General features: G+C 42.0%; 3 protein-coding genes across 5 annotated transcripts; 2 read left to right on the top strand and 1 right to left on the bottom strand.

Moving 5' to 3' along the window:
* The first annotated feature begins 20182 nt into the window (after positions 1-20182).
* LOC309713460 (bone morphogenetic protein 2-B-like) lies at positions 20183-30579 on the top strand. 2 transcript variants are annotated; one of them, XM_082545103.1, is made up of 7 exons: positions 20183-20287; positions 26148-26458; positions 26664-26803; positions 27051-27167; positions 27373-27562; positions 27774-27823; positions 28934-28980. In XM_082545103.1, the coding sequence occupies exons 2-6, from the start codon at positions 26173-26175 to the stop codon at positions 27782-27784; spliced, it is 744 nt and encodes a 247-aa protein (XP_082401229.1). In that variant the 5' UTR covers positions 20183-20287; positions 26148-26172; the 3' UTR covers positions 27785-27823; positions 28934-28980. The 2 variants fall into 2 exon arrangements, with proteins under 2 accessions (XP_082401229.1, XP_082401228.1); XM_082545102.1 differs by lacking the exon at positions 27774-27823 and having other exon boundaries at positions 28934-30579.
* Positions 30580-32023: 1444 nt separating this feature from the next.
* LOC309713198 (uncharacterized protein) lies at positions 32024-39425 on the bottom strand. The gene has a single exon (XM_082544604.1). The coding sequence runs from the start codon at positions 39287-39289 to the stop codon at positions 33131-33133; it is 6159 nt and encodes a 2052-aa protein (XP_082400730.1). The 5' UTR covers positions 39290-39425; the 3' UTR covers positions 32024-33130.
* Positions 39426-44130: 4705 nt separating this feature from the next.
* LOC309712878 (uncharacterized protein) lies at positions 44131-54643 on the top strand. Of its 2 annotated transcripts, none has more exons than XR_014278434.1 (5): positions 44131-44217; positions 50550-50600; positions 53175-53263; positions 53415-53440; positions 54464-54643. XR_014278434.1 is itself a non-coding variant. In XM_082544044.1 (5 exons), the coding sequence occupies exons 1-5, from the start codon at positions 44157-44159 to the stop codon at positions 54533-54535; spliced, it is 318 nt and encodes a 105-aa protein (XP_082400170.1). In that variant the 5' UTR covers positions 44137-44156; the 3' UTR covers positions 54536-54643. The 2 variants fall into 2 exon arrangements, 1 of the variants encoding a protein (XP_082400170.1); XM_082544044.1 differs by having other exon boundaries at positions 44137-44217; positions 53175-53282.
* The last annotated feature ends 1629 nt before the right edge of the window (positions 54644-56272 follow it).

A 56272-nucleotide genomic window follows, 5' to 3' on the forward strand; every position in this document is an offset into this window, starting at 1 on the left:
GAAGTCCAACACCCATGCACACAGACGGCTGTTAAGTCCCAGATCCCTCAGCTTGGTGAACAGTCTGCAGGGCACTATTGTGTTAAACGCTGAGCTGTAATCAACAAACAGCATTCGCACATAGTTACCCTGTTTCTTGTCCACGTGGCTGAGAGTGGTGTGTAGGACGTGGGCGATGGCATCCTCTGTGGATCTGTTGGATCTGTAGGCGAACTGCAGCGGATCTGTGGTGTCTGGGATGGCGGAGGAGATGATGTTCTTCAGCAGCCTCTCAAACACCTTCATTACTACCGAGGTCAGTGCAACTGGCCGGTAATCGTTCAGGGATGAGGGTTTGCTGTTCTTGGGCACAGGGATGATGGTGGATCTTTTGAAGCATGTGGGGACCACAGACTTCGCCAGGGACTCGTTGAAGATGTAAGTGAACACACCTGCTAGCTGGTCAGCACAGCAGCGCAGCAGACGGCCGGTGATGCCGTCTGGCCCCTCCGCTTTCCTTGTGTTCACTCTCCTCAGTGCCGCTCGGACGTCATGCTCCGCGATGCTGGTCACCGGTCTCTCGCTGATGACGTCACTGTCCTCGGTAGTCAGGCGGTAGATAGCATTAGCCGCCTGGCTAACCTCGAAACGGGCGTAGAACCGATTCAGCTCGTTGGTGAATGCAGAGTCGGCGTTGATCGGCGCAGTGTCCCTGGCTTTGTAGTCCGTAATGGTGCGTAGTCCGTGCCACATACTCCGTGTGTCGCCCTGGTGGAAGCGGGACTCCACACGTTCCCGGTACCTGCGTTTGGCATCTCTCACCGCGCGCCGCACGCCGTATGAGGCCGCTTTGTAGGCGCTCATATCGCCAGTGGCGAGACCCGCGTTGTAGGAGGCGGTCCTGGCGTTTACTGCAGTGCGGATCGATCTGTCTCTGCTCCTGAGACTCTGTAGGGAAACTTGGAAAATCTCCTGGCATAGACAAGTATTGATGTGCCCTCCTGGAGGAGTTGGACTACCTGTGCAGCCTCTGTAGGGTCCAGGTATTGCCTCATGCTCAAAAACAAAACTAGCGAAAAAACAGTCAGAAAAGATGAGGGTGGAAAAATGCCAGTGGCCTCCACCTGGAAAACCATTCCCGTTTTGGGGTTGTGTCATTATTGTCCATCTTCTATATACAGCTTACAAGCGGAAACCTTTCTGACTGAAAGCGAATAAGTTCTTGTTTTTTTTAGCTTTAGGCTGCATTTCAGCCACCTCATAGATCTTATTGTAGGCTTGACCACATTTTCTAAATGTTTTAATAAGTCCCAACGATCGTCACTCATCGGAGTTTTGACGGAGGCAAAGGAAAATCTGGGCTCCTCAGCAGTTGTGAATGGTGATAAACATTCCTACAATCTAATTATCCATTAAAGGAGAAATCAAATGGTAGTAGCTGCTCCCAGCCAGGCCTCACGCCTCGCTCCCCGCACATGCATGTCTACGTGTGTGTCTATGTGTGTGTTTCTATAAAAACAGGGGCTGGCAGGGGCAACAGATTTTTTTGGTCATTAATTAAACATAATTACAGTCAAACCAAACTGTTATCAGCTTCTTCTCAAACAAGCAGTTTGGTTGAAACTTGAGCTCCTTTTCTGCATTTGGCTTGATCGCACCCACTCGCACTTTATATAAACACTTTATAAATCCTTCCAACTGAAAGTGTCGACACACACACACACGCACACAGTATCTTCTAGGTCCAAGCAATTGAGGCACTTATTTATAAATGAGGCCTGTCTCAGATTGTTCATGGAGGCTTTGCAACAAAACCACAATCTGCCTAAAGCGAGAAGCCAAAAAGGTAAAGAGCTTTGGCGAGTGGCTTTTCTTTCTTCTTTCTGGGTTTTTTTTTTTTCAAGCTTTGTTTCCAATGAGAAAAACTTCCATGAAAGTAATATTGTCTCGCAAGTTCTCCTTTCATTTTATCATTTAAACAGACTGAAATTTTCTACAGTATATGCTGAAGATCTGTGTCGGTACTCTTAAGTTTTATTTGTTTCTTTGGTGTGTTTTTACAATACCAAAAATAAAGCATCAAACGCACATATTTATTTTAAATGAAATGGAACTAATAGAAGGGCATTTCTGATCCGGCTGACCTCGTAAAGGAGGATTACATTTTTAGTTTGAAGACAGTTTCAGAGACAAGAGCCATGCTTGAACTTTGTGAGGGAGGGATGGAGATGAGAGACTGCAGAGCTTTTGGCGCGTACACGTTGCACCGGTCGACCAGAGTCCCATTAGGAACTCAGCACTACAATGGAGAAAGAAGAGGAGGGTGATGATGAAAAATGGATGTATGTGCTGGATGAATTCCATATGCCGCTCTCCTCTCAGACAAGAGCAACAGGCTCAGGATCAGGTTCCCCATCCCAAATCCCAATCCTAGACCATCAGTGTGAAAGCAGGAAAACTGACCACAATTAGAATCTAGGGTTTCTTTATCCTCTGCCATCAGGCTTTTATGTATTCTATTCATACAGAGAGTGCTACAATATTAATGATTTTGCTCAAGTACAGCATGACACTACATTTTGAGACCTCTAGACTGGTGATCCAGATGTCTGGAGGGCTAGGTTTTTCAAATAAAAGGTTTAGTAGCTCACTTCACTGTTATTCATTACGTTGTATTGCAGTGTATGACAGTATCATAATCTAGATCGCTTCAGCAATGTATTTGGGTTTATATTGCTGATATAAATGCAGAAAAATACATACAATTTATTATTACAGATTAGTTTTCAGGAATTGTGAACTACTCTGTTACCTCGTGGTTGCTCGGATGTCATGTCATGGATGTCAAAAAGAACTAAACACAAGGACCTAGAGATCAAAAACAGAAAACACTGGAGCCCAGAAAACAACTCAAAACAACCAAACAAACAAAAAAGGTTTAAAAAAGGTGCAGGCAGCCAGGAAAACACTTCCAAAAAAAGTTCAGGGGGCTGACAGCACAACAGCCCAAAACAAGTCAGTTCTGGAGGCAACAGGGCAGGTCCGGAGGCCAGCCATGCGGGAGGCAGCGGCGGCGGCAGCTGAGCAAGTCGGGAGGCTGGCCGTGCGGGAGGCAGCGGTGGTGGCGATGCAGTTCAGGAGGCCATCCACGACGGCAATGAAGTCCAGTCAGCAGCCTGGAAGGTGGCTGGCGATGTTGAGGTGCTGGATGTGGACTGGACGGCAGCTTGGCAGCCACAGGACCAGGTGAGGCAAGCCAGGCAGGGCAGGACCAGGCAGTGGTGCTGCAGGTGACAGCGTGGGAGCCGCAGATGGTAGTGTCACGGGGTGTAAAGGACAAGTTACCTAGGGTTTTTTTTATTGTGCATGTTTTGCTGTGTTTTACTTCTTTAATATTTTAATATTGTACAGTGTTTTATTTTTATGGGTTTTATTGCATGTTTTTATGGTATTGGCGTGCTACAGAAAGCGGCGGGCAGAGTTAAGAACTCTGCCCATCCGGGGTAAGTCTCGCGACTTATCCCATTATAACAAACCATAGCCACTTAAAGAATAGTGACTGTCGCTGCCCCTCTCTTCCAGGACTCCGGAGCGGAAACACTGATAGGACGGCGAGGACGCTGCTGGGTTGTCCCTTCTGCTCCGACTGGCTGGATTTTTAACTTTTAGTGACTTTTACACCGTGGCGGACACCACTGGACTTTTAATGTTTATGTTTTATTGATTTTTATGGTGTGTTTTCCCTGGCCAGAGTTGTTTTAATTCCCTTTACGTTTTTAACTGTTTAAATTGAATAAATTATATTTTAGTGAGCCAGTTTTTAATTCAGTCTATTCCTTGGCTGCTCCACAGCTCCATCCGTTTTTTGGGAAGGTTTCCCTCCTTGATTAACACCTGTGTTAAATCACATTCCAATCGTTACAGTAGCGCTGCAGGCTGGACGGACCCTCCAGCGGAGGCAGGTGGCTGGACGGGCCCCTCGGACCCTCCAGCGGAGGCAGGTGGCTGGACGGGCCCCTCAGACCCTTCAGCAGAGACAGATATAGGGCCAGCAGGTGCAGAGACCCCTGGCTGAACAGGCGACTGAGTAAACGACTGAGGTGAGAACTGACCAGGTGATGGAGCTGATAGGTGAGCTAAAGTCTGAGCTATGGAGAGAAGTTTAAGATGTATTGACTGGTGTAAAGATGGTAGCAAAGGTGGGATGGATGGTGCATTAGCAGTTAGCTGAGCTAGTTCCCCTGAGCCTCTAGAACTTGAAGAAAACTGCTGGACGGGCTCACCTGAGCCTCCAGGGAGGTCAGAAACAGGTGCAGGTACCTGCCGGACAGGCTCAGCAAACACAGACTCGTCTAAAATGTTTTTTAGCTTCCTACCACCACGTCTAACAGTCTTAACAGTCTCAACAGTCTTTGATTTAACAGTTTTCACAGTCTCAGAATTTACATGGCCAGGTTTAGAAAAAACAGACTTGGCAAAAGTGGGTTTTAGCTTGTTCCCACCATGATGAACAGTCTTAGAACTAAAAATCTCAGAGGAATGTATATTGTCATTAACTAGCTCGTGAGGAGCTAAACCAAAACTGGCCTCCCAATCCAAATCATCATCGAGAAAAGAGATCCCGAAGGTGTCTGAGGTGAGATCGTAGTCCTTTCTGTTTATACTCACCACCACAGGTTGCTCAGAAGTGTCCATATGACAGCGGCGTGGGCGACGTTTCCCTCGGGAGGAGTAACGTTGTGGCTCCAGCGAGGAATGCGTGTCCGAAGTTAAACGAAGACCTCCCACTTGTAGTGTAGGTAGCACAAGTGCAGGCGAAGCAGCAGGCGAAGCAGCATGGCGTCTCCGGGGACCCCCCAGAGCTAAACGAGTCCCATGAAAAATGCGCCTGTAGTCGGGGGTGAGCCATGGCCTGCACCGGAGCTCCTCCTCTAGCTGGGAGAGAGCTACCTACCGGCGCTCGTGCAGTTCAACATCTGCTGGGTCCATAGTGTGGTTGCAATCTTCTGTCATGTGAGGGCTGTATGTATGTATGTATGTATGTATGTGTAAGTTTCAGTGAGTGTGGGTTTGGGCTGTAGCCATCAGACCGCTGAAAGACACAAATGGAGTAGCTTTTTTTTCCCCCTCCCATGTTTTTCCTTGACTAGAGTCTCAGACGTCGCTGCGCTGCGGTAAAGAAAATGGAAAGAACAAATTGAAGCAGATAGGCATAGGTCCAGTTTTTCCTCGCACCATTTGTGATCAGCATTTTTCAAACCAGTGACCAGTTTATGCAAATAAAGAACACAAAGGGAGCAAAAAGGGAGCAGGAGATGTGTGGCTCAGATAGCAGGCCTCAGTAATAATGGGCTGGTAGCATGATGTATGAGCCAATTTAAATAACATAAACCTCCTCGCTTCATCTGGAAACTTGAGACAAACACACACACACACACAGACACACACAGATACATATACATTGTCTATAACAGCCAAGTATACACATAAAACAGCACATATTGCATTAAAAAACAAACATTACCCTTTGTATTACTCAATGTGCTTGGTTCCCTGGAGCCACGGGAGCCCGAGCTACAACAACTGGGCTACTTCAGTCTATTTGGCCAGTCTAGCTTAATCTACATCAGTCGAGCTTCTGGAGCCACAAGATTTTGGCACTCAGTGAAAAACAGCATGAGAGAGAAGTGCAGACATTTACCTCCTGCTAACTGTCCAATCAGCACGTTCATTCTTCTATTTCTCTGAATTATGTGTCTTCAACTGCTATACTGCTACTACTGCTCCCTTACAGAGTGTAATTACTCAGTTTACATTCAAAGCTGCACTTATTCTTTTCTGGGACATTTCTGCTCCGATGTGTCTCAGAAAGAAGAAACTAAAAACATATTGTCCCAAACTGCTGCCTGCTTATGAATTTCTCAGACGAGGGGGTCAAAGTAGATTCAGGAATTTTGTTTGTGGCCGACACACCAATGTAAATCTGTTATTAACTCATCAAAGCACATCTTTGTTCTTTTTTAGTTTACTAGCTAGTTAGTGAGCTCTGCTGTGTTTAGTTGTTAACTGTGCCCACAGTTTAACGTGTGGGTTTCTTAGAGCATTTTTATTGGAAATAAAACAATGAATCAATCCAGACTAAAACCTTTGCAGAGCAGCAGGGCCGTGCAAAGGCATCATATAATCTCTAGTGTAATTTCATGGTGATCAACCACAATCACATTGCGGTCATTTGAGCCACTATTTGCGTATTATTTGTTTGGGTATTAGCAAATTTGGATAAAGAAATGGGCAAGCATAAGAATTTGGGTTTGACAAGGGTCAAACTCTGATGGTAAGATGATCAGGTCAGAATATCTCTAAAAGTTTCATGGAGTGTTCCTGGTCTGCAGTGGTTAGTATTTATGAAAAGTGGTCCAAAGAAGGAAAAGAGATGAAGCAGTGATGGGGTCATTGAAGACCAATCATGGGCATCGGAACAGAACTGGGAACACCTGGCACCAGGATGCACTGTGGGAAGAAAGCGAGCTGACGGAAGTAGTTTGATGCTTTGGGGAATCTTCTGTTGGGCAACGTTGGGTCCTGCCTTCCATGTGGGTATTATCTTGAGATGTACCACCTACCTAAGCATTGTTGCAGACCACACAACCCTTTGACAGAAATGGTATTACAGCACCTATTGGCTGTGGTTTCTTTCAGCAGCATACTGCTCACTGCCATGAAGCAATAATGGTTCAGGAATGGTTTGAGGAGCAGAACAACAAGTTTGAGGTGTTGACTTGACCTCCAAATTCCCCAGATATCAGTCCAATCAAGTATCTGTGGGATGTGCTGGACAAACAAGTCAGATCCATAGAGGCCACACCTTACAACTTACATGACTTGAAGTATGAGTTGCTGACAAGTTGGAGCCGATACCACAGCACACCTTCGACGGTCTAATGAAATCCATGTCTCAACAAATCAGGGGTGTTTTTGGTAGCAAAGTGGGAACCAACACAATGTTAGGCAAGGGGTTGTGATATTGTGCCTGATTGGTGTATCTTACCTTGTTACTAGGACACAATTATGAGCTCATGTCTTCATTAAGCCCAATCACAGTTAAAATATACTTTTCTGATGGAAAACCTTTACACCAGTCCAAAATGAAGGAGTTGTGGTTCACATGCAATTTAACTGTCACCTCACATTTGGCACGTTTTAAAATAGTGCCATTTATAATTTAATTTGTACCTCCTGTCAAGTAAATGCGCTCTTTAAGGTCTTAGACTCTGTTAGTGTTTGATTCAATGAGAGTCTCTAAATTTGTTGTTTTTTTGTTTTTGTTTTTAATATCAGTAATGTGGTTAGACTCTGACCATTTTAACACTGTGGTTGTTTCCTTTGTGTTTGTTTTTCTGATAAATGCTGTGACAAACTGCATCGATTTTTTTTTCTTTTTTCACTTTTATGGAGATGGGAAACAAACATGGTAGTTAATGTAAAAAGTGCCTGTTTGGTCCAACCTGTGCTATTTGACCATGAGGGAAACTTGGAGTGCAGAAAAACAGTAAGCGATTAGCAACGAACATTGTAGACTAAATAAAAAACAAAGATCTGTCCTTTTAACACACAAAGGCAGACACACTTATGCAATCAAATATAAATGTCTTTTTACCAGCAAACATTCTCTTTTATTCACACACACACACACATAAAAACCATGCAGGTGGCCGACCATGATAACAAACAGCATAATTAGGAGCAGGTGAATGTTATAAAGCACTTTCTACTGCAAATTCGAGATGAACACGGAGTAAAAAGGGAAACGAGTATGTTTCAGCGATTAGGAATAATATCTAAACCGCCACGATTTAACAGATGAAGTAGCGTCTGGCTGGCTTAATGACAGAAAGGTGAGGTCGCCACGGCGAATGAGAGGGAAATGGGGTGTAGGAGAAAAAAACAAGAAAATATAACTGGTCCTCAGCCTCATGCAATAGTCAACCACCGCCTCTGCAGCTTGATCTAAGATTAAATGTTTTCTGTGTTTCTCTAAATTAAATCTGTAATGTGAATGAGATGAAAGATTGAATTCAGATATTGGATTAGCAACCTCATGAACAGAAAGCTAAAGGCTGTGCAGTAACATCACAGATTTTTGGAGGTTGACATTTTAGTAATTTTAAGGACATGTTGTAATGTTCCATGAGTAGATCCACACTACTGTCTTGCTTGGATAAGAAATCGAGTTAGGTAAATCATTTGTTGGCCAAAGGCACGATCTTTGTAGTTTTGCTTCTGCTCACCACCTCAGTGGATTTTAAATCAAACAAACTATGAATGAAGCACAGATGTTCTCCTTTAATTTAAGGGGTTTTACCAAATAATAATTGCATTATAGCCATTTTTATAGATGGTACCCTCATTTTCAGACACTCAAAATTAAACTGGACAAATTAACACAAGGATTCTTTTTACTTGGGTGAAAATCTGTTGCAGTCAACATGAAGAAGAATATCTGATTTCTTTGCTTTGAGAAAAGCTTAGGTTGCATTTGCAGTATGTTTTGGCTCATTAACCATTTGCACTGTAAAGCTCTGTTTTGCTGCTTTTGGCTGATTGGGAGTATAATCTGAGTATGGCCCTGTACACTTTAGAATCCATCCTGCTGCTCCTGTCAGCAGTCACATCATCAGTCAACACAGTTGTTTTTCTTAATCATGGGAAAAAATTCTGTCCTCATCCACCTTAGTTGTCTTCTGTGAACTTTCAGGTCTTTTATTTTTGCTGAGTTGAACAGGAAGTTTGTGTTTGGTTGATTATTTCTTTGTTGTAACAATGCTTCTTGGCAATAAACCTTATATGGCTGTAAAGCCTGTTTATTTCCCTTATTGACTCCTGTTTGGTGTTGTTTATTGGATTGGATGATTAAAGTCTGAAGAAGCAAGACATACTGGTAGTTTAACAAGTAATTCAATTAACAAACAGGGGGTGTGTATGGCACACCCACAACAGCCCAACACCTCCTCCTTACACAGGCAGAATCTGGACTCACTGCTGAATGTATGTTACCAAATGGGCCAGTGAAGGTCAGTCGAGGCCTACCGTTCCAGTCTGCTCCACCTTGTCTGTTTAGAGAGCTCTCGGCCAAATCACTCGGCAATTCTCGTCTCCAAATCTGTAGACTGCTTACAGTTCCTAAGCGCTGACAAGGTGACAAACTGTTTGCTTGTGCTGTGGTTTTATTGACACGGCCACTTCACAGTCTTTCTTTGATATAACCTGTTATATAGAACTTGGCTTCAATTTGGAGATGCTACGAACGGTTCAAATGAAGATGCAACTTCTTTTCTGGAACATCAGCTTGAAGTTGCCCTATGACACAACCAAACTTTTCAGAGAGCCAGAGTAGCTGTTGATTCTACTTTATCTTTCACTTAAGCTAGTTGTACCATCCTCTGGCATCAGCTCTAAATTTAGTGCTTTCATCTCACCAGTAGAGATGGCACAATACCACTTTTTTATGTCTGATACCGATAGCGATATCATAAATTTGGATATCTGCTGATACTGATATGAATCCGATATTGTCGAACCACAGAACTGTTTAGCCTGCAACACTGTTTTTATTTTCAACGTAACAGTCTATCCATCGTACAGTCAGACTGAGCAATGACAACACACAGATGTCCGAGCGGTTGTTAAGCTTAATGTAGAAATGCTTTACAAATATTCAGACATGAAGTTACACACTTGCTGTACTTCTCTGGGACAGCTTGCTTGGACATGAAATGCCGGTTTGGTAGCACGTAGCGAGGCTCCAGATGCTTTCAGTGTGAAGTAACTCCAGATGGCTGACAGGTCTTGCATGCAACGGCCACACTATCACGTGATCCATACCTCTCTGACGTGCTAAACTCATGAGCTGGATTATTCCATGTCACAAGTTTTGTGAGGTGCTTTTGTGATATTTAATGGATCAGATTACATTTTTTATTTCTCCCTGATATCCGATTCAGTAATTTAGGTCAGGATCGGACCGATACCGATACTGTACAGTTTATTGGATTTACAGAAAGTGTGCAATGATTGTTTTAAAAAAATCAGGCAGGTGCATAAATTTGGGCACCACAAAAAAAGAAATGAAATCAATATTTAGTAGATCCACCTTTTGCAGAAATTACAGCCTCTAAACGCTTCCTGTAGGTTCCAATGGGAGTCTGGATTCTGGTTGAAGGTATTTTGAACCATTCCTCTTTATAAAACATCTCTAGTTCATTCAGGTTTGATGGCTTCTGAGCATGGACAGCTCTCTTTAACTCACACCACAGATTTTCAATAATATTCAGGTCTGGGGACTGAGATGGTCATTACAGAACGTTGTACTTGTTCCTCTGCATGAATGCCTTGGTGGATTTTGAGCAGTGTTTCGGGTCCTTGTCTTGTTGAAAGATCCAGCCCCGGCGCAGCTTCAACTTTGTCACTGATTCCTCCAGAATCTGCTGATACTGAGTGGAATCCATGTGTCCCTCAACTTTGACAAGATTCCCAGTCCCTGCACTGGCCACACAGCCCCACAGTATGATGGAACCACCACCATATATAACTGTAGGTAGCAGGTGTTTTTCTTGGAATGCTGTATTCTTTTTCCTCCATGCATAACGCCCCTTGTTATGCCCAAATAACTCAATTTTAGTTTCATCAGTCCACAGCACCTTATTCCAGAATGAAGCTGGCTTGTCCAAATGTGCTTTAGCAAACCCCAAGTGGCTCTGTTTGTGCTGTGGGCGGAGAAAAGGCTTCCTCTGCATCACTATCAATTACAGCATCTCCTTGTGTAAAGTGCGCCGAATGGTTGAATGATGCACAGTGACTCCATCTGCTGCAAGATGATGTTGTAGGTCTTTGGTGTTGGTCTGTGGGTTGACTCTGACTGTTCTCACCATTTGTCACTTCTGTCCATCCCAGATTTTTCTTGGTCTGCCACTTCGAGCCTTAACTTGAACTGAGCCTGTGTCTTCCATTGTCTCAATATGTTCCTAACTGTGGAAACAGCTTAAATCTCTGAGACAGCTTTCTGTATCCTTCCCCTAAACCATGCTGGTGAACAATCTTTGTCTTCAGGTCATTTCAGAGTTGTTTTGAGACCCCCATGTTGCTAAAAGAGGAGGGAAAGTTACAGTTGACCCCCTTAAATACTCTTTCTCATTATTGGATTCACCTGTGTATGTAGATCAGGGGTCACTGAGGTTACCAAGCTAATTTGAGTTCCAATAATTAGTTCTAAAGTTTTTGGAATCAATAAAATGATAACAGTGCCCAAATTTATGCACCTGTCTGATTTTGTTTAAACAATTATTGCACACTTTCTGTAAATCCAATGAACTTCATTTCACTTCTCAAATATCACTTTTTATTGTAACAAACAACGATTTATACAGGAAAATAATGACTATTAATGAGGTTGCCCAAACTTTTGCATCCCACTGTATATCGGATTGGTCCATCCCTACTCACCAGCAATAAAAACTAAAGTTAAACTGCAACACCCCAACATCTCAAATACCACATCATCATATACTATTTTAGGTCCTTTTCCACTGGCCGGCTTGCAGTCCAGACCTGTCATAGCTAATATAGATAGATAAAATAGATAACTCTTTATTGTCATTGTACAGTCATACCTAATACAATAGTAAATGAAATTGGAACCTGTCCCGCATCTGCACTACACACTATAGGTAGGGCTGGTATGGCAGTGAAGTTAAACCCTACATGCCATTGCTTTTAGGTGGCATGCAGAACAGGTTCAATCTGTAAGGAAGCTGACGTGTTAGCATATCATGTGACACGCTAGTGAAAAACTAAAGTGAAAGTATTTTAGAAGAAGCTTAATATGGAGCACAGACAGATACACGGGTGGTAAGACAATATTTACTTCGCTGTTTCAGTGTTAACTTCAACTTTATATAGGTTTTGTTGAATCTGTTATTGGCAGCAGTAAAATTATGGTGATTTATACTTCTGAAAATAACAAAGCTTTTCACTTAATCTTTATATTGTTTAAATCTAGTTTGAATAACATGGATACTTGTAAACTATAATGAAAACAAGAATAGTTTTAAGAGACACATAAGACTAATCTACTTTATTTTAGAACATCTTGATTTTTGGATTAGTATTTATTAGTACCGTTTTGGTATTATTATTAGTAGTAGTAGTAGTATTCACAGCCGTAGTTGTAGTATCAGTATTAGGCACTTATGGATTTTTTGTTTTGTTTTTCAGACTACCAACAGCAAGGACTGACACAGCCTTTCTTGTTTGTGTGCTTCTTTTTGTAGTTTTTCCATATTTGTTGGAATTGGTCCAAAGGTGCTGAAAGGTTAAAGAGGAACAATGGCCAATAGACTACCTGCTTGTGTGTCTATTCCATTAAGCAAACTGTGTGAAGCTGCCAGGGCATTTATTGAAAACTGTAATCAATTTGAAGAAAGAGCACAAGCCATTGGCCATGAACTTCAAGAGCTATCTGATGAATATAAAAAGATGGAAACTGAAACTACATGTAAAAATAGGATTGGGGACGCCCTTAAAGGATTGGGATATGTAGCTGCTTTAGTTACAGCGTTTGGAGTAGGATTTTCAGTTTCACGTGTAGGAGATGAAAAAGCGCTCGCTGGAGGTTTAGTCTTACTTTCATTATCTGCTGCTGCTGCTGCAGTCGAAACTGGAGACTCAACTGTTTTGAATGCAAATGTAAAGAAGGCACTCACACAGCAGGACACGATGAAAAGTTTGAAAGCTTTGGTTGAAGAATTCATGACCATTATTGGAGCACAGAGGACCATCCTGGATGATATCATCACATTCTCAGATGAACTGAATGAAAACTCCTCCATTGTAAGCACAAAAGCTGGAGCACAAGCAAAAAAAACTCTTTCAGACATTAAAAAGTTTCAGGGACTTCAAAACGAAATGAACGAACTGACAGAGGATGTAAAGGCCGCACATCTTATAGCTGAGTCAGCCCGGCAGTGTGAGAAAACTCTCACTGAGCTTTTAAAAATGAGGAATGAACTCAAAGAGTTTGAGCAAAATTAGTATGAAGTACTTTAATAATAATAATAATGGATTGGATTTATATAGCGCTTTTCAAGGCACCCAAAGCGCTTTACAATACCACTATTCAATACCACTATACTTTGATACCTTTTTTCACTGGGGAACTTTAATGTGCAGTACATGCAGTTGATGATGTGCAAGACTAAGACAATATGCAAAGATCAGTCTCATGATATAATGGGTCAATCTATAAAGCAGCTGCTTAAAGTACAAGAACAGTTGCAACTTAATTTCGTACCTAAAATTATTATTAACTGTTATTTTTAAACTGTTTGTTTCAATTTTTGTTAAAAATGCAAGGTTGTACTGTTAATTTCAATCATCTGTACGACCAAAGAAAAACCTGAAAGAAAAAGAAATAATGAAGTATGTAGGACATAAACACCCATATTGTGCTGATGACGCCATCTTTTTAATCTTATGGTTTTCAAACTGCAGGTCTGAAGTCTAGTTCATGAAAAGCTCTTTACTCTTTCCTAGTCTTTCCTATCCCTCAAAGGAAATCTAAATTAGCACTGGAAATTAACACTGGTCTGACAGCCTATTGGCCTTTAAATCACTTGCTGAAAGGCAGAACTTATTAGCATTGAGGCAATCAGACGAATGAGATATTTAGCATTCTTAGCTGACTTCACCACCAGCTTACATATATGCTCAAAATGGTAAATAATGGTTCTTAGTGGTGTAGATAGTGATGCGTATTTCTGCTCAGTCAATAATGCATTCACTGACGTATTATGTTGTATCATGACGTATCTTGCTGTAATCAGTAGTTGCTTTTTTTGGTGTCTCTTTACTGCAATAAAACTTGAAGCACAAATAAACTTTATCTGAAAAAACAATAACTGTGAGTATATCCTAAAAGCTCCTTTGGGTCAGGGACCTGTTTCACCAAGGTAATTTTTAACCTGACGTCTAATTCACTCACAAACTGCAGATATCTACTTCTTTAATGTTTTCCTTTCTGTCTCTTTAGAAATGTAACGAATTAAAAATTTCAATATTTCATGTTGCAAATTCAAGGAGACAGGCTCTAAGGTATGTCCGTATCACAGTGGTTCAGAGGGTAGTGCTATCAACTCACACTGAGGTTATTGTAAGCACAATATCAGTTATAGTAACAACTGTTCACCTGTTTAGTAATATATAGAAAACCAACACATTTATGAACTACACTGACTCTACATAAGGCCACTCTTGCAGCCATACTGATTACTCATGGTTAGGCTGATCAGGGATCAGATGAAAGCTGTGCCAGCTCTGGTGATGATCATTATCATGTGTGAAATATTGCTTCCTTTTTTTGTCTTTTCTGCATTTGTGTAAGATGAAGTGTAAAGACAGATACTTTTTGGGAGAGGTAAGGTTCTATTAAAAGGCCTGCAATTCATACCATCACAAATCACATATAAATGACAACATTAGTTATGGAGAGAATGAACACCCTGAAAAGGACAGCTAGCTGTTCTTGTTTGTGGTCACGGGCAATATGGATACACTTTTCAAAATAAAAAAGAAGAGAAAGAAAAAACATCAGATTGTAGCAGAGTTCGACATCCTTGTCATGTGTTTCCACTTGTGCTGTGACTGTATTCTTCTTCATTAGTCAGTCAAACAGAGGTGCAGCAGCACTGGGAAGCAAATGCCTTCCATGTGTCTCTAATTGCCTCAGTAGAGGTATTTAACACAAGGTGAAGCCATTAACACATGGACACACTTGTCAGATGTGGAGCCAGGCGGCTCTGGGTGAAAGAGAAGACAAGAGCACATAAAAGCTAATGCAAAATCCACAATGTCCATCTAAGGAACCTGAGTGATTGCTGGCCAGAATGCTGTGCATCAATTCAGGGCAATTCAGGAAAAGCAAATATAAAAGTGAAGCACTACATTTGTTTGTTTATCCACTGCAACCTAAGACTTTGATGAGTCTGAAAAAGTAAAATCTGAAACCAAAGAATTTTTTTCAATAAGGTTCTTTAAAACAAAAAGTGTTCTTATAAAATAATATCTAAACTTTAAAAAATTGTGTATGAAACCATGCGCCCATACTTTCACCTCATGTAAACAAAGCGCATGGTTTACCATGTTTTAGGTAATAGCTCCACCTGGTGTTTAACTGGAAACACTGCATCATCCAGGAAAACAACTGATTATATACACTGAACAAAAATATAAACGCAACACTTTTGTTTTTGCTCCCATTCCCCATGGGATGGACGTAGAGACCTAAAATTCATTCCAGATACACAATATAACCATCCCTCCCAAACAGTGGTCACAAATCAGTCCAAATGTGTGGTAGTGGGCACATCTGCTATATTGAGATAATCCATCCCACCTCACAGGTGTGCCACATCAGGATGCTGATCTGACATCATGAGTAGTGCACAGGTGTACCTCAGACTGCCCACAACAAAAGGCCACCCTGGAATGTGCAGTTTTGTCTCACAGCAAAATGCCACAGATGCCACAAGCAATGAGGGAGCGTGCAATTGGCATGCTGACAGCAGGAATGTCAACCAGATCTGTCGCCCGTGCATTGAATGTTCATTTCTCAACCATAAGCCGTCTCCACAGGCGTTTCAGAGAATATGGCAGCACATCCAACCGGCCTCACAACCGCAGACCTCGTGTAACCACACCAGCCCAGGACCTCCACATCCAGCAGGTTCACCTCCAAGATCGTCTGAGACCAGCCACCCAGACAGCTGCTGGAACAATTGGTTTGCACAACCAAACAATTTCTGCACAAACTGTCAGAAACCGTCTCTGGGACGCTCAACTGCATGCCCGTCGTCCTCATCAGGGTCTTGACCTGACTCCAGCTCGTCGCCGTAACAGACTTGTGTGGGCAAATGCTCACATTCGATGGCGTCTGGCACGTTGGAGAGGTGTGCGCTTCACGGATGAATCAAGGTTCACATTGTTCAGGGCAGATGGCAGCTGAGAATGTCCCAGTTCTTGCATGGCCAGCATACTCACCGGACATGTCACCCATTGAGCATGTTCGGGATGTGCTTGACCGGCGTATACGACAGCGTGTACCAGTTCCCACGAATATCCAACAACCTCGCACAGCCATTGAAGTGGAGTGGACCAACATTCCACAGGCCACAATTGACAATCTGATAGACTCCATGCGACGATGTGTTGCACTGCATGAGGCAAATGGTGGTCACACCAGATACTGACCGGTTCTGGGTCCCCAGACCCCCAATAGCGCAAAAAACTGCACATTCCAGGGTGGCCTTTTGTTGTGGGCAGTCTGAGGTACACCTGTGCACTACTCATGATGTCAGATCAGCATCCTGATGTGGCACACCTGTGAGGTGGGATGGATTATCTCAATATAGCAGATGTGCCCACTACCACATATTTGGACTGATTTGTGACCACTGTTTGGGAGGGATGGTTATATTGTGTATCTGGAATGAATTTTAGGTCTCTACGTCCATCCCATGGGGAATGGGAGCAAAAACAAAAGTGTTGCGTTTATATTTTTGTTCAGTGTGTAAGAAACAGAATAGAGGCTGTAAACTCAAGATTAAAGTGTGAATTATCAGAGTAAAGTAAACGTGATCAGTCTTGAACACATAGTAGCACGAGGGTAAAAATTAAAAGTGTAAAGATCGTTCAGTTTAATTCATTTTCATGGTACTGATACTGTGCTGGTTAAAGGGGACACAGAGCTGCTGTACCTTTGTTTAGTCACTCACTTTAATATGATACTGATGAAATTGTTTACAGGAGGAGGGTTTGGCTTTTAGAGATACAGGACAACAGAAGATTTCATAGCTGAGGAAGTTTGTCGCTGTAGCAATGTAGGGAAATCACATCACAAACTGTAGGACTGCCCCAGGGAATGTTGGTATGTTGGAACGTATGGATAACACAGCGGGAGATTCTTATAACTCCTGTAAATTGATGGCTTTGTCATCATTTTTGCTGCCAGCAGGGGGCAGCACAGACCCTCCGTAAACAGACAGTAGCTTCACTCTGCAATGAACTGAAGTCGACTGCTGTCTGTCTCTTGATTGTACAGGTTTGTGACAAAAGTTATAACATAGAAGTTGATATATCCACTGGTCGGCATGTTTATTAAAGTTAAAAATGTTTTTTGTGTGAAGAAATTGTATAAATATGTGGTTTGGTGGGAAAGGTGGATTTGCTTTTGACTAAAGGCTGTGATGGTTCCATATTTGATACTGGCTCCTGAACGGGCTCAAAATATCCAACGTGAGAACAGGACACCGATCAGCATCTGTTGGAGAGTCTGATTAAACACTGCACTTAGTCAGTGCTTGACAGCCTCGGATGTTCTCTGTCACCCCTTCTTTCACACCTGTCTCTCAAAGAGCTTCTCCAGAGACACCTGCAGTGATACACAGCACCTCCTCGTCCTTCACTAGAGGCTTTCGTCACACAGGGTGGCTGCAGCTTTGTACCAAAATGTCACCACACAGGAACCAACAAAGTCAGCAAGATCCACCCTGAAATTTTGAAACAGCTTGGATCCAGACACCTTCAGCATTGTGAACTGGTATGGCTGTTTCCTTGGCAGGGACCATGCTTAAATTTTGAACTACTTGATCAAAGCCTTTGTGACTACATACAAGACTGCAACCAAGGTCTCCCCATAACAGAGATGAGGCTGATTTTATAGCAGCTAGTAAATGCTCTGTCACATCTGAGTTCCATAGGAATACTGCATGTTGATCTCAAAGACATGGACTGCCGTTACTGTTTCCTTAAATTCAAAGTTACTGACATTAGTCTGGCACGTCCCATCTCTTCAGTGATTCCTGGTGTCAGCATGGCACCAGAGGTTATGCTCCACATTTCATTTAATGAACCCATTGATACGTGGTCTCTGGGCCCTGGTAGCTGTGGAGCTGGCTCTATCAGCTCTACCCTGGAAATATGGAATATTGTCTCTTCAAGTTCATCTTGACTGACTGTGGTACTAATACTGAATACTGTTTCTTTACAAGAAAACTAAATGAAGAGCACTCGAGATTTAAATCATAAGAGCAATTTGAATATGAGATGAGGATTCCAACCACATAAAACCAAATGCTTAAAGCTTAAGGATCTTGATGAACTCGAACAGTTAATGAAGGTGAGAACAGGAAGCCACAGTGATCAGCATTTGTTGGTGAGCCTAATTTAAAGGATGCTGAGCTTGAATGCAAACCAGTGCATCACACCCAGCCAGTTCTCCAGCTTCCCTTCTTCCCCAGCCTCTCTAAGAGTTCCCTAGAGACACCTGCACTGAAAAGAAGAGCACATAGGACCAAAACCTTGTGGTTTCTCATCAGGTTTCCTGCTGGTAAACAAAAAGACCACACAACATCGACTGCAGTGTCCATCATCTGGCTGTATACCTGAATACTGCACTGATTACACTGTCTTACTGTTTTACTATTAGTATTTTAATTAAAAATGAATTACCAGATTACTCCAACAAATATCACTATGGGGTTTGTTTTGTTGTGCTGTTGTGTTTTGTTTTGTTTTTTCACTTTCCCCTCACCCGCTCTAACGGTCACGGCAGATGGCTGGCCCTCCCTGATTTCAGCCTGTCCTGCCTGACATCTTTTGCAAATTATGATATGAACACACTGTTGTGCCAATCATTAGTTTATCCAAGACAACCTCTAGATTGTCTACAAGCTGAGGCCACACATTTCTGATAACAAATATGTGCCCACCCAAGAAAGAGAGACACCAAGATGAAGGATAAGAGCCCCAGAGAACCAGAAGCAAGCGACACGTACTCCTTGGCTGGCTATCCTGGCATGAGCCGAGAACAAGGTGCCAGGCATCTGGGCCACCCAACAGTTAGGTTTAAGTCATGTTAAATAAAACAATGAGCATCAACCAATTGTTGTTTTTGATTCTTCAAAAAAACATGCAAGGGCCTTGACAACTAGCCTGTAGAAACTGAACGGTCACTTATAGAATTAGATGATTTTGGGTACACAAAGAATTCTGTAGTGTTGTAATATTGTAGGTTGCTTAACTTAAAGTTTAAATTGCCTTGAGGTAACAGCTGTTAGGATTTATACATGCAAACTGTAATACTTCCACACAATGCTTTGCTAGTTCTTTTAAACTGCGTGTGATTATGAGGTATTTTATAGCAGAAAACACTTATGATAAGATACTATGTGATAATATTATATGAAGATTATATAAAAATATTCAAAGAGATACGTCAGATGTGATACAGTTACATCACATAGATGTCAAAAAACTGCCAAAAAAAGACCGCTTATCTTTTAGATCTCTTCTCACCAGTACATTGCTAACATAGGTGGTTAATATAAAGTGGACTACAAGGCCCTGTCCACGTACAGGGGTGTTTTTTAAGCTTTAACTGTTTCTACTCTTCGTGCACACGTATACGACATTTTAGGTCGCTGAAAACAAAGGTTTTGGAAAAGTTCCTTATAGTGTATACATTTTAACAAACTCCATATCTGTGTTTGCATGTGGACAAGGAAAATACAAAAACAGTTGTCTTGCAATGTCAAGGATTTGGAGTCAGACTGTGTGTTATTGTGGCTTTTAATTTTTTCTTTGAATTGTTCTTTTTCCAGGTTTGAACGATTGTATAACATGTTTCTTTAATGACTTTAAAAACAAGAATTGGGTGAAGAAGTTCACATTTATTTTTGATTTTCTCTAAGCCACAGAATGCTAAGTGTATGGATGTTTGACAGTTTCGCTGAACAGAATTGGCAGAATTAATTTAAACTGTTGGGGTTTGCGGTATGGACCCTGCTTTTAAGCAGTCCCATAATTTTAAAAAACAATTGAGACCCAGGATGTGGAGGAAACAACTAACAAACAAAACAATAAAAAATTCAGAAGACTCCAAAATAATTAGTTCAAACAACTGCACATAAGTATATGTTTTTCTGATGTGTCACTACTTTGCCAAAGTTGGTAAGAAGAACAGGAGAGGTTTTTATTTTGTTTTCTCCCTCTGCCAAGTGTCTGATCCACACTCCCGTCCAGTGGGTGGCGATAATGAATCTTTAAACTTCTTTGCTAAGTGCAAGCAGACCCAAAAGACGAAGGAGAAGGCTTGGAAACCTTCCAATCATTTTTGACAGTTACCAATCAGCCAACAGCTGGTTAGCTTAGTTTAGCACTGCAAGACTGGAGAAGGGGGCGCAGCTGATTTTGTCCAAAGGTAACTAAATTCACCTGTAAACATAGAAAAGGCTCACAAAACAGTATGTCTCACTGCTTTAGTGCTACCATAACAAAGATTTTTAAGGCTGTTATACATTCCAAGAAATTCCTTGAGCAGGACTAATGATTTTATTTAGGCTTGTCCTCGTCATGAAGGTGCCAGGCAGCAGAAACTTCAAAAGAAGTCACTGCTGCAGGCCAAGAAACGGATAGAAACACAACTTCTGTTGAACTACAGAGGCTTTTCTTTGTACCAGAGCAAATGGTGTGAAGGTTACATGATGTTTGGTCACAAAGCCCAGCGGCTTTCCTGGAGGCCTGTTTCAGACTGAGCCTGGTTACCTGTTTTCGCCTGACTTTACACTAAACTAGCTGGAGTTTCAAATCCAAATGTCAGATATTAGAATTACCTCTAGTCTGCAAATCTAAGACAGGAACGTGAAGTCCAGATGTCAAAATAAGGTCTTTAGCATCTATCAGTAACAAACACTGGGTGGAATCGCAAAACAGATCATTTATATCAGTGCTGAATGTTTTTCATGATCAACAAGGTTTGCATTTACAGGTTTGCATGTACTTCACTGAAAAGATGGCTTTGTAAGTTGATTATTTCAGAAAACATTTCTTTATGTGAAAGAAAGGGTGGCTGTGGCTCAGGTGGTCGAGCAGATCAGCTACTGATCGGAAGGTTGGTGGTTCAATCCTTGGCTTCCCCAGTCTGTATGCCAAATATCCTTGGGCAAGATACTAACCCCAAGTTGCCCTCCAATGCGTTCATTGGAGTATGAATGTGTGTGAATGTAGTTTAGGTTGCACTTGAGCTTAGAAGTGCTTGTGTGAATGGGTGAATGAGGCATGTTGTTTGGACTCCGGGAGAGAAGAAAAGCGCTATATAAGAATCAGTCCATTTACCATCTTTCCTGAACTGCTTATGAGAACATCGGCCTTGCTTTAAATCAGTGTAAACGTCCAAGGGTACCCTAGTCTCACAAGCTTTTACATATACAGCGCACATGTCTAGAACAACAGAATTTTTAGAGAGGGGACTTTTTCTTGGGCATTAAGCACTCAGTACACTGCTCCATACCCTGACAAGACAGAAAAGTGGTTTCCATAGTTCCTATTTTAGTGTAAATTTTAAAGCAATTTATCTTTTTTTCTTCTTCCTCCTCCTTAGGTTTATTAATAGCATTTGAATAGTTCAATTAACTGTTGTTTCCAAATTATTTTGGGATTCTGTGTAAAATGCAGATTAAAACAGAATTCAATCGTTTGCAAATAATTTACATGATATGTTTAACTGAAAATATTACAAAGAAAACAGAAGCAGGAGTTACAGCAGTTAGTTTACCAATCAGAAGCTTGAATGAGTCGATCGATGGTCCCTCAAAGTCTGTATATCAACAACATACAGACAAGACAACTGATCGAAAAGCCAAACCAGTGATTATTCTGAGTAAGTAAGAAGAAAGACATAAAGTAAAGGCATAATGAGGCTTGTAGTAGAAAGTGCCTTCAGTGTGCAATTAGAATAGAAAACCAGTACCAGTTCATTTTCCATGTTTAGATCATGTAGTTGTGTGTTGAGGCATGAAGGCTGAGGCATGAAGGCTGAGGAAGGCGGTAATGGTGAAGAAAAGAGCAACAGCAGCCAGTTCTGAGCAGGGGATCCAGGATTTATCAGCTACAGGGAAGGAGAAAACCAGGGTTTTTTTTTGTTGTTGTTTTTTAAGTGATGTTAAGCCAACATTGTACTATTATAAGAGAGGATTTTGCCCACTAGGGGAAAGAAAAAAATTACCCTGACTTTTTTATTTTCCAAAGACTTGAAGGGGAAAAAGTCAAAGTTCTTTCTCTACTCTCAGAATTCTGACTTTTTTTTATGCATTTTGTCTTTTTTCTCCTCATCATCTTGTTTATTTGTTGTTGTTTTTTTTAATTCTCAGAATATAGATTTTTTTGTTTGTTTGGGGTTTTTTTTTATCACGCTGATCACTCCATCTTCTCCTGTGTTGGAGACACACAGCAAATATGAGCCTCATTTTTTGAGGGTGATTTTTGATTGGTCAGACCACGGGCCGGTTGAGTTTGATCCCAGAGAAGATGATAGTTTTGCTGAGTCTTATTTGTATGTCTGTATTGTTTTAAATTGCATCTGTGACTGTGGAGAAAAACTTACTTTAACACGCTGCTCGGTAGATAAGCCGTATGCCCCAGCGCGCAAAAAGCGAGCGCTTAATGCTCTAACAGCGCCGCTTTTTCTGCTGCCTTTATGGATTCTGGAATAATGAACTCCAACTGTAAAAGTGTTGAGGACCTTTCGGACATTCTTCATTCCTCCTGCACTGATATCTTGGACTCTATTGCTCCGGTCGGGACTGCGCGCTAAGCATTTATCAGAGCCATGGTTGAACGAACATACGCGACTGCAGACGCGCCGAAAGGAGATGGAAAAAGGACAGATTGCACATTTCCCTACAGATTTTAAGGACTCGTCTTTCTGCTCACCAAGAAGCTGTAAAAACTGCAAAGACACAGTTTGTCTCAAACTTAGTGTCAGTAAACAGTCACAGGCCTCAGGTACTTTTTAATGTCCTTAATCGCTTTCTTGGTTTACGTGATAATGCCGGAGCCATTCCTCCACCAAGTATTTGCAATGATTTTTTAGCTTTTTTTAATGACAAGATTCTATCGATTAGGGCTCTTGTCTCGTCGTCCGCTGCTTCAGATCCGAGTCTTTCTCCTATGTGCTCTTAGAGCAGTTTGATCCTGTCTCCCTTAATGACTTGACTGCGGTAGTTAGTAACCTAAGATCATCACACTGCCCCTCTGATTGTCTCCCTCCAAGCTTGCTTAAAAGCACTTTTAATACTGTTGGGCCTTTTATCCTGAGATTAATTAATACGTCCCTTGCTACAGGCTGCGTCCCATCATGCTTTAAACAAGGTATAGTTCAGCCTCTTCTTAAAAAAAAAAACCTCGACCCAACTGTTCTGTCCAATTACAGGCCAATCTCAAAGCTTCCTTTTCTGTCTAAAGTTTTGGAGAAAGTGGTCTACTTACAGTTGCAGGCCCACCTTGACTTTAATATGCTCTCTGAAAAATTTCAATGGTTTTAAATCACTTCATAGCACTGAGATGGCACTTTTAAAGATTTTTAACGATGTTCTTTTAACTCTGGACTCTGGCAGCCCTGCTGCCCTTTTATTGTTGGACTTGTCAGCAGCTTTTGACACGGTCGACCATGACATCCTGTTATCACGGCTAGAATTTCATGCTGGCCTAAAAGGATCTGCCCTACAGTGGTTTTGGTCCTACTTGTCAGAAAGGTCTTTTCATGTCGATACGGGCCCCCACAACTCCAAAATAGCCCCTCTTAAATACAGTCTACCTCAAGGCTCTATTTTGGGTCCTGCCCTGTTCGCACTCTATCTGTTGCCATTGGGCTCCATCTTCTCGCGGTACAGCATTTCATTTCAATGTTTTGCTGATGATTTGCAAGTTTATCTACCTTTAAAAGCAGGGTCAGACCATCCCCAGCTCTTATTACGCTGCCTTGACGTTGGCATAAAAAACCTCGGTGTCTACTTTGATGGTTCTTTTAAATTGAATAAGCAGGTGAGTGCAGTAGTTCAGTCCTGCTTCTTTCAGTTAAGACAGCTAGCCAAGGTAAAGCCATACCTCCCGGCTAACGTCTTTGAACGTGTTATTCACCTTTTTCTTACTTGCAGATTGAACTACTGCAATTCATTGTATTATGGTCTAGATCAGGCCACCATCCATCGTCTTCAGATGGTTCAAAATGCAGCTGCTCGCCTGCTAACTGGTACCAAACGGAGAGAGCATATAACCCCAGTTTTAGCTTCTTTACACTGGCTTCCTGTCTCCTTTGGGATCCAATTTAAACTTTTACTTTTTGTTTTTAAGTCACTTAACGCCCGAGCTCCTCCTTACCTATCTGAGCTCCTCTCTGCTTATGCTCCAGGAAAAACCATGACGTGTAGCCCAAAATTAATGCAGTCCATCCCACGGACTTATCTCAAATCTCGTGGTGATAGATCCTTCTCTGTGGCAGGTCCCAGACTTTGGAATAGTCTCCCCCTAAATATTAGATCTGCACAAACACTTGAGCAATTTAAATCATTACTAAAGACACATTTTTATGCCCTGGCTTTTGACACACTATGGCCCAAGCATTTTGGTCTTATTGGAAATAGTTTTAGTTATTGTTTTAATTCTTTCATTGTCCTATTATTGTTTTATATTGTTATTACTGGATTACATTGTTGCTTCTTAATGCCATTTTTATATTTTTAAGCACTTTGTGCAGCATCGGCTGTTTGAAATGTGCTATATAAATAAACTTGACCTTGACCTTTCTTTGAAATTTTAAGATTACAGCCATTGCTCCTATTACACCACCCTACCTTACATTCTGAAAGATTGAGCTTCTCTGGGAGGCTCTTTTAATACTATCCTGCTCCCTTCAGGGCTCGCCACAGAAGATTATCTGCCTCCATCTCACCCTAGCATTCTTTTCTGTCACATCAGCCCTCTCCATATCCTCCTTCACTACATCCACAAATATTCTCTCAGATCTTCCTCTTTTCCTCCTGCCTGGCAGCTCAATATTCAGCACCCCTTGTCCAATATGTCGACTAACCCTCCTCTACACATGTCCAAACCATCTCAACCTTGCCGCTCTAACCCTCTGATGTATATATATTTCCAGTCCTGTCTATTCTGGTCACTCCCAATCAAAATCTGAGCATCTTCACCATTGTCTTCGTCTTTCACCTCAGTGCTGCCATCTCCAAGCTAGTAATGAAACTAATTAGTTATGCAATCTACAGCTTTTCAATCATGTTTATTGCATTCAGGTTTTTACACACCTGTCTAGCCCTTTGGAAACAAGGTTGTATATCCAAACATGAATTTTGCATTTTTATTGAAAGCAGTTTAAAAAGAAGTCAAAGCAGTTGAGTTAAATCCAAGTCTTGTTTCAGTAAATCCAATCATTTGATCCTCTTTGTTGCTAGTCTTTATTGCTTTTGTCTGTTTTCAGGCTTATCTGACTGGGTGGCTACTCAGTGATACGTTTTCTTTCATGGTCTTAAATGTGAGTAATGAGGGGGATCATCATTCCCGTGTAATGGTCGTAGATTTGATTAACAACGGGAGAGGAGATTGAGCCATCGATCAGCGTGACAAACCCGAGAGTTTGATCCCTTTTGTTGTACTTGATTGATCAGAGGTCAGCGGGGATTCGCCCTAATTGAGGAATAAACACGTCACGCTGTTAACTCTGAGTCACTGTCCAAACACTGGCAGAGTTTTTTGTGAAAACGTCCGCGTTAATAGGCAGCTTTTGAAAACGCGCTTCATTTGCGTCACGGCTCGGTTGTTCGTTTGCTCTCCAGCGACTGGCCTCATACTGATAACGCATGACGTGGGACAAAGGTGACAAGACATCATGATCGGATAATTTTATTTGGTCCAGCGAATAAAACGGTGGCACCGAAGGGCGAGGGGTGTAATACTAAATACGTGAAAGTTATTCTCTTCAATACATTTGAACGTATTTTAACACATGCGGTCAATCTGTCGTAAAACGTGCATAACAGCATGTCTGAATTAACTTTTCAAATGAACAGGAGCGTCTTGTAAACTACAGTAAGCCGGACAAATTAGTGGTGTGTTTATTTTTCTTTACAGCTGGATCTCTGCTCGTTTCCACCCATACTTTTGTGTATTTGTTTTTTTTGTGTGTGTGTTTTGTCATCAGTCACGGTCCAATCACCTCTTACTGTTTGCTAAATACAAGGGCACCCCCTCATTTATTACTTACCCTCACACAGGTGTAGAGCTCAGTCCAGTCTGGAGATGACGGCACGAGCTCCGCGCCTCTGCCTCCTCGCTCTCCTGCTGCTAAGATGCGTCACCCCGCTGGCGATCCCGCAGGACGGTTTGGACGCGACGAAAATGGCCAAGCAGAAGCTGGATCGTCTCTTCTATCTTAAGGATATCCCCAGACCAGCGGTGGCTCCTCAGAAGAAGGCTCCTCAGTTCATGCTGGATCTTTTTAACGTGGTTTCTGTCACGGATAGGACCCCGAAAAGCCAGACGGACATTCTGGAAGGAAACACGGTGCGGAGTTTCAGCGATAAAGGTGAGAAGCAACAGTAGCGGCTGTTCCGCGAGAATATCTTCCAATGAGTTTGCATCTAGGGCGCACAAAAATAAGAAGTAGTATGCGTATAAGTGCGTAAAGACGCAATCGCGCACGGCTATGTGTCTGTTTAAAAGCCTGCGCTTTTCCAGTGTATGGTTTCATCATTTCTCTAAATATTTTTATATTGTTTTGTCGTCTGCAGGACAACCTGGAGAGAGTTTTCACTTCTTCAACTTGTCATCTTTCGGCAGAGATGAGAGAATGATCAAAGCGCAGTTCCGCTGGTTCCGAAAGAAAAGGAAGTTTTATCCCGGAAGCTTTCACACGCCTCATTTCTACAAAGTAAATGCTTCTTGTTTGCTTGCTTTTAAAGACAAATCATTTTCACTTTTTTCTTATATTGTACAGGAAACATTGTGGCAATATTTTGGCGCACTAACTACTAAGTGTACTCGCCCGGTTTCTTTGTCTGCAGCATTTGATAATCGTGGGCCTTTAACAGGGATTCTGACGTTTTTGAAAACAAATAGTGATAGTTTCTGTTTGTTTGTTGGTGGTGGGGTTTTTTCCTCTCTTTTTTTGTCTCCAGGTGGCTCTGTATGAGGTGCTGGAGAACCTTGTGAAGCCATGGCGAGGAAACCTCATCACCTCCAGATTGGTTCCACTATACACACAAGGATGGGAAGTCTTCAATGTCACTCAAATAGTAAAAAAAAATCCATAACTTCATTTTCTTTGTTTAAAATGAATGTTTGAGGCTTGTTGTGAGAAAATAATTCCTTTTAAGTTAAATCATTGGTCATTATTTCAAAAGTCAGATGATCAATTCCAAATAAAAACGTCTCATAATGATGACGATCATGGTTTGTGTTAGATTGGAGGGATGATGTCATGCTTGTTTTAAATGTCAGGTATCCAAGTGGATCCAGAACAGTCAGGAGGACAACGGCATCCTGGTGATGACTACACTTCCTTCCGGTAACTGGCTGGAGTCGGTGTTGCATTCATCTAAACAGAATGTAGAGCTGACAGACACAAGCGCCTACCTGGTCATATTCTCACACGACAAACAGACAGGAGCATCAAACCAGTCATACTTTGGTAAGGTGGTGAGAGAGATGTGGGCATATTGCACAGTGTGACCTTTCCTCTGTTATAACAGTGATTGATTTAGGCAGGCAAGATGATTTTGCCATTTTTAACTTAATAAGAAATTCTAAGCAAATTGCAAGTGGAATATTTGGACTCCTGCAACTCATCTGGGCTTTGGTTTCATGCTTGGTGGGGTTTTTTGTTTGTTTTTGTCTTTTAGACTTGGGCTAATCAAGTCTCAGGGCAGATGATCACCATGAAAGAAAAAAAGTGAGGCATCTACACATCTCATGCTAGTCTGCTTAGCACCAGTTGACCGATCAATACAGTTTGTTCACTTAACCCGTCTCTTGACTGTGTGCTGTTCATGTGGATCCATTTTAATGCAGTTACAGTACGTTATACATAATACGGCTTAGTTTTTATCAGTGAGTAAAGTTCTAGCATTATGTCATTTAAATGCCAAAGTGAGATTCGAGTGAGTTTGAGGAGCAGTAAATGGTGATCGTTAGACGACCGGGTCTAATCCTCAGCAGTTTTGTTTTCTGCAGTGGTCAGTATCTATTAAAAGTGGTCCAAAGAAGGAACCAGCGACAGGGTCGTGAGAGATGAAGGCTCACTGATGCACATGGGGAGTGAAGGTTAGCCGGTGTGGTTGATCCAACACATGAGCCACTGTAGCTCAAATTGCTGAAAAATTTAATGCTGGTTTTGTCAGAATACACATGCCATGCTGACCCCTGTCCACCGTCAAAAGCACCAACAATGGGCATGCAAGCATCAGAACTGGAGTATGGTGAATGGAAGAAGGTGGCCCGGTCTGATGAATTACGTTTTTTTTACATCACTTGGATGGCAGGGTGCGTGTGTCTCTTACCCAGGGAACCCTATGCTCTATGGGAAGAAGGCAACCCAGCATAGGCAATGTGATGTTTTGTTCTGCTAGGAAGCCTTAGTTTCTGCCATCTGTGTGGATGTTACCTTGACATGTCCCACCTACTTAAGAATTGCTGGAGACCATGTACACTCTTTCATGGAAACAATATTCCCTGATTGCTCTGGTTTCTTTCAGCTGCGTCAAAGCAATAACGGATCAGGAATGGTTTGAGGAGCACAACAACAAGTTTGACCTCAAAATTCCCCAGATATGAATCCAATCGTGTGTCTGAGGTGTGCTGGACAAACTAGTCTAAACCATGGAGGCCACACCTCCATGCTTACAGGACTTAAAAGGATCTGTTGCTAACATGTTGGTGCTGATACCACAGCACACCTTCAGGGGTCTAGTGGCTGTTTTGGTAGCAGACTAACTGACTCAATATTAGGCAGGTGATCGAAATGTAAAAATGGTCATAATTTTCTATCCTAACCTCATCACAGGACAAGCCCAACCTGAACCGGCTGTCCCCGAGCACCGCAGCAGAAGGCCTCGTGCATCTTCCAGTGTCATGCCCCTCGACAGCTCCCAGCACTGCCAGCGCATTTCTCTGTTTGTTGACTTCGAGGAGATCGGCTGGTCGGGCTGGATCATCTCTCCCCGTGGATACAATGCCTATCACTGTACGGGCTCCTGTCCGTTCCCGCTGGGGGTAGGCATCAGGGCGACCAACCACGCCACAGTGCGTTCTATCATGCATGCACTCAAGGTTACTAGCGATGAGGTGGAAGCGCCCTGCTGCGTGCCGGACACGCTCCAGTCTATGAGTCTGTTGTATTTTGACGATGAGGAGAATGTGGTTTTAAAGCAGTATGACGACATGATGGCGTTAAGCTGTGGTTGTCATTAGCTGCCTGTGAGTCTCCTGGATTCTTTAACACTGGTCAACACATGGGCATGAAACAGTGAGGGTTAAGTTCCTGTGTTTTTGATGGTATTCACTGAGGTACTGAAAGAGCTATTTCATAGCTACTTGTTGCTAATCCTTTGACGATGCAAGTCCAATGGCCTGTTGTTGTTCTCCATTTTTTTAAAATATTGTTTATATAGTTTATATTGTGGCCCAAAGGCCCACTTCAGGTTCTTCTTCTGGAGTGTAATTTGAATGTTTCTGTGACACTGATATGTCCATGTGGTCCGTCCTACAAAATCATTACTTTTTATTTGGAATTAACTTTTACTGTTTCTCAGCAGACTGTGGTAGCTGCCACTAAAATGCTCAAAAATTACAATTAAAGGTGATGTTTTCAAGTATTCATTGTTTTGGTTCAGGAGCACATCAAATTAAAACTATTTTTACATTTAAGCAAAGAACTACTCCAACATTTTAAAGTAACTTATTTTGTAATTGGCTATTTAAAAAAACACATTTGGATAAACTGATTGAAAATGATTTCCAGGGACTATTATTTATTAAGTACCAAATATCAATGTTTTACAAGGGGATTTGGACTGAGTAATGAGTCAGTGTCAAAAGTTTTTTATATATATATATCTTTCAAAAACACAAATACAAAAATTAAAAAAGTGTGATGTACAAAAAAAAAGCTCTGGCTGTTGATTTCAAGGCCAAAAAAAAAGGACTTTGCAAGTTGTTACAACCTGATTCTGTAATGTAAGAAACAATGTTACATGTTTGTTTTATTAAAAGCAGGGGGGCTATGCTGAATGAACTGGGGGAAATTAAAAGACCCTGCATTGTGTTTTCAAGTTCTTATGGTATTATATTATATTAGAGCACACAGGAAATAAAAGAAGCACATCAGTGCCCAGAAACATTCTTGCTATTGTTCGGTGTCTTAGCATAAATTGGTCAGCAGGTAGGTAGGACAGAGGTGAAGCTGGAAGCTGCTAATGTGCTTAAAAAGAATACAAACTAATATTTGATGCTGTATTTAATAAAACAGTTTTAAAGACAACTGCAGTGTTTTTAAATAAAAATTCTTTAAATTTGCTTTTTTTAAATTCCAGTGTTTTAGAAACAGTCTACTTAAACTGTCAACAGAGAAAAACACTTGATTGCACTGTATGTCCAAAACATTTGTGTATTGTGTTAAAGGGAGTCTACAGAAGCTTGTTTCTGCCACTGGAATAAAAAATGCCATGCGTAAGAATAGAATAGAATGCCTTTATTGTCACTATACAGTTGTACAATGAGATACAGAGCATCTCCTACTCAGTGTAAACATGCTGGGGGGTACAGTTCTGCAGCGCTATGTACATATGGACAGTATTAACATAGGGAAAAACATATATATATATATAAAATGTACAATATACAAGACGTAAGTAATATGTAATAGTGTTATTTATATACAGTTGAGTTATTGCACATAGAATAGGTATTGCACAGTGGTGGTCCATAGAGGAAGTGGGAAGTGGGGGGGCTGTGTTATCTGTGCATGTGTGAGTTCAGGGTGGTTATCGCTTTGGGGAAAAAACTGTTTTTGAGTCTGTGGGTTTTTGTGTTGATGCGCCTGTAGTGCTTCCCTGAGGGAAGCAGGCTGAACATGTTGAAGCCAGGGTGGGAGCTGTCCTTGATAATGTTTGCTGCTCTGCTGAGGCAGCGGGAGGAATAAATGTCCATCAGGGAGGGGAGAGGGCAGCCGATGCTCTTCTGTGCTGTCTTGACCACACTCTGAAGCCTCACTCTATCTGCTTTGGTGCAGCTGCCGTACCATACCGTGATGCAGTAGGTTAGCAGGCTCTCAATGGACGAGCGGTAGAAGGTCAGCAGCAGGTTGGAGTTCAGCTTGTACTGTAACCTGTAAATGTTGAGCTAGGTATCTCAAGATTTTGAGTATATAAGTTGAAATTTTGAGAAAATAACTCAAAATTCCAAGTTTGCTCTGCAAATCAGAAAACTCTGTAAACGATGTCATCTGCTTCTGGGTGACAAGGAAATGACTTCAAATCCTTCAAAGATCTTCCCAATTGGCAGAGGCAACTTGAAATTTCAACTTACTAAAACAAAAATTTGAATTATTTTCTCAGAATTTCAAATTATTTATGTGAAATTTCTACTTATTAACTCAAAGTTTTTTCCTTTTATTTATTCCCCCCCCCCCCCCCCCCCCCCCACTGGCAGAGATGAGCTTCCATAAGTAACAGAAGCTGAACTATGGCTGGGGCTTTACTTCCATGCAATACCACTTTGTGCCAAAAGATGGTGCAACAAGTCAATGTAACCTTCATTTAAGCAGGCGAAAGTACTCACTGTTATTTACAAAGGCAGCCTGCGAAAAAGGCTCAGCCCCGCAAGGAAGATTGAGAGAGATTGGGCTAAAAAGAAACTAAAGTTAAACAGCAGCAGGATGATAATTAGAAAAGGTAGAAGAATGGCTGTTCAGTGGTGCTGCTGTGACTCAGGTCGAAGAGCAGTTCGTCCCCCAAACAGGAAGTCAAAAGATATGTTTGTATGAATCTGTGTGTTACTGATGAATAAAGCTTATATTAAAAGAACACTTAGTATTATGTTGCTGGTTCAGCCTGTACTCTAACCATTCACTAATCCAATTTAAAGCAAATACCCATAACAGTAGTTATTTTCTTTTATTGGAATGCATCACAGACACAAGACAGCCCTGCTTGATTCTACAAACTTGCAAAACAAATTCTCCCTCATATCCTCTCCATACAAAACATGAATTCCAATAATACCAGTTGAAGCTTTCAGACAGTATAAATGCAAACATAATCAAAATGTGCAATTTGGACTTTAGCATGCAAAGGTTTCCAAAATGTTGTGGTATGGAGATAGTTAAAATCAATAAGATTTGGTTCAAGTATATCGAATGATAAATGACTGTATATGTCTGGTGAAAAAGGAACTCTCAAGACAACAAACCTTGCAGGTAGTAAAAGAAATGCTACAATATCTACACAGTTGTGGAGACCCAATACAACTGTAATATATAACAAACTGTCAGCATTTACAATAAATAAACATTTTACAGTGAAGCCCACCCTCTCTGTTTATACTTAAATACATTATGTACATGGAACATCCATGTCCATTTTACTCAAAAATCTTACGCAAACCCTTTCAACCACATTTAAATTAGCACATTCTACATCATTCATCCAATAAGTCGTCATCTTTTGTCAGGTTATGCTCATCTAAAAGCCATTCTCTTTTCACAAAGCCATTAATGGCTTCAGTAGCTTTACAAATCCAACACAACTTCAGTGCCTCCTGAAAATGGAAGGCAAGAAAAACAAAACCACAATCACAGATCTAAACTGCAAAAACAGTCAACACTGAAGGGAAAAAACGCCCTGAAATATGCATTGGCAATGAACTTTACATTCCTGGGAACATTTGTGGTGCATTTTTCCTCATTCTGTCTGTAACAGGCCAAATGTAGCAGTACAACAAAAAGTATTTACAAGAGCAATTATTTCTTTCTGGGATTGCTGTTTTGTACCAGCGTTCAACAACCAAACGGGGAAGAACGATCACTACAGTGTTGTTGCTTTTTAATAGTCCTTCTGTCAAATGCCGGTATAGTATAAGAAGGCAAAGTTGGTTGGGAAAGAGTTTTAATGTGACAAAAGCATTTTTTTAAAAACTCCTGGAATGCAACAAACACCACAATTCAGTGATATAAAACAGCATTCCTTTTAAACCCTCTGGCCCATCAGCTAGGACAGTCGAGTTCCTCAGTGCCTATGAACTCCCCTAACATGTGTTCGTTCTGACCATAGAGAGGTTCCAAATATGGATGTGCATCTTTACAGTACATTTGCATTGATCTCTCTATATTCCTCTGCTCAAAGTCCTCTGGTTCCAAATGAGGTGCCTGAATTGTAGCTTTCGGAGCCATGGGCGACAGAGGCACTGGGACAAAGCCATGGTAAACAACCAAAGGAGGGCTCAAGACCTCCATAGGGGATGCCTTAGGGACAGCACCTTCTGGTGGCTGGACTGGCAGCTGCACATAGCTTCCTGTTTCAGGATCAAAGAAGGTTTTCGTCTTGACTTGTACAGGCACGTCTACAAAAAAATACTGTCCTGAGTCTGGATCCTGGAGCAGCTTACGTTGGGTCATGGGGAAGGACTGCGTAACGATAGCATGCTCCATGCTAGACTGTCGAGACAGCTGGCTGGTGTGGCTTGATTGGCGGGATAGGGGTGAAGGGCGAGGTACTTCTGTGGCATATGCATCAATACTGTGGCTCCGTCTCAGAGGGTTGTCTCTGTTAGACTTGTTTCTGGCTCGGCCTCTCTGCTGAAGCTCATCCATGATGGATTTCTCAATGCGTTGGGTTCTGGGATCAAGCTTCTCATTGACCGGCATGTCGGCGCTGAGTCTGCGCTCGGCTCTATCTCCTAAATGCCGGTCAGTGCTTTGTGTTCGATGCAAAGCCCTGTCTGGCACTTGTTTCTCACTGATGTGAGCTTTGTAGACGGGCACGTTACTGATGATCCTGTCGCTACTGCAATGTCTTTGCTCTGTCTTATCTCCAGTGTGTCTGTGGCTGCTGCGGCCTCTTTCCGATGCCATACTGGGTAGGGCTTCTCTCCTCTGGTTGTTACTTTCCAATGATTCGTGATCCTGTCTCAGAGTCTCATGCTTGACTTCTGATTTGTTGCAGCTGGGACTTTCTTTCTTGTTTAGCAGTTGCTCACACTGGCTGTTGCTGTTTTTACTATGGTGGCTTCTGCTGTGATCGTCCTCAATTTTTCCTCTGTGTTCTTTCTCGCTCCTCCTGCCATTTCTGTTACCAGTGCTGCTTTTGTGCTCAGACTTATCAGCCTTGTGTCTTTCTGCTCTGTGTTTGCTACTGTTGCTGCTGCTTTGAGAAGACCTGTGAGGTGACTTTTGGGCCTCTTCTTTCTTTATCCTTCTATTTGCAAGCTTGATTGCTTTTAGAACTGCCTTTTCCGATTTAGGTAGGACGGGCGGTGGCTTCAGCAGACCTGTTTGGCTTTCATTATCACCGCCACTTTGGCTGAACCCCATTGTCGTATCATATTCTGTCAGCCCAGCGTTTAACACCGTCTCCTCAGATGTGTCAGCTGTGCTGGTGGTTAGACTTTCCACTCCTTCTGATGATGGGCTTAACCCGGAAAATCTGTCTTCCTCCTGTGGCACAGTGAGGAACCCTCCAGCTTGTGACTTCTGTGGGTTTTCATCTTGAAGATCTGAAGGATAAACCAGCTGGGGTGCTGACTGAATCGATGTCATCTCTGTAGGCGTAAGAATGTCTGCTAGAATTACGGCCCTCCCACTGGTGGTAGCACTGGATTCATTAGCCAGTGTGAGCTCTGGACATTCCTTTGCATGATGTAGCTCATCCTCTCCCCTCTCTGAACCACTCAGACTCCCTCTGGGCGACCAGGGTTGTATGGTCTTCCTTAATTTGTTACTAAAAGTGTTGTCTTTGACTTTAAACAGGGAAGGGATCCCCAAGGTCGGTGAGAAAGTATTAACAGGTGACAGAGTTGCTGAATTACTTTCATTGTTACTTAATCTTTCATCTGTATCTGCATCTTCTCTCTCTTTCCTAGCCTTCCATACTTCCAGCTCTTGAGGAGACTTTACGGGTTGCTTTATAGCATCTGGCTCGCTTTCGTGATCACTTAAAGAATAATATTCCACTTCTGCCCTGTCCGAATCGCCTCTTGTGTTCCGCGAAACATTTCGCACTGCCTCGTTAACCACCTTCACCTCTTCAGTTACATTTTCACAGTTTTGGAGTGTGCTCTCCACAGAGAAGTACGAGGATTTCGAGGACAAGCTGGCCTGATCGGGCGGGCTCTGAGTTACACTAACACCATTCACCAGCAGCAAGGGCGATATTATGTCTCTGGGGATTTCGCTATGAGCTTCTGAATCCACATTTTTATCCTCAATCGGTTCATGTATTTTCGTAGGTTCTTCATCCATTACTACATTCTTAGTCACCGTCCCATCTGCTGTGATTAAATGATCTGGTTTTAATGGGGCCTTTCGCTTTATCCTGCATGCCTCTTGTGCCTTAGCAGCATTGTTTTCAGCTGATGCACTCCTTGGGCTCATATTTATGTGCAAGTTGTTGCAAGTTGCACTGAACTGTGATGATATCAGACTTTTCTCCAAATTCCACCTCTCGTTACTGGAGCTGATTTCACTCTGACTGGGCACAGCATAATCAGTATTTACCTCTTGTACAGCTAAATCTTTCCCCGTTGCGTTAAGGTGTACCTCAAGATTTTCATATCTCCCATCTTTGTTGCAGACATTTTCATCCACAGAGTCTTTCTCGCTAGCGACGCTTCCACGTCTCCTATTACCACCTTTTTTGATCCTAGGAGGAACAGGAGGAGTGTCGACTTTGCTGCCTACAGTTTCATTCATCAGGGAATCTCCGCTATCCTCAGACACCTGTCTAGCAACTTGTTTTGAATTAGCCTCTGGATTATCGTGACTAGAACGATCGGTAAGTTTGTCATTCAAATGTCTGCCTGTAGATTTTTGGAGTGTGTTCACCTCACTGCTAATCTTGTTCAAGCCAGGTAGTGCTACCCTACCGCCTGATCTGTGTGATTCTCCAAGTCTAGGTTCAGTCTGTGCCAAAATCTGTTTCAGGTGATTGTGGTCTCTCAGATCACTCAACATTTCTTTTAGTTCCTTTTCTTTAAGCGCAGAAGTGCTGTCATTTTCTTTCTCTCTCCTCACTGTGATAGCATCTTTTGTAGAGTTTTTACTTTGCTGTGCCCTTGCTGTATAACTTTCACTGCAAACTTTCTCATCTATCTGTGGATTTGCATCTGCTTCTATTAATTTATTCTTCCTCCTCTCCCTTTCTGAGATGATCTCTTCGAGTGCCATTTTGGCTTTGTCATAGTTGTCATTTATGAGCGCTTTGTTTACGATTACATTGCTATCTAACTTTGCGAAGTCCTCCTGTTTGTTCTGCTCCTTTTCTCTCTTTGCAAACATTTCTCTCTTGGCTGACGTGTTGCCTCTTATCGACAGCATGCCTCTCTTTATATTTCGAAGCTCCCTTGAGATCAGATCATTTTTAGCCTTCGTCTCCTCGTCTATGTTAACCACCTCCAGTTTGCTCCTCGCGTTTTCGAGAATGCGATTACCAAGCCTAGCTCTCTCCAGCTCTTTCAAAGCATTCAAATCATTAATTATGTGCTCGCTGTCTTTAATTTCTCTCGCCTCCTCATCCAACTCCCCTCTTGCATTCACGTTCGGATTGCCCTCTTCATTCTCCTCGACTTGTTCATCATCGGTCACTGCAAATCTCTGATATTTTATATAGTTATTCTGTCTGGCTGAGAATATATATTTTAGCTTGCCTTGTTTCTGGATGGAATCATTTTCTTTTGGTGGCAAATCTAGTTTTGGTTCCTCCAATTCATCATTACGCATTTGCTGTTTATCAAGAGGAAGTTTAATATCAGATTTAGCAATATTTCTCACTGGAACAGGTGGTGGCTCTTTCTTGACATTACTACTGTTGCTAACCTGCTTTCCATTATTCAGTTCATTCCTGTTTTGGGATAAAAAATTGCTTTCTGCCACCAAACTCTCCTTCTTGCTGCCTAACACCTCCTTTGAAACATTCTCATCAATTTCTTTCTGCCGCAGTTCTTCTCTGTCTGCTGCGTGCTTGTTGATGCTATCTGACTGAGCTTTATTTTTGGCTGCATTAATTGCTTCTCTCGCTGCTCTGATCACATCCACTGTGCTTATTATTTGGCCACTGGCCTCTTTTTCCTTAGACATCTGCTGTGCCCCAAAGACTTTATCCTTCCTGTCTTTCACTGGACACTTTGTTTTCTCTGGCACATTTGGGGGCCTTTTCCCTACTGATGGCAGACCCTCATTCTCAAGCGTGTGGGGTGAAATTAGGGGTAAGCAATCTTTGATGATGTTTGAAGTGTTTGGTGAAAGCCCCGTGTTCGCTGGCAGTGCCTTAGGGGAAAGCTCTTTGTTTAGCATAAGCGGCGAAACTTTCTGCATCTCGGTTGGTGCATCTGTATGTGCAGGTGTGCTCTGAGGGACTTGAAGATATTTTATATCACCGTCAACAGGGCTGGCTTTCTTGTACAGATTCAAAGAAGGGTAGTTTTGCTTTTTGGCCATTGAGCTCTTGTTCTTCTTTGGGTATATAAAGGGGGGCGTGGAGTTTTCTTCCCCAAGAGCCTCCCTTTTGCTCTGAAGTAGATTTGACAACAAATAATCGTCTGACAGAGGCCTGTCAGACCTATCCTCTGTAAGATCAACAGTTGGGGATCCGTGGGATTCCAAAATAGGACTGCAGACTGTCAGTCCATCTTTCGTCATGGCAGGTGTGCTTAAACCAGATCCACTGCCTTCAGAACCAGCTCGTGGATTTTTCTGATTGTCGTCTGTGCCGCCTTCGGGCAGCTCCACAGTTTTGAATTTAGGGGGACTGTAGCGGCTCTTCACCCTTTTCCTATTGTCTTTGAGGTTGAAGAGGATGCTGGAGGCCAGTGATTTGTAGCTGTCCCGCTTAACTTGAGGTTCAGGGGTCCCCTTGGCCTCAGAGTGCGGTCTGAGCGGAAGGTCAAATGCAGAAGGCGAGAGGACCGTTTGGAGGATTTCTGATGTTTCTGTCGGCTGCCTGGAGGGAATGAGCGGAGTCATCAGCTGGCAGATGTTGAACGGAGTAGAAGCTACAGAGCTGACCTCCTCAACTGCTTTGACTTCCACAGATATGACTTCCTTTTTGACCAACAAAAGACTTTCATCCACTGTTTTCAAATGGTTTTCTGGAGGAGTCATCCCAGGCTGATTGACCAGAACAGCACTTGTTGCTCTGGACCTGTTGCGCCTCCAGGGGGCAGCAGTTCCATTCCCTCCATCGGATGAGCACCTCTTCTCAGCTGGAGCCACTGAGGGCTTTGGTAGGACCTTTGGTGGTTGTGGGGGAGGCATGGGTTTAGGAGCAGTGGGAGAACAAGGCTGAGCTTCTTCTTTCTGAGATGACAGAGGCTTCTCCGCATGCAAAGTTTCTTTTCTACATGCCTTGGTTAGTACCTTGTACAGCGGCAACTCGTACATTTTAGGGATATTATCTAGGGGGAGAACGGAGCTCACTGTGTCCCCCTGGACAAAGGGGAACTGGTTAAAATCAGTCCATGTCTGAAAAGGACTAAACTCACTGTGGAGAAAAAAGTTTTTAATGTTAAGTTTTCTTAATTTGACAGTGGCCTTCCCATTTTTAATCCTTTTGGATTTTCCTGTAGGAAGGCCGATGTCTTTGCCAGTTTTGTTGGATGAGCCATCAGCAGACTGATGCTTAAGAGGGTTTTTGTAATGATGATCTGTGAGACTGGTGTGATAATCTGAGGAGAATTCTGACAGCTCTCTCTGAATGCTGCGAAGTGCCGTTTTATCCCACGATTCTCCATTAGCATCAGTCGTGCTTCCATTTTTGATTAACATCCCCTTGCAGCTTTCCTCTGTGGCGCTTAAAGCTTTGAGGAAAGATGACATGTGGGATATAGTTTTCTGCTGATGGTGTTTCCATGGCTGGGTGTGATTTTTCTCACTTTTGCTTTGCCCCTGTTTTTTAGATTCCTTAATAGGATTCTTTTTAAGTGGCTCCTCCGCCAGAGGTTTGTGGCAGCTGAAAGGCGAGTATCCACACAAGAAGTCATCATTGTAAACTGCATCATCTCCAACGCAGAGACTTCGGAAGGCTCGATCGGTGAGAGTGCTAACCTCCCGATCGGTCTCGTCCATGAACAAGTCCGTGAAGCCATTGGGGAAGCGGTGGTGGAGCATGCTCCCTGCCCGATGGCTCATGTGTCGCTTTTCCACGCAGCTCATGATGTCAGCGACTGTCTTTGTGTCTTTGCATCACCAGCTGTGCCTCCTGTACAGCTGCTTCTCCTCTGCAGGTTCCAGTTTCTTCCAGCTCAGGATGACATCTGGAAAGCGGTGGGTTACGTAAATTTCCTAAAAAACAAGCCAGTGAAATCAGTGTTAGTTTTCACATAAGCTTTTCTAAAACCGTTTAACTGTCACACAGTTTAAGCAGTTAACTGTTAGCATTTGTGCAAGTCAAGAATCCAAAAATGGTTGTTTGACTGACATGATTACTTTAAATGGTTTTGAACTCGCTGCACTGATGACCTTTATGTACACAACATGTGCTGGCTACAGCCATGCTGTCACTATGCAGGCAGTAGACAAACACTTCATACCATGCAGTTATTTTAAGCATCGCATGATGCCTTAAGCTGTGAGCACCAAGCATGGGATGAAAATAAATGCTTCCCTTTTTTAGGAAAAATATGAAGATTTCTGTTATTTGTGTCCACATATTTGAAATAATGATATTCTTCACAATCAACATTCACTTTAAAAGAAGAAGATCTTTCATTTAAATGTCAAACATTTGTTCAGCTGTTATCTAGGTATATTTTTTGCTAAGCTTTAGATGCATGACAATATTGACATGAATCTATAGAAAAGAAGGCAGGAAATGTGAGTAAATCGTCAGTCAGTGTCACAGATCAGCAGCAGCTGCTCTACTGTAGCTTCCTTGAGCTATGTGGGTGAGGTTTTAGAATAGCTCATTAACCTATTTATACGGCCTGACCTGGGAGCATAGCCACAGACATATAACTCAAGTCTTCAACTATTCACACAACCATTGCTCTCCATATAAGAGGTTTGATTGAGACAAATATAACCGTACACACTTCATGAATTATAGATATGTTTAGCGCATTAAAATGGAATAAATGGAAAGCAGGTCTCTCATCAAAGAAGTGTTTACATTCACAGTCAAGAAGGATTTTCAGGAAAGGTGGATACATTTAAAACAGAGAAAAATAAGATAAATGAATATTATGATATTTACTTTTATTTTATTATCTGAACCTAACAGATTAAATATCCAAAACTGTGTCGCTTTACTGTATCTTAGACTAGACTTACAGAAGACTTTGGCTTTCCAGGACTCTTCACTTGCCAACCATCTTAAAGCAGAGATCAGTTAGCGCCACGGTACTTTCCCAGCATCTGCCTGTGTATTTATACCCAAGGAATGAGTTATCCAAGTCACCTATACTGTATAAAGGCAAAAACCACTGGAGTGTAATTTTAGTTGTCCTAATTGTTCTCAATGTTAGTATATCTGATGTGAAAGTAAAATAAATAAACACGGTTATTTTAGAGTAAGAAAACTAATGTATGTCCGATTTTTGAGATTAATGTTTAGCACAAAACTTTGAAAAGTTTAAAGGTTTTAAGGTACATGTCTTCATATAAAAACCACACTGCTCCCTCACCTTGGTGATGGGTCTTTCATGCTGAGTTTAAGAGTCCGAAGTTTGCATAAAACCAAGTCCTAAATGTAGAATCCAAGGATCCGCCTGTCGAGAACACGTTTATAGTTAAATGTTGTCAATCGCTGGTGTGGATGAAGAAATAAAGAAAGCTCACCAAAGTGAGTCAAGCCCTGAGATCCATGTTCGAATGCGCTGGTGTGGCCAGGCTTCTGATTGTGAACTCAAATGATACCAAAATAGACGCACAAGTCGGTGTGGCCAAACTGAGCAGCAACAGAGGGCCCAGCTAGCTTGCTCACATTGGAATATCCAGTGGGTGTCGAGTGGCAGGGCAAGACAGAGGGGCAGGATGAAATGGACACTGTCATTGGTTATTTTTATAACAAGGCAGTGAGGGCTGATAGACATGGGCCCACTCTTTACCTTTGCCAACCCTGAAAACATGACAAGGCCTTCCTGTCAATAGAGATTAGCCATTGTTTGGGTTTATCCTTGGACAATAAAGACGAATGATGTACACTTTTATGGTTATACCACTCGCTAGCATTTAGCAGCTGACTAATTCTGCTACTGTCTCCCGGGGAAACAAGCTTTCTGATATTGCATCACAAAGTCCCTGAAGTGGAGATTGGCAGCTGGAGGCAGACGTCTGCTGACTGATACGGCGGAGCTGGGCTCATTCTTGTTGTTGAAGCTCTGTTTACAAGACTCTGTGTGACTGAGTAATCTAGTTTTAGGACCAGCAGCTGTTGTTGCTGTGAGATTACGATGAGACAGAGCTGGAATTTTGTTGACTTGTTACCCTTTGTGAGGCAGAGAAAGTCGATAGGTGAGGTCATATGTAGTGGTTAACCTTGTGTAGTCTCAAAATGGAGGAAGTTGAGTGTTTGAGAAACGTTGGGCAGCTCAAATTTATTTTATACGGGAAAATATAGTCACCAAAAATAGGTCAACTGTAGCCTTTGCAACAGCCATAGCTTCACCTATTTTAAGTGGAATAACTCAGTTAACTGGAATTTTGACTTTTTTCAGCAGCTGGTAAACATCAAGTAATTTTAGTAAGCTAATTTAGACATGGCTATTTCACTTTTTATCTGCTGTCATCTTGGCTAGCTCAAGCATTCAGAGACCTGCAATAGTAAGGAACTGTAAGGAATATGCACTCGCCAGCCTTTCTTTTAGGTATGCATTTATGATAAATGGACAAACAGCTCACACAATGTCTTAAAGCATTAGGCTAAACAATCTACAGTAAATATGAGCACTTCCACAAATACATACACTCCATACACATTTGTTTAACCTGGCATAGATGCACACGTGGGAATTAACACGGGAATGTTGGACAGCTTGCAACTGATGGAATTTTCCATGAAAGTTTGTTCAAACTTGTCAGAAATCTGATATCAGAGACTGAAAACCAGTTATGCAAAATCCATGTAAGCTAACTATCCGTTTTCTTCCATTTATCCACTGGAGCCAATCACAGCTGTCATAGGACGAGAGGAGGAGAACACCCTCAAGAGGTCACGAGTCTGACAACCATTCACATCTATGGGCTATTTAGAATCACCAGTTAAACTAACACCATTAAGTGAACTCATACTAATAAGGGAGAACGTGCAAACTCCAGACCACACCCAGATAGTGGATCTGAGCCCAGGACCTTCTTGCTGTAAGGCAACAGTGCTAACCACCACATCTATGCGTTTCCCTTGCATAGAAGTTATTTCTGGTTAATTGTAGTACTTCAAGGGTCTGCCTGTTTTATAGAAGAATATTACTGTAAATTATTAAAAAAAGACACTTTTTCATTGTGGTGCTGTTCAAAGTATACAATGTTTATGCATACACATTGATGAGAATCCTATCTCTGGTTATTTAAATATGTCGAACTGGGATATATATGAACATCAGAGGCATTGACTGATGTGCATAAAGAGAATGGAAAAAAACCAACAACCAATAAACAAGATCAGTGCCTCACAGTCCAGATCCAGGCTTTGTTTTTACCATTATGACTGACACCCACATCTGACACCAGCCTGGATCATGCTTCTTCATGCCTGCTGAGAATTGGGACAGGCAGGGAAAGGGGGTAACCGGCCTCAAGTTCTGGCAGGCTAATAAACCCAGGTATGGGAATTCTAGGACAGCTGAGACAGATCATGTACAGTGGAGGTGCAGTGAAGGTAAAAATAGGTAAAAAGCATCAAGAAAGACCTGATACATGACTTGTTGTTTTACCAGCTACATTCGTATCTTGATTATAAACTCAAACTGAGTAACTGCTATGTCTGACATCCCTTAAAATAGGGAATATATTGTGTAACAATTAAGATAAGATAAGATAAGATAACCTTTATTAGTCCCACATGTGGGAAATTTGTTTTGTCACAGTAATAAGATAATTATTTCTAAGATAATTATTATAAATAATTAATAATAAGATAATTATTTATAAGACTACTGATTTCTCAAGAAAATTTGCATAGTGAAAATAAAAGAGTCAAGTAGGTCACTGCAGAAAGGAAATTCTGCAAACTACAGAGCTGCTCTGTTATTATAATAGACATTAAAGGTGTTTTGTTAAACATTTCTTTTTCATCTGCAGCTGAGGCTAGAAATGTGCTTTGATCTGTTGGAAGAAATGACTCAACAGACTATCATTATTACCCAGAGGGGGACTTACCCAGAGGGGGACTTACACCACTACTGTAGTAATGTAAACCCCCAATGCTGATAAGGCAAGTAACTTTCAAGCAAAAGGATTTTAAAAATGCACTTGAATCATCATCATAGAAGACGTGAAGCTGTTAGACATGGCTAAACCATGGCTCTACCAAAATATTCATGACAACTTCATGACTTCATGGTACGCTGCAAGTCAATGCTGGTCTGGTGCCAGTTTGGTCTGAGCGGACACCTTGACCTGTAATATCTTGGTGCCAGAAATAAATCCAATGGAACATCATGCTTACCGTGCCAACATCTCTCGACGCAAACAACCAACAATACCTGCCAACGCGTATCAAACGGATCAGTGCCACACAGTTAATGATGTTCATTAATAAACAGACGGGTGTGAATATCAAATTGACTGCACAAACAACAAACACAGACTGTTGACCACATCTGAGGAATTTATGAAACTTTTGTAGCAAACTTGCATTATAAAGCAACAGAAATACAGCACACTGCAACTAATAACACCCAGAAGTTGTATTTGTCAATTTAACATGCACAGGGAAATGTGACATACAAAAGAAGGAAGATAGATGTAATCTTTTAGTCAGCAAAGCTTTGAAGCCCACAAGCTCAGGAAATGCTTTGTTGTTGTATGAAAGGCTGAAAGGCAATTCAAGAAGTCAGTGAGTGTGTTGCAGACAGCAAGAACGATGAGAGTGTTTAAGACACGTGGATGTTTGCTGGCAGCAATCAGGATTATCTTTTTAACTGGTGAGTACAATGCATGCTTGTATGCACTTGTACATGTATACTCTCTGAACAGGTTCAGCGGCTTATTAATGCAAGTATTTAATCAGACAGCGTAGTTTGATTAAGATAACGTGCTGAAGTGAAGAGTATTTCGATCAGAGATCAAAGGAGAATGGACAGACTGCTTCTAGGAAGGCAACAGTAAGTCTTTGAATGCAAACCTTGAAGCAGTTAAGCTACAGCACACCACACCAAGTGTCACTGCTGTCAGCTAAGACAGGAAACTGAGGCTACAGCTCGCATTGGGCTCGCCAAAACTGGACAACAGAAGATTGGAGAAACATTTCCCGGTCTGATGAGTCTTTCTGCTGCCACATCACAATGGTAGGAACAGAATTTGATGTAGATAAAGAGTTATGAAACAACATGAATCAGGGATTCAGCAGCATGAATAGTGTAGGTATAGGTAGTGATATGTAATGGTGTGGGGGATATTTTCTTGGCACACTTTGGGCTCTTTAGTATCAGCGGGCCAAGAATTGTTTACAGTGGCTTGCAAAAGTATTCGGCCCCCTTGAACTTTTCCACATTTTGTCACATTACAGCCACAAACATGAATCAATTTTATTGGAATTCCACGTGAAAGACCAACACAAAGTGGTGTACATGTGAGAAGTGGAACGAAAATCATACATGATTCCAAACATTTTTTGCAAATAAATAACTGCAAAGTGGGGTGTGCGTAATTATTCAGCCCCCTTTGGTCTGAGTGCAGTCAGTTACATAGACATGAGTGCCATGCCTGATGAGTGCCAATGACTAAATAGAGTGCACCTGTGTGTAATCTAATGTCAGTACAAGCACAGCTGCTCTGTGACGGCCTCAGAGGTTGTCTAAGAGAATATTGAGAACAACAACACCATGAAGTCCAAAGAACACACCAGACAGGTCAGGGATAAAGCTATTGAGAAATTTAAAGCAGGCTTAGGCTACAAAAAGATTTCCCAAGCCTTGAACATCCCACAGAGCACTGTTCAAGCCATCATTCAGAAATGGAAGGAGTATGGCACAACTGTAAACATACCATGACAAGGCCGTCCACCTAAACTCACAGGCCGAACAAGGAGAGCGCTGATCAGAAATACAGCCAAGAGGCCCATGGTGACTCTGGACGAGCTGCAGAGATCTACAGCTCAGGTGGAGGAATCTGTCCACAGGACAACTATTAGTCGTGCACTGCTAAGATGGGTTGTGAATTCTTGATTTTGCACTTCGTCCTTTACCATCTTAGTATTTGTTGGAGGCAAAATTGACCTCATTTGGATAGAAAGTTGGAGTGCTGGGGTATCAGCTAAAGTTTACAAGCTTGTTTAACTGGGTGCATCCATAGATGAGACAGAGTGCTGTTCACTTAGATGGCTGTTGTGAAAGGGTTTCTCGTCACCATGGAAATGATTCTGCGATCTTCTACCACTGTTGTCTTCCATGGACGTCCAGCTCTTTTTGTGTTGCTGAGTTTACCAGTGCTTTCTTGCTCAGGATGTACCAAATTACAGATTTTGCCACTCCTAATATTGTAGCAATTTCCCCAGATGGGTTTTTTCTGTTTTCACGACTTGAGGGTGGCTTATTTCACCTGCATGGAGAGCTCCTTTGACTGCATGTTGTCTGTTCTAAATGCAAGCAACATACTTCAAATTAACTCAAAAACCTTTTACCTACTTAATTGATAATGACATAATGAAGGAATTGCCCACTTCTGCCCATGAAATAGCCTTTGAGTCTCAGTTTGAGTCTCAGTTTGAAATATTACAGTCTGAATATCTCTTACACATTCTGCTGTTTGCTCCATCTACTCCTTTATGATATATTCACGCAATGTTTTTTTTTATGTTAATTTGTAATGTACATGGTATTAATATTTTCAGCCATTTGACCTGAGTCAAACCCTTAGTGAACAGTCAGACTGTGCCTCCTGTAACTACTGGATATGGCACATTATATAAGAGGTCATACAGTCTGTTCACTTGAAATTTTATCTTACTCAGTCCTGCAGCACTCAGGATGTGTTAAGCAGCAATTGCCATAGACCGATAAATAACACATAGATCTTTTCCTGACGAGTCACAGGTTTGACCCCAGTAACAGCCAGTCGTACAATCATCCAACTACTGCTTGTATCCTTCAGCAAGGCATTTAACCCACACTTGCTGGTTTCTGCTGAAAATCTATTTCCTTTGCTTCTCATTTATCATCTGGCTTATGGTAACAGCAGACCGAGTCTAAGAGCTGCCCCTTGAATGTGACTCATGGTTCCAATCTGTAAGAGAGCCAATTGCTGAGCATGTGTGCTCTGTTTCAGCAGCACTCTGCTGCAGTTATATACTTAACCTCACACAGCACCATTCCACTTATTTTGGCCTCTGAAGGAGCAGCTGGAGACTGAGTGCCTGGCTCAGGGGTGTCATAAATTTCAGTGTTTTCTTCCTGTGCTCTGCCCATGTCTGGTCTTGCAGCTTTAATGCACCAAACAGGGATGATGTATGTCACTCCTTCTGTTGGCCTGAAACTTTGTGAAGGAATTGGGTAACTGAAACTTGTGGGCACACAACCAGCTACCGAAAAAAAAGCCTAAGTGTTGTTATTTTGGCTGCTGCCATGTAGTTTCTTTGGAGCCCAAGCTTGTATACTTATGCCTGCTACTTAGTGCAAAGCAACAGACTTATCTTTGACTGGTTACAGTGCTAGCATGTAGTAATCACCTATGCTTTGACATTTCGTGAACTTTTATGAACCCTAAAAACAAAAATACAAAAAGAATTACTCAGTAATTTAGTTGTTTTTTTTCTATTGTTTTTGTGGAAATAAGAGCTTTGGTTCAGCCTAAGCTGGGAAAAAAAAAAAGGTTTTTCAATCAAAGTGGTAAATGTGGTTTTAATATAGGTAACAGGATCAAATCTAGCAAACTAAGGCCTAGGCCATGCCAGGACAAAGGGCATTCATAACGGGGAAATTCCGGACTGTTACTAATGTGAAACATATTTGGTGATAGACAAACATCAGTCAGCTATGCAAAAACTGTCTGATGCACATACGGGCCTTTATCATGTTCATGTTGTAGTCCTACTACATTTAAAGGACTATTATAAATCTGGTATTTAAAGTTTATCCTTTTGTTCTAAAGTAAAATGCTAAATGGCCTGCATTTGTATAGTGCTTTACTTAGTCCCTAAGGACCCCAAAGTGCTTCACACTACATTCAGTCATTCACCCATTCACACACTGGTGATGGCAAGCTACATTGTAGCCCCAGCTGCCCTGAGACAGAGGAAGTAAACATAAATGGTATAAACTCTCTGTATTTTTTGCTTATTAACTTTTATAAATACTTTTGGCAAGAGCTGGCCTAAGGTTAATTTTTGCCAGACATTTAAGGAACTTCCACTCAGTGAAGCAGTGGGCAGCTATTGGGCACCTGGTGAGTAGTGTATGGGGCCACCACTCTACCTACTGAGTTATCCCTGCCACTATCAATTTGAGTAATATGAATTGGATCAGATTAGAATGTACCATTTGTGCTGCCTGTCATGGATGTGTAGGACAGCTATGATAGCTATTCTACCGATGGGTGGACAGTGCAGAGGCACTAATCATCAGACAGGACCTTGGTTGTGGCGTTCCACATATGCTCTGCCTGCTAGCATCTTTCATCCTGTTATGTGCTGGGTTGTGTCAGGGACATCTTTGCACAGCCACACCTAAGTGTTTGGCAGAGTATACAGGAACATCTATGCCAAGTATGGCCTGGAAGTCCCGAGGTCATAACGGGATATGAGAATGTCCAATCTAAGATCCTGTGGGACTTTCAGATACAGACAAACTGGTGATTGCAAACCAACCAGACAGAAGTGACGGACAAGCAGGGCAAGACGGTCGTAGTTGTACCAAGTGATGGCAAAACATCAAGAAGAAGAAAGCTTGAGAAATACTAAGGGCTGAGAGAGGAGCTTGAGAAGATGTGATGGGGGAAGGCAGCAGTGGTTCTTGTTGTAGTCAAAGCACTCAGGGCAGTGAGCCCCAAACTGGGGGAGTGGATCATCCGAGATCTCTGTCCAGAAGAGCGCAGTCCTAGGAACAGCAAAGATACTGCGCAGGACCATCAAGCCCCCAGAGTTCTTGGAGAAACTTAAAGGATAACAAGACTGAGTGGGGTATTTTGTTTTATGTATACATGGTCGCACAAACTTTAGTTCAAATTGGCCCATTACTTCACAATAGTTTATTGTGAAATATCAGTGCTGGATGAGATGGTGTATGTGTATGTATGTATGTATGTATGTATGTATAGATATATATATATATATATACATACATACATACATACATACATACATATCTATCGATCGATCGATATACACTCAACAAAAATATAAACGCAACACCTTTGTTACTGCTCCCATTCCCCATGGGATGGACGTAGAGACCTAAAATTCATTCCAGATACACAATATAACCATCCCTCCCAAACAGTGGTCACAAATCAGTCCAAATATGTGGTAGTGGGCACATCTGCTATATTGAGATAATCCATCCCACCTCACAGGTGTGCCACATCAGGATGCTGATCTGACATCATGAGTAGTGCACAGGTGTACCTCAGACTGCCCACAACAAAAGGCCACCCTGGAATGTGCAGTTTTGTCTCACAGCAAAATGCCACAGATGCCACAAGCAATGAGGGAGCGTGCAATTGGCATGCTGACAGCAGGAATGTCAACCAGATCTGTCGCCCGTGCATTGAATGTTCATTTCTCAACCATAAGCCGTCTCCACAGGCGTTTCAGAGAATATGGCAGCACATCCAACCGGCCTCACAACCGCAGACCTCGTGTAACCACACCAGCCCAGGACCTCCACATCCAGCAGGTTCACCTCCAAGATCGTCTGAGACCAGCCACCCAGACAGCTGCTGGAACAATTGGTTTGCACAACCAAACAATTTCTGCACAAACTGTCAGAAACCGTCTCAGGGACGCTCAACTGCATGCCCGTCGTCCTCATCGGGGTCTTGACCTGACTCCAGCTCGTCGCCGTAACAGACTTGTGTGGGCAAATGCTCACATTCGATGGCGTCTGGCACGTTGGAGAGGTGTGCGCTTCACGGATGAATCATGGTTCACATTGTTCAGGGCAGATGGCAGCTGAGAATGTCCCAGTTCTTGCATGGCCAGCATACTCACCGGACATGTCACCCATTGAGCATGTTCGGGATGTGCTTGACCGGCGTATACGACAGCGTGTACCAGTTCCCACGAATATCCAACAACCTCGCACAGCCATTGAAGTGGAGTGGACCAACATTCCACAGGCCACAATTGACAATCTGATGGACTCCATGCGACGATGTGTTGCACTGCATGAGGCAAATGGTGGTCACACCAGATACTGACCGGTTCTGGGTCCCCAGACCCCCAATAGTGCAAAAAACTGCACATTCCAGGGTGGCCTTTTGTTGTGGGCAGTCTGAGGTACACCTGTGCACTACTCATGATGTCAGATCAGCATCCTGATGTGGCACACCTGTGAGGTGGGATGGATTATCTCAATATAGCAGATGTGCCCACTACCACACATTTGGACTGATTTGTGACCACTGTTTGGGAGGGATGGTTATATTGTGTATCTGGAATGAATTTTAGGTCTCTACGTCCATCCCATGGGGAATGGGAGCAGTAACAAAGGTGTTGCGTTTATATTTTTGTTGAGTGTAGATATAGAGATAGATATATAGATTAGTTAATAGCTCTCTCCTCAACACAGTGCAGCAACGTGTTGCTGACATAGTCTACTGTATGTCAAAGTGACACAGAAACAACCTTTTCCCAATTAAATCTAGATAATGGTTACTACTCCCTCCACAGTAAATATACGTAAACAATACCTCACATTAGTATCAATGACTGCATTTCTGTTAAAAGTACATCTGTTATATAACACTCAGCTTATGTTATCTGAAGCAGGAGGGAAGGAGTCAGGTTAACCTCTCTAACCACTGCAGGCTTGCTAGACAATAGCTCATATCTTCAACGGTTAAAACCCAAGTCAAAGTTCTAGACTGGCCTTCAATGCATTTACTATTCTCCAGCATTATTTTTAAAGCACTGCATTTACATGAACACACCTCATCATTTATGAATGTTGTGCAATTGCTTGTTTTGTAAACTGCACACAACGTTGAGACGCCTTATCTGATAGAAGCGACCTCACTGTGGCGTTACTGCCTTCCTGTTTGTCTTGAGCGGCCTGTTTTTGTGACCTGAAAATAATCTCACTGGGAAAAAAATGTTTTTCAGAGTTTTTGCTGACAAGTGTGAGAGGAGACGGCGCAGATTCAGAAACATTAGGTGGGTAACAATAACAACATAACAATTTTAAGGTGGATTATAGTTGAAGCTCAAGTTAAAGACAGCAAAATGCCTGCAGATTTCTCTGACTGATGTTAAATTATGTGTCATTCTTTTTATATTTCACAGTCAATCATTTAAGAGTCAGTCTGTCCAGTAATTATTTACCCAGTCTACCCATTCAGATTGTTTTGATTTTACAGTACCAGTCAAATATCTGGACACATCTGCACTTTGTGGCTTTTCTTTATTTCTACTATTTGGGGATTGCAGAAAAAAAAATTTTTTTTAAATATCTCAATCATAAAATAGCCGTATATAGCAAACACAAGAGTGCAAACAAAAAAAGATTCCAGCATCCACCGTTTGATATTTTCATGCACTCCTAATTCAGCTCAATTCACGCAAGTGACAAAGTTACAGAGCATGGAGAGCACTGAAGCTTACTGATGCTTCACTGCTGCTTTGCAGCGGTGAAGCAAAACAAAAAGAAAAAACACAACTGAGGCCAGCTCATCTTTGATTGACACGAAAGGATGTTTCACAAAGCCCCTTCTTGACTTTTAGTCCATTTCTTATTTTTTACTGCCGGTGTGAATACAGTATTCTCTCGCAAGAGAATTCACATGGATTTCACCTAAAATGCTTTCCCAAATGTCAATTGAAGGACACTTTCTTCACTCTTAAACTCTGGTCTACCCCAACCCAACCTATCCCATATGGGTTTAGATCAGCTCGTTATGGAGACCAGGTTATATGCTCTGCTGCTTTCATTGAGCCTAAATGTGTGTTTTTGCTGATTCTTCTGTCATCGTTGCTGTTGTGAGCATGAGCAGGATGTGATGACATGATACTTATGTCTGTTCATCAAGTGTGTAATCAGACTCATCTGCCTAAGATCAATCTTCAGTATTTATCTCTTTGCATCAGTCGCAGTGATATGTCATCTGAAGCTGATATTTAAGATGGAAACATTGATGTGCATTCTAGTCTGATGCAATATTAACTGGAGAGAAACTGAACTTCTTCTCTGGCTGCACTTACATAAACTTTCGAAGTTCTGAAAGTTGTTTGATTACTCTAGTTCATATATTACATGGGTGCATACACCAATCAGGCATAACATTATGACCACTGATGCCTAATATTGTGTTGGTCCTCCTTTTTCTGCCAAAACAGCCCCGACCCATTGAGGCATAGATTCCACTAGACCCCAGAAGGTGTGCCGTGGTATCTCCACTAATATGCAACAGATCCTTCAAGTCCTGTAAGTTGCAATGTGGGGCCTCCATGGATCAGACTTTTTTGTCTACCCAGAGAAGCTCAAGATGATATCTGGGGAGACCAAGTCAACACCTCAAACCATTCCTGAACCATTTTTGTTTTGTGGCAGGGAGCATTATCCTGCTGTAAGAGGCCACAGCCAACAGGGAATACCATTTCCATGAAAATGTGTACATGGTCTGTAACCATGTTTAGGTAGGTTTTATGTGCCAAAGTAACATCCACACAGATGGCAGGACCCAAAGTTTCCGAGCAGAACATTGCCCAAATCTTCCCATGGTGCACATCGGTGCCAGGTGTTCCCCAGGCAGGGAATGTAGACAAATCTGCACCGGCATCCGGCCACCCACATAATGTAAAAGAAAACATGATTCATGAGACCAGGCCACAGTCTTCCATTGCCCCATGGTCCAGTTTTGATGCTCACATGCCCATTGTTAGCGCTTTTTAGACTAGTCTGTGACTATGCAGCCCCAAAAACAATAAACTGCAATGCTTGCAGCTCCCTAATAGTTGATTGTGAACTATTACTGATGTATGTTGAACTTCTCATGCACATTCACCTGAATCTTTGTCAGATTTCAAATGTTAAACAATTGAATCTTCCCATCATTTTGGTTCTGAATCAGTGATCATCTGTACCAGTAACTGGCAGTAAAGTTGAAGTTGCCTGTGAGGGATTTCTCACTCTGACCAGCAGTAGCCCATTTCCCTGAATGCTTCCTAGAAATGTTCAGGATTCAAATTGCAAACGCCGATGATGCAATTTAATTTGCAGGAGGAGCGTGACCCTCAGATCTTTACTCCTACAAGAAGTAAACAAGTTGTGAAATCAAACATCTACTCTCTTCCTTCTCCTCTTTCACATGCGCACACACACTCTTCAGAATATCAGGAGGGGCAAACATGAGCTGGCATTCCCCAAACTGTGTTTTGTTCCTTCGCAGGTGTTTAGTCATGAGTGTAACTGCTTTCTGGAGTGACCCAGGTCTCGTGGGTTTGTTTATTTCCAAGCACAGTTCAAAGGAATCATTCCCCGTTCAGAGTAATTCAGCATTAGCTTTCAATTTGAGCTCTAATTTTGTAGACAGCTGAATGAGAGCTGTCTATAAAATGAGAGCCATTTAGTGACTATCAGTAAAAAGCAGTACTAGCGGTCTTCATGTGAGGGATTTTGGTTTTACTTCTCTAAATTATAGCTAAACTTTCTAACTGGGATTCCTTTACTCCATCGTTCATCACTACCTTGTTTGTTAATGGCTGCTTGGCTTCCTCTGGTTGTTCTTTCAGATATTAAGTATGTTTTGATCGGAGGTGGGATCGGCCTGTTGTTAGTTGCTGTATTCATTATAACAAAGATCTGCATCGTTAGGAAGCAAGTGAGTCAAAACAATGAAGGTGAGATGGACTGTGAGGTTATATTACAGCCACTTACTACTTGCAAAAATAATCTTTCAATGCAAAAGTATGCCACATTAAATGCATCACGCATCTTTAAAATGTGCAACTTTCCCCCCTGCTTCCTTACAGATGTCAACATGAGAAGATTTTCAGAGGTAGGGTGGTTAACCTCATAAATTAGTTGTGTACAATAAGACTAAACACAACGCATGTCTGTGTAGGTTCTCAGTCATCCAGGTCATGGTCATCTAAGGAGCTTGGAAAGAAAAGCGTCTGTACTTGAAGACGTTTCACCTTTCATTCGAGCTATTTAAACCTTACAACGCTTCTTCATGGCACCCCAGTGCACTTCAGACCCAGCCACAACCTCAGGCAAAATCTGATACATCCCAGGGACAAAGCGACTTATCACGATTTATCACATACACAGTACAACATATAGTGTAATGCTTGTGTCCGAGCTGCAGCCATAGCCGTGCCATTCCAGGGTTTGGTTTTTTTAGCATGGGGGGGTCAAGCCAGGACCCTTACTGTATACCGGGCGGAAATCGAACTTGTAATTCCCACTCCAAAGGAATGTAGTCTTACCAGCACACTATCTAGCTGCTAGAACTAAACAACGTAATGTATGCTATGCTGTGCGGTGCAGCAAGGAGTGCTCAGACGTCTACATTGGAGAAACCCAACAGCCACTTCATAAATGCATGGCACAACATAGAAGAGCCACCTTGACAGTACAAGACTCAGCTGTCTCAGCTGCATTTAAAGGTCAAAGGTCAATTTTTCAAAGATGCCAATGTTCAGAGAGGACAGATGGTTTGAAAGAGTGAAAGATGCCATGTATGTCCACTGTGATCTTTGAACAGAGGGGATGGCTGTAGATCTGCCACTCATGTGACTCCCACTCCCACTAGGGCTTAAATAGCTGGGACTCTGCACCATTTGGTCTCAGAACTAAAGAAGCTTCTCGGATGAGAGGTGAAACGTCTTCAAGGAAACAAGTCCACTCACTTTCTTTCAAGCTCCTCAGATAAACACAGTGTAGCTCATCTGTCTTCTGTTGTGTTTTATAAATGTCAGTGAGGAAGACATGATTGAGTCTAAATAGTTTTTAAAAAGAGAAATGTTTGCATCAACTGGTGCACATGGCCTTAAATTTTATCTGCTCTCAACCACAGCCTCAGTTGCATTCTTTGAGCCATCTCAGCCAATCAGAACGTTCTGATGCGGCGGTGTCCAGGGCCGTGTGATGACAGAGGTCCGGCACAGTGACGATGCTGTCAACCCTGCTAAAAGCGAAACATCAACCTGGCGGCCTTTTTTTGTTTTTCAGTGTTGGAATTGTTGCAGAATTTCAACACTGAGTTTTACCTCTTTTACTTGTTCTGTAACATTTGTTATAATGATGTTCATAAAAAAAAATATCTAAAGAAGACTGGCTTTGTGCTTTTGTTGTGTTTTATTTGTCTGTGGAACGTTGGTGTGCTTTAAAGGTCTTATAAATAGGTTCAGATCATTTATAGGCTCCACTGACACACAAGCTGCACAAAAATTATGTAACACCACGCACCCGGAAAGACGCAGCTGGCAGTTTTTCCACAAGGGGGCGATGTTTGCCAACAACCACAGTGGAGCCTTTCAGTACTGCACTCGAGTGGCTGGGTAATAACAAAAATACAAAAAGTAATGAAATTATAATGATGAAATGCTGTTTCTGAGCTTTCACTTGAGTTCTGGCATTCTAGTTGCTTAAATTTAATCACACCACATCACCCAGGTTTGCCCAGTTCAGGGTTGCAAAGGAGGGAAGAGACTATCCCAGCTGACACTGGGATAGGTGTGCTACAGCGTGGACAGGACTCTAGCCTGTCGCAGGGTTAACTTAGAAAGACAATTACATCTGCCAATTTGTAGGTACCAGTTACCCTAACATCCATGTCTCTGGACTATAATCACAGTGAACTCTCACAGGCACAGGAATATAAATAAAATAACATATGATACATTTGTTTTTGAATATCTGACCTGTATCATTATTATAACATGTCAATATTAAAATTGTAAACACTTTAGATTATGTATAAGGTGAAACGTCTTCTATTGTTGCACTCACTGTAAGCAGAGTTAGTGTTCAGTTTGTAGATCCATTACTTTGGCATTTTTCCATGTCCATACTATAAGATCCATATCACCCAAATCAGAAGTCTGAGTCTTTTGCCAGGTTTGTGGGATTGCCTTTTCCAGCTCAGAGACACATGAAGAACTCATTAAAAACCCCGTCTAATATCCTGGAAACCTTACACACAGACACGGAGTAATAACATGCAGATGTTGTCAATCCTGAAGTCACAATGTTTACTACACAGTCACTGAACTACTTTTGCACTTTCACCCAGATGAAAACTAGGAACATCTGGAACATTATAAGAATATTGAGCTCTCATTTCACCTATTTATTCAATACTCTGCAGAAACATATCATTTATAGACCTGCACCGTATGCTTATACTCTGTCTGTTTGCTAACAGGCAATGAACTGAATCAAAGGGCTGGTGAGTGAAAGGGTTTGTTTGCAGAAATGGACCCACTTTTATCCGTTTATCCATTTTAGGGTCTTTGAGCCATTTGTTTGTTTTGTTTCTAAACTGCCCTGGCCAGTGTGACTGAGCTCTTTCAGTTCTTATAAAGAAACTGTTGGGGGAAAAAAGTTGAAAGTGTTGGAAGTTACACCTTTTCCATTAAGATTAGAAGGAGATGTGCTGCTGGTTGTGGCATGGTTCTAATAATGTATGCATCTTGTTTACTTGATACTCTGTATCACTCTCTATGGAGCAGAGATTCACACATTTGAAGCTCTTACTCATCATTCTCAGCATACTCAACAAAGCCAGCTGATGGGTTGGGTTGGATGGTCTGCTTTGTTCTCCCTTTGGCTCAACCACTGCAATATTTTTATTCACACTTTAGACATTTGTGAGAATATAAAT

This window comes from Aulonocara stuartgranti, assembly GCF_965226115.1.
Source record: "Aulonocara stuartgranti genome assembly, chromosome: 8".
In the NCBI taxonomy this organism is placed as follows: Eukaryota; Metazoa; Chordata; class Actinopteri; order Cichliformes; family Cichlidae; genus Aulonocara; species Aulonocara stuartgranti.

Bases quoted from the DNA above. Each gene is read 5' to 3' on its own strand.
- LOC309713460 (XM_082545102.1), top strand. From the start codon at position 26,173: ATGACGGCACGAGCTCCGCGCCTCTGCCTCCTCGCTCTCCTGCTGCTA. The intron at 26,459-26,663 runs GTGAGAAGCAAC...TGTCGTCTGCAG, and splicing joins GCGGAGTTTCAGCGATAAAG to GACAACCTGGAGAGAGTTTT. The intron at 27,168-27,372 runs GTAAAAAAAAAT...TTTAAATGTCAG, and splicing joins TCTTCAATGTCACTCAAATA to GTATCCAAGTGGATCCAGAA.
- LOC309713198 (XM_082544604.1), bottom strand. From the start codon at position 39,289: ATGAGCTGCGTGGAAAAGCGACACATGAGCCATCGGGCAGGGAGCATG.
- LOC309712878 (XM_082544044.1), top strand. From the start codon at position 44,157: ATGAGAGTGTTTAAGACACGTGGATGTTTGCTGGCAGCAATCAGGATT. The intron at 44,218-50,549 runs GTGAGTACAATG...AATGTTTTTCAG, and splicing joins CAGGATTATCTTTTTAACTG to AGTTTTTGCTGACAAGTGTG. The intron at 53,441-54,463 runs GTAGGGTGGTTA...TCTCAACCACAG, and splicing joins ACATGAGAAGATTTTCAGAG to CCTCAGTTGCATTCTTTGAG.